The sequence below is a fragment of the Euwallacea similis genome, chromosome 6 (assembly GCF_039881205.1).
Source record: "Euwallacea similis isolate ESF13 chromosome 6, ESF131.1, whole genome shotgun sequence".
NCBI classification, from domain to species: domain Eukaryota; kingdom Metazoa; phylum Arthropoda; class Insecta; order Coleoptera; family Curculionidae; genus Euwallacea; species Euwallacea similis.
The window spans coordinates 3,795,570-3,846,120 of NC_089614.1; the positions used below are offsets into that span (position 1 = coordinate 3,795,570).

Sequence of the window (50,551 nt, forward strand, 5' to 3'; positions counted from 1 at the left end):
ATTATCAACTTATTAATATATTATATTTATTATGTTATTATTATATTCAATTTCCTTTAAAATGCCTCAATATTTTTCATTTTGGCACATTAGATTCAGTTAATTTCATCTTTGGAAGTTACAGTGGTACTGGATCTAAATTTTTTATGTTAGAACTAGAATTTTTTAAAAGGTTGACACAGGTTTTGGACAATTCCTTAAGATTTTGTACAGACTTTACCATAGGATTTTCATATTTCTATAAGGCTTTTTCCCTCATGTCTCCTCGTACCATCAAGCGAATTCAAATAGATATCAGGAAAATTATTGTATATAGTATATAATGAAACCTACAATACAATGACGACTTATTTTTCTTATTTTGACTTTCTAAGCACATATTTAAAATAGTTTGTTTTCCTCTCGAAACACCCTGCATATGCAGAATTTTTATTATTTCACCTTGTATATCGTCGATTGAAGCTATAATTTTCAGTTCTGCTTTTAGTGATTAAGAAGCAACGTCACGAAAGAAATCTATTAAACCTATTACTTTCTTAATATCTATGCAGTTATAGGAAACCGTAAAAATCGGCAAAAATAATCATATCAGTCAGTTACTAATTTTTATTTTTGTTCAAATTACATTAAAGACCACGGGAAAAAGCGATTTTCTAAGCTCTTTTCCCGGACTTATTGTCCCAAATGGAAAATTGGGAACAATGAGATCACAGGATGAACTTTTCTTATAAAACAGTTTCACAGTATTAGGCTTTCCTTGAACTAAAGGGCAGTGTTTTTTCGCAAATGGATCCGTTATTTTGCCGACAGTTTATTGCCGAGCATCCCCGGAAATGGGGAGATAAACCAGATTTGATTGCCATTTTTATTAACTTATTTTATGTTTTTCCATATCCCAGGACTCCGTATAATGAAGATGTAATAGTAGAGCAGTAAGATATTAGTCTAAATGAAATAAGCATTTTTTGCCTCGCAGTCTCGTAAAGGCTTTATTTTGTTGCTATTACGACGGAAATTAAACCATATGTTGCTTAACAGTATTCTTTTGGTAATTAGCCGGGCAGCAAACTCAGATCTGGAGCTTAGGAAAGAATTTCGGTGCCTTCCAATCCCAAAAACTTCTAAATCCCTGTTTATAAGAAATAAAATATGTCTCTCTCCTGATTAGTTATAGAGTAACAAAACTCCCGCTCGGAAGTTGCGAATAAAAATGGGATTTAGGAAACTTTTCCAAGCAAAGGGCAGCAGTGTTTGCTCCGACTGCCTATAAGCTCGCCCAACCCTCTAGTGAATCAAGTTGTAAAATGACAAAAAACAACCTTCTTGGTTCCGATTTTTCTATTTTGTTATTAAAATATGTGCTTTTTAAATTAATTAAGGCAACAAGTGTTCCATAAGGAAAATCAGAAAATAACATGTGTCTTTATAAATATTAGGATGGAAATTTTGCTGACGTCGCTTACATGTTAAATAGAAATTCCCACATCTTTATTAAGCTTTAAGTAAGATTTAAAAGGCCATGTCAGGGGCTCATGAGTTAATATCATGCTTAAGGAGGTAAGGCTTAGCCATAAATACGCTGTCGCGTTGAGCTCCATAGTTTCTTCGGAGCGTATCCTGTTGGTAATACCTTTCTTGATTGTTCAGTCTTTCGTCGATTTAAAAGTTAAATCTTCAGAGACTTGTCTTAGACAGGTAAGAAGCAGGAGTTCTGCTCTAGTTTTTATTTGTCCTCCGTCTCTATCTTTCACTCTCAGAGAATACCCACCTTCGGCTAGGGAGTTTGTTACTTTATAACTCGATCGCTGTAAACCGACACTTTATCTGTTTGTTTCGGAGAATTAAACAAGTTTTAATTGTTCCCCCGATAGTCAGGTATAAAGACGTAAAAGGTTAACGGTTTCTAATTTTTGGTTTTGCCACCTAACTAGGGCGACGCGGTATCTTCCCATTAAAATTTAATGCTTCTGTTTGTTTTTTGCTAAGAGAATTTTATTCTAGACATTTAATACGGTTATAAAGCATTTGGACGACATTATGAATAACTTGATTAAACATAAAAATGTTTTTTTAATATTATATATATTTTTTTATTACAAATGATGTTTCTCAGTAATTTATTGCCAAAAACGTTCGACAATGATTTAAAGTATTAGGGGAGGTTAGTTGCATATTAAGCAATTCTAAAATTGAGGAGCTTTGTACTAAAACCGAATAAATCCAGTGTAAACGATTTTTAGAATTATTCGGTTTTGACATAAAAACCGGATTTATACGGTTTTGTACGCAAGGATCGATTTCAACCCTGAAATTTACAAGGATTTATTTGCTTTTGCTAGGTACTAGGTAGTTTATATCATTAGTTTTACTCGAAGTGAAGCGATATCCATCGCTAACTTGGTTTTAAAAAAGCAGATTTACTGAGATTTGCCCCAAAGCTCCTCAATTTAACTATGGCAGTAGAACGTCTTTAAACGAACTTGATCTATTATTGCTTAATAGCATTAGCGACAAATCAAATGTGGCGATTAGAATTTATATCAAGATCTCAAATACCAGTTTCTATGTATCCTTAACTTTTTTGTAAAAAAAATTGGACTGTTACATAGGTGATGGTATAGTAAACAAGTAATATTAACGGTACACAGGTGCAATAGAATATTTCACATATTGCAATATACATACAATTGATAAAAATTCTGAAAATATGTTTCTTAAAGAATCAAGATACGAGGTGAGATTAAGGACTTGGTATACAAGATGAAATTAAAGTTCCTGCAAAATTATAAAAATTCGACTCAGTATATTCAGTGCAAGAGTAATTTTAATATTTTCTTTCTAATGATTTAGATCAATATCTCGAGGCGTATTTGTCACTTTTTGCTTGTTGACCTATAATCGTGTTTTTATGTTTACGTATCGCAGAATTATTGACACTGATTTCTATATCAAAAAATTATTAGAAAAGTGTATTTATTATAAAGTTAGTAGGTTAGGTTCGTCCGTCATAGAACCTTTCCTCGACATGCTATACAAAGGTCATACACATTTGATGTAAAACTGTGTTTTTGTTGTGGCATCTTTACCGCGTACTATCACAACTTTCAATTTTTAGATCTTTTAGTTAATATTTTGGGACGTATTTAGCAATGATTTATTATGTAAACTATAAGAGAAATGATAGGTAAACATATTTCCAAAAACATTTTTCATCATCCGTCTAGTATCGCAAAAATATTTTTTTTAAATACGTCTCGAGATATTGACCAAAGGTTTTTAAAATGGCAGTTATAATAATAGTACGACAGAGATATCCTCACAAGACATGTGAAATGTGTATTACGTTAAATTTTCAGCGCCGTTATATAATATAGTATAAGAAGGAAATATTCCAACAAGGACCAATTTTCGCTAGATCCCTATTAGATAAAAATCATTAATTCATTTTTCTCCAATACCTCACTAAAAAAACCATCGAAATCAGTCAAAGAATTAAAAATTATACAGGGTAATCGAATTCCCATCGTTTTCCTATTATGTATGAATCTCCCAAACCGTTAAAGTTAGAAGGTCGATTAAATAAGATACAAATTGTTAAATTTAGTCGAAAACGGTGTTGATAAATTTCATTTGGTTTACAAATTATGTGTGGAATAAAATCAAAATCTGTCATAACAGTTTCTTCAAATTAAATCAAGATCTGGATGCATTAATGTTAAGATATTTTTTCCTATTTAGTTTTATGAGAGACTGTGGTAATTAGACTGATAATCTCCTACGAATCCGTAATATAATTTCTAGCTATGGGGAAGACCTCCTATGCTCTAAAGTTGACCAGATTGCAGAGACTGGTCTACCTGACTACCACAAACACATTTAGAACCCTACCAGGAGCGGTGCTCAATTGGAAAGTCTCTAACTGTAGTTTCCGGAGTTTTCAATTTGAAGCAACCAGGAGGTTATGGCTTCCCATGGGAGGATTGAGGTCTGCAAACAGTGGAAGCAAATACTAGGGCAAATGGTTCATTCGAAGTTTGTTTAGTTTGTTCGACGGGACGTTTTAATTGTACCATCGGAGGAAGCGAGCCCCAATGACAAAGGAAACAGGCAGTTGAAGTGCATATTCCAAAGAGAACAGAATTTACTGTGAAACTACTCGCCATCCGACAAAAGTTAGATCGGGTATATTGACGAATGATGAATAATTGATACAGCCATCGGGTGCCGGAATATACGGAACTGGCTGCGAGGGGGGCAAATTATTTCCTTTGGGAAACTCTACTATGGTCTTGCAGAATGAAGTTTTGACTATACTGTAGGTAGTCACAAGAGAGAAAAGCAGAACAAGAAACGGAAATTGACATCTACTGCAGCACTCAAGCAGCCATATAAGCTATCTCCAGAAGTAGAGAGGATGGGTTTAAAGTTCATCAAGGAATCTAAAGATGCTCTTCAGATACTGACAGACACAAAGAGTAACTTTAGATTAGGCCAGGGTCGCAGGGGCGTCAAAACAAACGAATGAACCGATTAGTTGCAAGCAAATCTGCTTTACAGTTATTTCATTGATTGCAACTGCTTATTACAACTAATTAGAAAATGAAATGCAGCATAAATAACCATGAAATTAAATAGATAATTTAGCACATAAATTTACTAATAAGTTCAACAACTATTATCATCACTACTATCATATTTAAATGACCTTTTAACTCTAACTAATAGTTTAAGAGATAACAATAATGGTATAAACGAGTGGTTCTCAAAGTTGCCGACATCAGCCCTCGCCCCTCCATCCTCCACCTCCAATGGGCGTCGAAACTGACATAGGAGGCCGATTTATACTCAGATTGAATTTGAAAAATTTAAAATACCTACCCGTTTTTATGGATATTTTTCAATTTATCTATCACACTTCAATAATGGCAATATAAACAACATATGTCATTTTATACATGATGATATAATATTAGCTTTTTTCCTGACAAATTTATAGGCCACCAAAATGTTTTCCCTCATTTAGGTATTTAAAATAACCCATAGATATTCACTTTTAAGTCGGATTTATAGATTCGCATATCACAACACAACACAATATAAGAAACTTAAAAAGAAAAGAATATGTGGGCGAATTTTTAAATGCCCAAACACAGCACCAGACATTACCAAGTTTCATCTTTTATGTTACGCTATACTGTGCACTTTGTGTTCAGTCAATCAAAAATTGCTATTTTCAAAGGATAAGGGGAAATATACAGCAACCAACACAACGTATGCAATAAAATAATATATGTTGGTATAGTAAATGGTTCTAATTGAAAGCTAAAAATGAAATAAGTAACATTCGAAATACTAAATGAAGAATATTTAATAAGTAATCAGAAGAAAGCCTGTAAATGAGGCAAATATATGACAAGATCGACAAGAAGAAAACCAAATCTATAAATTACATTTCAGAAAACGCCTTATGATGCACTTGTGTTATGTTATATTATGTTATGCTGTGTCAATGTATAAATCAAATTCTTATACATATTTGTTAGGTACTTATATTGGTCATATAAAATTGATGAAAATTTTAGAACAAACACCTATTTTTTCATATTTAAAAGTTATTTCAATACTCCATAAAATGTACAAAATATAAAATAAATATACTTGGAGCTTAACGTTGCCTAAATGACCATTAAAATGGCCATCAAAACCATCAAATTCATGCCGTCATGCACATATAACTCAAAATTATTTATTTTCTGGTCTTGCTAATATGTGCAATTTTGAACAAATATTTTAATAAATGGCATGCGCTTTATATCAATTACTGCTACTTACATATCAGGGTTCAGCTCTATCCTAATGATGGCCCCCGCCCATCGTCATATGTCCCGAATCTTAACCTCACAATAATCCCAACACTGTCAAACTAACCAAATTTTTAAAACACGATTTTTACACGTTTCTGACCGGATATAGTCTTAACCGAGCCCTCATTAGGCTTCTGTGCAATAAAGCTTGAATAGCATAGTTTTTGTTAAAATTAATCCAAAGTTTCACTGAAAATTTAATTTATTTCTCTCGAACGATACAACTGAAGACACGCAGACGCCATTACGGAAACGACACTGTTTTGTTTACAAGGCCTACTTTTCAGAAATGAAGGCAATTACCACCTATCAGTGGTATATTGAAATCGTTTTCCATTCAGTTCTGTTTGTATTTTCATGGAGAATTCTAAGTAAAAAAGTCTAACAAAAACAAGTTAATTTGGTTGAGAGCAGTTTATAGTTTCAACTTTCAAGTAAAGCTCCGTCATGCAAGTCGGATCGTATTGAAGTCGCATCGAGTTTAAATAAAGATGCGATTCACGAAAGTTGAGCTCAAATTCTATAGCGAGAGTGAACTCAAAACTCCTTGAAAACGTGGTATAATATAACATTCTCTATTCGTCTTCGAATGCCAATATTCTGAACATACCAAAATTAACGTGTAATTTATCACGCAAATATTTGGTCAAGTGAGACAGTTTTTCTCAAGATATTTTATAGTTCCAGGAGCAATTAATGAGCTTAAAACAAAGCGGTAACCACAGAATAAAGAAACTGCTGTAAAACAACAAAATATGCCGGAGAAACTCTATAACTTATGTGATGCAAGTTAGACTTGCGAAATCAGACACCCATCTGGCGGCAAACTTGTTGAATATCTCATGAACTTAGTTTCTGCTGTACAGTGGCATATTGTGCAGCACTAAATTCTACGCCAACTTATTATTAAATATTTTCCCTTAGAGGAACTCCTGTAAGTATATACTCCGAAGTTTCAAAACATCACCTCTTTTGTACATGTTTCGAATAACATTGGGCTCGGAAAACGACGCATTCAGCCACCTAATTGTTGTGTATTACAATGGACATTAATTTGGTAGGTTTGATGCAATCAGGATGTATAGAGGTTAGTTCGAGTTAGTTATCCATTCAGCCCGAAATAATATTGAACGACCATCTAGAGGGGTTGAGCTGAAAAAAATAAGCACTAAGTACCTAAAAATACTCCCCTCAGGCGTTGTTGCTAATGACGAACGCTTCGTTAGTCCCTGTTCCAAATTAAACGAAATTAGCCCAAAGGTTTACAGACACATAAAAGGGATTTGAAGTTCTAGTGTGTAAATCTACAATAAAAGCGTTTTGGGATTCCATCGGAATGGGCAAAAATAAGGATTTAATTCAACCTTTATTGCCAGAGATGTACTTTTTTTGACACCTCAATAATTGTTAGCTCATAACAAAATTAGGAGGTCAATAAAAGAATAATCATCTTTGCAATCACTCTAATTAATAAATGTATCATTGATGTACAAAAGCTCCCTCTGCAATAAGGACCTAAAAATAGAGCTAATGTGTGTAATTGGGGCTCAAGACGGGTCCCTAGTGTACATAAGTAGGTGTATCCAGAATGTAACTATAGCAGGCTATTAAAAAAGGCCTATAAACAGAAGCTTAACCATATAAAATATGTATGTGTACTGATCAGTAATAAGTATATAAATTGAACATCTCTCAGTGATGTTATTAGGTACATACATTCAATGTAAATATTAACTCTAACACTTCTATAGGCAACTGATGAGATGTGTAGGACATTGTTTATAAGTGTATAATAATACTGCTGTAATAAATTATTACTAGCCAAAAAGTGGTTTTATTTATCCAGTCTAAATTTAACCGAAAAAAAAAACAGCTTTTTGCGCAAACAGCTCCATCAGATTGTGGTGCGGGATTTAAAGCAGGCTCCAATGAATTAGCAATTATGTTCAAAAGGCAATAATTCAGTGTTCGGCAGAAAAAGGCCAAATCTCCAGATTTATGGTTAACACATTTGAAATCGATAAATTCCGAGAGAGAACGCGAAGTTATTGGGAATTTAAATCCAGAAATTATTTTATTACTTTTCGACAACGGGGCATTCCTGGAATTCGAGTAGGTACCGCCAATGGAATTGAATTATTGCCATTCCTAGAACACTTTTACCTAAAGGAAAAAGGGCTACGCGTATGTATCATATGTTATGTTCATACTATTGACAAAAACTGAATGAGGAGCTTATCAATAATGCGACCATGTCATACCACGATATGCGATAGCATTAACCATTTTAGAAGCAATGCTTCGAAACCCAATTATAATTCATTTATATGTTGAAGAAATTAGTCGACGCCATAGGCGACACAAAAAAGCAGCAAAAAATGTCTAGATGCCTGATAACTGTCCAGTGGTCCAATATATTGAAAATCTTAAAATATCTTATTAATCATAAATTTCAATGTATGTTTCATATACAGTTTTATGATTATATTTTTAGTATTATATTATATACAGAATACCTTGAGTAAGTAAATACAGCAATAATGTGGTTTTGATTTTGACCATTCAGCAACATTTTGAACCATTGTAATCGCAATGCATGTTTATCTCTGACCTATTTCTGGTGTGACCTACGGTGATAACTAATTTCTTCAATATTTAGATGCACTATAGATTATTAATTTATAGTCGTAATCTTATAACCTCAAGAGTAGTCCAATAAGGAAGAAAAACCTGTTAAAAGTAAAAAAGAAAGTGACGATAAACAAAAATACGAATGGACTTAGAGATTACTTCACAAATGGTCTGGTCACCGAAGTCAGCAGATATCTTTCTTAAGTAAGTAAAAAAAAATGTGCAAAATAAAGTCCATTATTTATTGGAACTCAAAAGTAGTATGTATTTCTTTTATTTTTTAGAGATAAATAAGTAAGTATTTAAAACAGTCCTTGAGATTACAACAAAGCCTTGCTCGATTACCTTATCAAAAATGATACGAAAGCAGGCAAAAACAAGCAATAATTCTGACATAATCTTATAATCCTTTACCTTTTTCCAAGGGACCATTTTTATCCCGTTTCCAAGTTATTGCTATGCTCATCCTCTTGCAGTACAATATAAAATGCCTCGAGACTGTTGGAACTAATATAATAGACTATACAATACAAAATTAACTTTTTCTACAACTGTCAGAATATGGCATTGTTACCGACTCCGAAAAAATATCAAAAGGCCCTCGATATACGTATATTTTTATTTCCTGTAGATTGCGCGCGCAGCGATAAGTAAATAAGCTTATTTCCCACCGCTTGGTACCAGTAGCCATGGTAACGAGGAAAAACAAATAAACACCAACTGCCCAGCGGTCATTTTAATAATGCTGAATAAAATTTTTAAGTTTTAAACAGTAAACTCCTTTTACTTTTTTATAAATTGTGTAAAAAAAATATCGTACACAACTTGCATAAAATGCATTTCCTACGAACACGACGTTTGCTCATTGTATACTATTATTTTATATTCCATAGCTGATTGAAAGGACTTTATTTTAGCTTACAACTTACCAAAATATAAAAGAGACTTCATTTCAACATTCAAACATAGAAAATCGCAAAAAAATTGAAACTTCGAAAAATTATTACTCTGCTATATCTCTTGTTTGAAGAAAAAGATGTTAAAAAGATTTTAATGACAAAAACTGAGGATATGATTAGTTCTATAAGATAAAAAACGTAAACTATTGTTTGACTATGACGATTTTTAAAAACAGCTTTGTCGCTCATTTTTAGTTATGTTCCTCTTATTTGTCTCCAAAAATCCAAAAGCCAGGTCTTAGAGACTTTGACCAATTTGTGACATTTATGTACCAGAGTTTTATGAAAGTAATTACAATAACTGAAACCCTAAAAACTATAGAATTATAGAATTATAGAATGAACTGTACTAAAAGACCGTGTATATCTACACTAGGTTCAGTGGAATTAAAGCGAAGAATGAAACTTAAAACTTGGCAGCCAGGATCGGAATGGTTTTATTATTCGGTCCCTTCGGCACCGATCAATTGTCGGTCACCAGCTGCATGCCGCTAGTGACCTGGTTTGTAATGCCAGGCAACGATCTAAAAGAAATGGATGTGTCATTATTTTTTACAGTTTTATCCAACCTTTTTGGCATTGTTCCACAACAGGGAAATCGGAGCAAGTGACGTCATAATGACATCTTAGAGCTTACATATGCACCAATTACGCCGACGCGTAGCGTATCTTTGGCAACAAAATGACGTCATAAAGGTACTAATACATGGCAGCCTTCGCTTAAAAAATAACAGGAATTTTAGTGAAATGTTCGAAGTTGTTCATTACATCTAGCTCTTTTAGAGCGTTCGTACTAGGTGACATCTTTCATCAGTTAATATCTACATCTAATTGGCATTAGTAACGAAAGTTAATCATCTTCCTCGAATAGGTCTCCAACGGCACCGATAAAGAAGAATAACACTGGAACCAGTCTATCGAAGAAGCTGTCCGTGGATATCGACTTGATTTCTTTCCAAGGTCTCTATAGGCACTGTGAGGGATTTCGCGTTCAAATTGATCCTGAACACAAAATTGCAAATACATTCAATAAGCTCGTAAAAACTATCACATGGAAGCAGCAAAACAGCACATGTGATGGAATGGCCCAAACATGGAAACAAGCAATCAAATTATTATAAACGAAACAGGCCTTTCTGTAATGACGAGCTACGAGAATTATTGGACGAATCCATTACATGTGTTCCAGGAATTTTCCAAGGGCCTGCTGAGGATCAGGGAACATTTCGACATCTGCAAGAAATGCACCAAGAAGTTACAAGATAGTTTCATAAATCATTCCTGCACCTGTTAAGAGCTTCTTTGAAGCAAATCCCATCAGAACGGTCACAGGAACCCATTTCTCAGACTGATAACACACGATAAACCTTTTAAGAGAAATGTGCCAACATTTCAATATACCATTCGAGGCTAGATGGTAGGCTGTTCTTTTAATTCTCTTTGAACCTCTCAAATTAGTTCAGCTTCAAAAAGTTGAGAGTTGAAGTGCAATTCTCTATCTCTGGTAACAATCGGAGGAGGTCCTAATCGTGAAATCCAGTTACTGTAAGAGGCAGTTAAACTGTCAGCGGTTGCGTCTTTAATGGGAATTTGGCCAACAAGTAATACAATCTAAAACAGTTAAACAATATCGAAATCCGCGTGATAACGGCAATGATCCAACTAAATTGAAATGGACATGGGCAGAATGAGATACTGAGATTTTCCTGTCCATCAGGGTTCTTCGCATGGCTCTGTACTTTACATTGCTGATATAACCGATAAGTTCTTGCCTAATCAGCAATATTTTTGTTCATTCTTGCCCGTTTATAATGTTTCTGAATTATTTTATGCGCTGTTCATCCACTTGGATATGAAAGATTGCTTCGATTGTCTAAAATACGCCTACTCGGGGAAATAGCAATATACAGGGTGTCCATTTAATATCTCCTTAGAATCCTATTTGTAATTTCATTAAAAAATTTACTATGGGAATGTACATACGTGTGCAAAATAGTAGCAGTATGTAGGTAATTTTTAAGAAAATTCTTTAATTTTGAATAAATTTCAATATCTTTTTCTAAGGGACATAAAACTTCACTAATTACGTAAGGAAAAGCAAAACAACTTATGAGAAAAAAAAACCTTATTCAAATAAAAAAAATATTTACATTTTTCTGTCAAAAATAAATGATCCAAAAAAATAGCAGTCTTTCTTAGAAGTTAAAGAGAATGAAAAGGAATGTATTAAAATTTTTAAAAAATAGTAACTTATTTAAGTAAACTAATATTTACCTTTTGTACCCTTTTTGGACAATAACAGCCAAACATCTCCTCGGCATTGAGTCAACTAAGCATTAACACCTCTCAAATAGAATTGCATTCCAATTGTCCTAGACAATTTTCTACAGATCTTCATTATTTGTTGGTTTTACTGCAGAAACTCCTTTTTTAACATCTGTCTATAAATGCTCAATAAAGTTGAAGTCCGGCAATTGAGCAGACCACTTCAAAACCTCAATCCCATTGTCGGCAAAGCATGCCCTTGCTCTTCTGCTTGTGTGTTTAAGATCATTATCCTGCATAAAGATGCATCTGATGGGCATATTGTCGTCGGCATAAGGAAACATTGCATTTTCCAGGATATCATTATAGACAACTTGGTCCATGATCCCCTCAATACGAATATCGAACGAGTATCGAGTATCGAACCTATGCCGTAATACGAAAAACAATCCCATACCATTATGGAGGACACGCTATGTTTTATAGTTTTCAGGGTATACTTTGGGATCTAACATATTGTCTCTGTCCAGAAGAACCGAAAAATCACGGAAAAACGAAAGAAAAGTAAATTTAATGTTATTTATCAATGGGGCTAAAAGCATCCACTTACTCGTAGCAAATTGATTTTTCGAAAACGCTTTGAGAAATCGAGTTTCTTAATGCACCGATATTTTGTACTTTTAATTACCTTTAATATGAAGTGCAACTCGGTAGGGGGTGCCATTTAAAATTTTCAATTGAGAGTAGTAGGGTGGCAAGGGGTAACTATTAGATTTACCCAAATAATGTCCAAAGTTTTCCTCCTCGCAACTTGGAAGACCGCCTTATTCAGCAGTTTCATATGTATTTCCTTTTTTACGATATATGGAGTGATAAGTTTTCAAATGACCACACACTGTATTTGGCTATGTGAATTTTTAATTACATACATTTTGAAGATTTAGCATTTCAATTATTAATTACTATTAATAACTAAAACGTGTTAAATTGAAATCATTCCAGCCGATCTGCTTCACCCCGTTTGACGAAATCTAAACACACCGGTTATTGGAGACCATGTGGAGATTTTACGTGGATCGGACTTCGTATTTTGCTACATTGATATTCTTATGGTGTTGACCATTAAAAAAGAACATTTTCAACACCTGAAGCAAATTTTTCAACGTCTACGTGAGTATGGAACTATCTTCACAGAAACTACATGCCATTTTGTCAACAAAGAGATTACTTATTTGGAATACCTGATCAATGAAAAAGAAATTTAACTTCACAACAACAAAAATTTTCATTGATGATCGTGTCATCATGAATCTCGTCGAATGATCGTTTCTTTTGAAAAACCAAGTAAAACTGAACAAACCACCGGCATTTTTAATCGTGAAGTGTTACTGTAGTATTGGTATGTACAGGTATTACCAGTTCCAGTAGAAACATAAGGATGGTGCAAGTGGGAGGAGGAAGCTTAATATGCTTCCGACAAAGAGTAACGAAGCAGGTTTCGAGGCTAGCGGCTAACGTGGATGGAGTCCGACCGAAATGAGATTAGTATCGGTTTCCCTGCCTTCATGGCGATGGAAATTTTTTAAAATATCAAAGCAAAAAGCAGCAATATAAAAACGAAAAAAAGATGAATCCATCACTAGAACTTATATTAGTAAAAATTGTGAAACGGTAAGAGGTCTGGTAAAATTAGTCTGACTCCGGTCATGTCAGCTGCTGCCCCACAACTCACTCCGTTGGTCTTCGTCGGAAGCACATTAAACCTTATGCGATCCTTTTCCTATTTGCACAATTCTTAATTCCATATGAACTGATGATACCCCTATACATTATGTAACATATCATCATGGAGACATGTCAGGAAGCGATAGTACTCTGCAAAATGATAAAAACTACTAATAGATCCATGGTGAAAGGCACCATTTGCCTAGGTTTCGAGGTTTAAAGTTCTGCCAATGAGTCTTTTATTTCCGGAGGCCCATTGATAGCCCAAAATGTTCCAAGAAATCATCTCCTAAATTTGATCGAAAAATATTTGGATCAATAAACAACCACTTAAATAAATGGTGAAAGAAAATATTTTTCTCCATCACAAGCAATAAACGTGTTATTAGCGATGCATACAGTTTTAATTTTTACGCTACCAGTCCTCTGTGTATTATCATCGATTTTAAAAACACAGAAACTGCTGAGCCACTATCGATGGATATAATGAATAGCACTCCAAAATTTCTATCCGGAATGCTTTAGTTGCATCATCATGAACTATCTCATCAACCTGTGATGGCAGAACTAATTTTTCCTGCGGCTTGCAGAATTTCTTCCAGGGACAGCGCGTTTCACATGGCAATCTGATGAAAGTAACATACAGTGTGTCAATTTGAAAATGAACTTTCCTCGATATTTCGGTGATTATAGAAAATACGCAAAAACACATCGATTTTATTTTTAAAAGGGACATTCTTTAAGTCGACTTTCTATTAAATTGCATGCACTCTCTAGCGGGGGTAAAAGCAACCACTAAAATCTTAAATGAAAAGGAGATTGAGTTATACCTCATTTGAAAGGTCTTTCAATTACCTTCCCAAATGTTCCTTTTTTCATTGAGATTTTTGAAAAATCATGTCCAAATTGCCAACAAGTTGCAGTATCAATAGTATTGCAGAAAAAATGTTTATTAATATTTTAAATGTTCAAAATGCTGTCCATTACTTTCTAAACAGTAATAAAATCTGTTTCAAATTCTTTCTCATTTAAGACTTTACCAACCTTCCCATTTAAGATTTTAATGGTTAAATTGCATGCGCCCTCGCTAGAGGGTGAATGCAATTTAATAGAAAATGGACTTAAAAAATATCCTCCTTGACAATAAAAGGGACATGTTCTTGTATATTTACATATTTGCGATAATTACCGAGGATGGTTCGTTTTCAAATTGACACATTGTATATTACAACCACCACCTGCTCCGGAAATTCTGCCAGGAAGATAGCGCCTTGAACCAGGTTGTTGTGGCTTATTAAGCCTCTGCAAATAATCTTTCACAGCTCTCAGTCCTAGCTCCTTGACTTTCAAGACAAAAGCAGCAATTTGGTGTTATATGTAGATCCGCAGTGCTGCTTATTGAGGCCTGTAGAGATGCCCTTAATAATTCTGCTCAAAAAGCGAGCGCAAGTAAATTCAATGCACATAGTTTGTAAATAGATCAAATTTAATTTTCATAGAACAGAGACAAAACCCGAATTATTGCTTGTAATATCTTTTTATTTGACATAGTAAATACATGTTTATAGCACAGCTGCTTAAGAAAAACGACACAACGAATGTTAAGCACCAAAATGGGTACGATTAGCCGTATTAAAATATAATTTACAGGTTTTAAGACACTAAATCATCCCATCAACAACCAATCAATAGACTACCTATGAAGGCCTCATATCACACGGTAGATTGCTCTACCCATGGGATTATTCATATTGATATGTTCATATTGTCATTCAAATATTAAAGCTAAAAATCTATGAGTCTTTTACATCTAAGTATATCAAGTTTCATGCAGTGATGTAACAATAAAAACACAGTTTGATTTTCGTGATTAAATACTAGAAAATGGCAAAACTGGGCGAAATTATTAATTTCCTGAAAGCGGGAAATCGAATTTTCGGATTAAAGCTAGGTAAAAAATGGGGGAGTATGAGTTAGATTTACCTATTACATATAAATATCCGTGATGCATTCGTTTCTTAAAAGTGACGAAGTTAAAAATACGTTAATCCAATATAAAGGTCCTATCTATCTGAGGAATATTGTTAATCGTCTTATAAACTGTACATCTATTTCGTAGACAACGAAGAAATTTGTATTATTTCGTTTACAAAAATAAGATCATTAAATGTATATAAAGCTTCTGTCTAAACATGTATTTATCTTCTATACAAAAATAAATAATAAATATAGATTTACATTATAAAGTTCCAAAAATTCATTTTTTTCCTTTTGCTAATACACATCGTAAACTAAAAAAAGCAGGTGAAGAGGAAACCAGTTAATCTAGGCACGGTTTCATTGGGCAATAAACCCGACATGCAAGAATAAAGAACGCGACTACCCAGACAAACAAAAGTAACACAAACGTAAGAATATTACACATAATTCTGAGGAATCAAGGTGAATCTCATATGAAAAACAAAAAATGAAAAAACTCGTAATAGTAAACACATTTTAAAAAAGCGCATCATTCAAAGGTAAGTGTACATACTTTACCTGCATATATACGTTATATATACGGTCACATATCATCAATCATTTGGAACTCAATAATTCTGTTAGCAAGATTTTGTTAGTTTCAAAAATATTGCCCAAAACAACATTACGCAAAATCAGTTAAACACCCTGTACCTTAAAAAATAAGGATTATTGATTCACTAATCATAGGTAATATAGGATGTTTATTTAGCATAGGGCAAAAATTCAAGAGGTTGTTCCCTGGACTATTCTAAGAACATTTCGTCCTTTGACGATTTTCGACAAGCCTCCTTTTTCCGATGATACAGGGCGAGAACAAATTTCGACTATGCCAATTTTTTATATTTTTGAAATTATTAATGTAGTCGAAGTAAAAGTATGGCGTACTACACTGGGTTTACGGAATATAGTTTTTTATAATGCGTTGCTATCTTTTAACAACATTCCGATTACGATATTCCTTTAATAGTCAAACTTTTTTTAGTTGAAGTCCATAAATCGCTATACCATCGCTGAGATGACTGACAGGCATTTCATTTACGGACTTGCTGACGGCAATTTATAAAAAGCTAAGCGGTTGTACGTTGAACGATTTTCTGACCGTAACGTTCCTGATAGAAAAACCTTACAAAGTATTCATAAACGTCTTCATGAAACAGGCATATTGAAACGATGTGAATGACCAGGAAGGCCAATGACAATAAGAACAGTAGAAGTGAAACAGAACGTGCTGGACATCATCGAGGAGGATCCAGGTACTTCTACTCGAAACATTGCAAATAAAATATTTTGAATGTAAATAACAGAGATGTTTAGGATATTCTTAGGAACTATTTGTTGTACCCATACCGCGCATTCAGGCCTGCTTATTTTCCCACATGTATTGCGTTCTATCAATGACTTTTGCATAAATTGATTCAAATCCCTCAACTAATGACGCTGATTCTGTTTCCAGTGAAGCAAATTTCTCAAAAAATGCAATAAGGAATTTTCACAACAACCATGTGCGGGCTGAAGAAAATCCACATGAAGTACTTGAAGATCGTTTTCAACAACCATTCTCGTTCGATGCTTAAATTGGAATTGTGAGAGACTGGCTAATTGGATCGGCATTTCTATTAGGAAGATTGACCGGCGAGGGGTATCGTACCTTTTTGAAACAAACGCTACCTCAATTTCTGAAGGGTGTAGAGTTAATTTTTATAATTTGAGAAGTTACTGTGAGTTTATTATTGAAATTAGGAGAAAGTTGTTTATATAAAAGTTTTATACATGTAACGAAGTATATGTTTCTGATATATTTTAAAAAAATAAATGAACATCAAAACCCGAAAAAATTAATCAGTTAAGTTTTTAAACGGGGCCCCCTATATATTAATCCATATTTGGATTTCGCCAACTTTTCCCTTTTCAAAAATATATAATCTGTCAAGGTTTGCTTCAGTAGTTTTCGATATCCAACTTAAAAAAAGTATTGAAGAAACGAGGAGCACTGTTAGGCATATCTCAGGCAACCATGAGTCGTCAGAAGCGAAATAACAAAAAAGTAAGACGCCAAAGTATTATTTGCTACTTTTATGTGACATTAGCTTATTTATTACTTATTGTCCAATTATTAAAATTATAAAAACTAATGTTTAACAAAGAGGAAAAGTTCGAAGTTGTTCGTTTAGTTTACAAAAATAATAAAAATGTTAATGCAGCTTTGGCCAATTACGCTCGTTTACGTCCTGAGCTTCCTCTGCCCTCTTGAAGATCATTTTATCATATTGAACGATGCTTTATAGAAAGAAAAATTCTTAAGAGACAAAAAAAAAGAATGATTTCAAATGAAGAATTGAATCTAAACATATTATATTTCCAAGGTAAGAAAAACTTTCCTTCGTGTTGTTCTTAAAGCTGAAATAAGAAAACATGAATATAATTTTTTTATAGAAAGACTAAGTGATTCTACAGCAAATGTTTCAAGATATTTCAATAAGTCAGAGAAAAATTGTTTCAGCTCTCTATAAATATCGTTACCATCCTTATAAAACAATGCCCGTCCAAAAACTAACAGATAATCAAAGAATACATCATTTAGATATTGCAGAAAAATGCTGTGCATAAGAAATGAAGAATCTAGTATTTTTGAGAAGATGCTATGGACCAACAAAGCATCTTTCACAACAGCTGGTATTTATAGCAGAAAAAATACTCATATTTGAGCAAATGAAAATCCTCGTTCTATTAGGGAAATCCCATGTCAACGTCATATTTCCATTAATGTTTGGTGTGGTATCCACCGAAACAAAGACATTGACCCAGTGTTTTATGGAGGTGCTTTAACAGAGACAAAATACTTACAATTCTTGTAAAATGATATAGAAAATAACTTAAAAGCATTTCCTCAGATAGGGTACAACAATCTAATTTGGCACTAAGACGGAGCACTTCTACACAATATAGCAGAAGTAAAAAACTATTTAAACAATAGGTATTAAGTGTCAATAGGCAAAGTAGGAACTATTCTGTGGCTCCAAACTGCCCAGATCTTACTCCGATGGATTTTTTATGGAGCTAGTTAAAAACTGAAGTTTATAACGATACTAATGCTGACTTAAATGAAATACAAGATAAAATTGAACAGTACATATAAAATTTAAATGAAGTAAATTCTGATTTTATTGTAAATACGATTTTGAAATTTAACACAGATTATATAAAGCGCATAGACAATAATGGTGATCATATTGAACATTTGGGATTATTTGTTTCATTTTTTGTTAACTTGATTAGTTTGAAAAAATATGTTTCATCATAGGTTAATATAGCGTTAAAGTCGACAAGCTTTTACTTTGTTTTAAGGATTTAACGCATTTTAACCCATCATTATGGCTGCCTCGGATCTGTCTGTCATTGAGCCATAAAGACACACCTCATCTTCTAAACTGAAGTATATTGAAAACTACTGGAGTAAACCTTGACATATTATATATATTTTTGAAAAAGAAAAAATTGACGAAATCCAAATATGGATTAATATGTAGGGAGTCCCATTTAAAAACTTAACTGACTGATTTTTTCGGGTTCTGAAGTTTATATGTTTTTTTTTGGAAAATCATATCATAAAAATATTCATCAATATATAAAACTTTTTCCTAACTTCAATAATAAACTCGCAGTAACTTGTAAAATTATAAAAATTAAATCTGTACCATTGGTAATAAGAAATACCATCTGATTTATGCGCGACGGTGCACTAGCGCATTTCAGTGTGATTGATCGTGAGTTTTTAATTGTGACACAAGAAGATCGCTGGATCGATCGAGATGGACCTCACTTATGGCCTGCTCGATCCCCGGATTTAAACTCTCTGGAATATTTTCTATAGTGTCATCTACAGTCATTAGTTGATATTACTTCAGTAGAAAATGAGGAAAATGTAAAAAATTGAATAATTGCTGTATGTAACTCAATAAGATATGCCTTTGCTGTTCTTAGAAGAGTTTGCCAATCAATGGGAGAAGATTAGATTCTTACATCTTAATTGGAGGTAGGCATTTTCAACAGATATTGTAAATTAAGAAGCTTTAAATATAACATTTGGAGATAAAATGTTGGTATTGTTGAATTTTTTTTCTCGCTCTGCATCTTCGGAATAAGGAGGCTTTTCAAAAATCATCAAAGTACCAAATATTTAGAGAACAACCCCTTGAATTTTTACCTTATGTTTAACAAACATGCTGTATATGACCACTAGTGATTTAAATATACAGGTATGTATGTACACTTATTGATGAATCATGATGTGTAGATATTTCTTACATTTAAGTAATGTTTTTGGCTTAGTACAAACCATCCTTAAATTTAAGTAGAAATTTTATTTACTTATTCATTGACGACCAAATTAAGGAAACAAAAAATCCTACATAGAACGCTCCTGTAAGTAGTTATCTGGGCAGATCCAGGACGCATGTTCTAATAAAAAGAAAGCATACAAAGCACGGTTTTCCGCGAAAAAACTACATAACATATCACATCAGATATTTTAGACAGTAGCCAAAAAAAATGCCTAAAGCGTGACGATTAGTATCACAGGCTTTTTCGACTACCATAACGAATCGAAGAACGAGCGAAGCACCTACACGGTCGATGGCACAAATGCATTTAAACTCACAGCCGAACGTACGAATTTTCAAATACTGACTTTACAAAACCTATCTATCGTTATTTTTAAGATGATTTGCTTTAAAAGAGCGTGCAGGTGCTCGAAACAGCGAAATACTCTATACAGGAAAATACATATTTTACACGTAAGACAGCTAATTTAGAGACTTCCCTTAGAAGCTGTAAGGGCATGGCAACTATCATTTTCTTACATACCTAAGAAAACAATTTACATTCAACTCAAAAAGATGATATTGTTTTTGGAAGATCGAAACTAAGAGATTTCTGAATCATTACTGCAACATTTATAACAAAATTCGAGAAAAAAACTTAATTGAGAAATTTGCGGCATCGTCTTGCTCCACAAGTACACGGTATTTTGTCTTCCTCGAAGGGGAACTTGTAGTCATACGTGAGCTCTTCTCCGCTCAAAATACGCCTTAACGCGAAGATTATTATGTGCTTATGACCCACGATTTCCACCACTTTCGAATAACAATTCGGCTGTAAGATTTGTTTTATGAAGATTACCCTAATTCAGAAATTTTTATAAACTTACATCACAGGAATGATTGATAAACCTAGCCGCATTTCCCTTCATGGTTGCGTCAACTACAAAATTGTCGTCCACCCGAAACATGTAGCAGCCAATTCCTTTTGAGTTATAGAACTTCTCCCTCTTGTCGGTCAGGATCGATCTTATAACCTATACCAAATATGTTTATAGTAGTCTTAAAAATTGTTCCCAGATCTAGATTATTTTACCTCTCCGGCATACTCAATAACCATTTCGCCAGGCTCAATGTCTCTCAAACAAAACAGTCCTTTACCATGAATTCTCGATCTATAGACTCCAACTGAATACTTTGATGTTAGTTTTAAATTTTTGAACTTCATGGCCATTGGGAAGCTGTTCACTCTCCTAAAGTTAAAAAAATGTGTTGATTATTTTTAAACAAAGGCAAACATACACTTTTATGATAATTATATTGTTCACTATTTGGTTGAGCCCCGTCTTGAGACTTTCCTTTTATCTTATTTTCATTTATTATTTATTTTCTAATTGAGTTTTTACATCTCTTATAATCTTTGGTTAAACTTTTGTTATTATTATTATCGGGATAGGGTAGATGATTCACAGCTTAATGTTCTTGTTGGCAACTTTCCTCCAATAGACGGAATAGAGCCACGTTCATTGGGCTCCGAAGACAGACAATTAATAATAAAAAAAGTGTATGTGCCGCCAAAGCAAGTAATTATTATAGTTATTATTATTATGTGGAGATAGCTTTGTGTAGTGGATGATCTTTGTTATAAAACTATGTTCTCATGAACTTTATTGCTTTGGCGTGGAGTTCATGTAGACCGATGAATTCTCGAGTCTCTTTGGGATAATGAACATGGACAGTTTCTCGGAACTTCTGGGCTTTATTGTTTCGTGAATGAAGGGCATGTATAAGTAGGAACCATTTGGGAAAGTTTAACGCCGTTATTAACTTACTAGCTTTCAAACCAATTAAAAATACAGGGTGTCTCAATAAAAACCAGCAAAGCTATAATTCTGTTATTTATAAACGGATTTTGATGAACTAAAAACTAAACAAAATGATATTTTTAGACTATCAAATAATGTCAAATTTTAAAAATTTTTTTAGTTAAAAATTGTTTTTACATTAATTTATCATACATCATTAAATTTAGAAGAATTTTTCTATCAAAAATATTTTGAAGTTCTATTTAAAATTCTGAAGTTGACACTTGAAGTAGAAAAAGTTGAATTTAAAAAATATCAACTTTGACGTTACTTGGTAGTCTGAAAAATATAATTTTGTTTAATTTTTATTTCATCAAAATCTGTTCATAAATAACTGAGCATAATAGCTCCGCCTGTTTTTTGAGACACCCTGTATATATATTTAACAAATTCCGTTTTCTCTTATTTAGGGCTAATATTATCTGAACTTTTAATAAAACTAAACATAAGATACTTTCAAAACGAATAACTTTTACACAAATAAATGTGCATTAGATGCTAGATACACTAGATAGCACGTGTCTAAACTTCTATACATAACACGTTTCCGATAACCAACATCCTGTATAAAAACCTCAATATGATGTAACATATAACAGAAAGAAATTTCGCATTTCATTACTCCTTTATGAATACACATCAATACTATATTTCTCATAATGCTGATTCCTAAACTCATCAAAATTTCACTTACCTGGACTGTACAGCTTGTGACTCCAAAGCCTCAAATGGCTCTCTATGCTTCGACGACAACCAACTGAAAACATCAAACGGGTCTGTGTTCCTGGATTTATGTGGTTGGCACCGTACGGCGCCGAACCCATGCGAACAAACTTCCAAATCTTGAGGATGCGGAGTAAACTTATACAAGGGCTTATACTTGACACATTTGGACGCTCCTGGCAGCTGTTCTACCAAATACTTAATATGACTGGACTTCAAACCGGTTAATTGGACGGATTTGATGTGTTTCCCATCTGTCGGCAGAGGGGGCATGTTATGGGCGGCTCTAGCCGCTTGCACGGCTTCTAGAACTTTACTCCAACAGTCGGAGATTGAAGTGGAAGAACATTTGAAGCCGTCTTCTTTGTTTTCTACTGTGTATACTATAGAAGGAGATGCTCTCAGTTCTGATTCTTTTTTACTGGGTTGTTTACGTTCTGGAATGTCTAGGCGCTTTTCTTCTACCAATTCCTTGGGACTTTCCTGAATTTGGGGCTGCGGTTTCACAGGCAAAAGCGGAGGGACTACCAGTCGGTTAGGATAGTTAATTAGAGGCTCAAATTTACAACTTTTTTCTGGAGATTTCACATTAAAATCTGGTTCTTTATTTGATTCTTCTTCGCTCAAAATGACATTCAATTGAGGCATATCTAGAGGCTTATCTTGAGGAACGGCGACTGAATTAATGAAGGGCATCTCAGGTGGGGTACTTTTTATACTGTGAAACTCACTTTCAGAACTGACGTAGCTTTGGGACATTTTCGGTGAGCAATTTGGACTTGTGTTATGTATGTTGTCCTCTAGTTCCGGTAAGCTATTCTCGATGTTTAATCCAAAATTATTATTAAACTTTCTTAAGCTGTTGTCAGTTTGATGATTCAAATCTGCTTTGAGCTTTTCACTGCGATGAACTAAATTCAATTTTGGAGAGCATGCGCGCATATGAAAAGTCTCCAAAACAGGCATGTTTTTGACAAATGTATTGTTTTCTTCTAGCAGATCTTTTCGACTCTTTTCAAATAAATCCCTTTTAACTTTCTCAATTTCCTTTAATGGTTCATAGGTCGAAAGGTTAGGTACTTTTTCCGCAGGTTCAAACTCCTTAAATGGCTTTTCTGCCACTTTGGGTTTTACAATTTTATAGTCCAATATCTCAAATTTTCTATTTTTGCTTTTCGAACTATCAATGACTTTCAGCAGATCTTTGGGAAACATCAACTTGTCATCAAGTTTGATTTGAGGAGGTTTCTCCGCCTCAGGGAATATTTTTGTGGCATCTGCGATCTTCTTGGATGGTCTCACAGCATTGGTAGGCATCGGCAAAACCCTGCTCATAGGCCGACTATGTACCGTTTTGGGACGGGGAGGTACTACGTTCATCGGAACCCTCTGGTCAGGCACAAATGATGTGTTATTCGGAAGAGTAACGCAATTTTGGGCGATTGCTTTTTGCGTCGAGGACGGTTGAGATGAATAAATGAGTGCAGGAGTTTGAGTTGGTTGCGGTTGACAAAATTGTTGCGGCATTTCCACATGGCTAGAGGAGTTCACCAAAACAAAACTATTTGAGGAAACATCGAGCACTGGCTCCAATTTACTAGTCTGAAAAACTTGAGTTGTAGTGCTGTAACTACTATTAGCTGCAAGAACTCCAGGGACTGGCGTCGGTAAAAATTGCTGGTGACTTTGCATCACAGTATTCTGCACGATAGTCTCAAATCCGTAATAGATTTGTGGCTGAGGTTGTTGGGCCCAACCAAAGGCGCCACTGCTATCCAACACGAGCTGCTGAGGCTGCTGAACTATAACCGTAGTCGGTTGTATACTAGGAAGAATCCCTATTACATTCCCATCGGGTCGAATTTGTAGCAATTGAGGTTGCACTTGCGGGGTTAACTGCACATATTGCTGGGTTTGTCCGAATGCATCCACAAATGGCACAAACCCCTGGGTAGGAGCTGACTGAATTTGTTGAATAACCACCTGCTCTCTGCGGGATTGAGGTCTTTGTACTAGAACCTGAGGAAGAGTTTGTAGGGGTTGAGATTGCTGGAACTCAATGGATGGTTGCACTAAAGAGGTCCCTACACACAACGGAACGCTAATAGATATAGGGGCAGGTTCCTGGATTGTTATCGTGGGTGGTTGCACTGATACCTGTTGAGTCGGGGCAGAAACTGCTGGAGCCTCAGGCAATACATTAACTACAGACGTATGCACTTGGCTTTGGTACGACTCAAAGGCTTGGATCAATACTGGCTGTGACTGCGTCTCACTTATTTGGATTGAAGTTACTTCATGCGAAGCAACCAGCGGTTCCTCACAAAGCTCATGCTCGGGCATATTTTCTGAATCGCTTTCACTAGTGCATAGTACCTCGCAAGAATCTAAATGCCTTTTGTAGCTAGCTTGGGTTCGATAGGTACTCTGGCATTTCTCACACGTCACTGGCTCCTCGGAAATACTCCAAGTGAGCCGGTGTTCTCCAGTTGGAGAACTGCACTCGCTCGCGCTATCATCAAATGTTCCATCAAGTTGAAGTAATGATGTTGCACCTTCATCGCAAATTTTAAATTTCTTGTTAACAACCACATTTTTTGTTCCTTCCGAAATACCCCAAAAATGTTGTTCTCTGGTGGGAGAACCACACTCACTGGAGCTATCATCAAACATTCCATCTAATTGTAGCAATAGCATAGGTTCCTTAGACGATTTACGTTTCTTGGGTATAGGCATACTACTATCCACTTTACAACTGACGGTGAGACTCAAAGGGGGTACTTTACCAGGTCGGCCAATTGAAACTTCATCTTCAGATGATTTCTTCTCATTGATACTCTCACTGCTACTATTATCCAGGCTTAACATATCATCATAGCTAAAATTGGGAAAAATGTCCTGTACGGAAATCCCATCTAGGATGTCATGAGGCAAGTCTTCCAATATTGTATCTGTTAGCTCTGGGGATAAAAGTTGAGTACCATTTTTTTCTTCTTCATCCTCTGAGTCGACTTCCTCAGTGTTTCTCTCATAAACGTGCCGCCAGTCGTTGAGCTCCTTCATAGCTTTTTCAATGCATTGTTGTTCCAAAGAGTGATTTACAGTGAAGTTCCTGTCCACAGTTAATGTAGTACAGTTAGGATTCTGAATCGATGTGGTTACTACATAGGTAACCAATTTCCAAGGTTCTTTAGTTGACCAAAAAATCTTGCAACACACAAACCCGGAAGGTACAATAGCTTCTGATGAATCAGAGACCACCGGGTCTATCCTCCCTAAATTCTTTACACATAAAGATCCAATCATGCAAGTCACTTTTTCAGGCTCACATTGGCTTTGTTGTGACTGTTCAATGAACAAACTTCGATTTACCTCAAAGTCTTCCTCTCTTCTTAAAACACCTTCAGACTCAAGAGGAGAATGTTTCTTGCAAAAACATGCTTTTTTAATTCTAGTAAAGTAAAATTCAGCTTTTCTTGCACACATAAAGTGGTATTTTGGAGATCTACATAGATGGCACTGAATACTGGCGCCGAATTTGTCACAAGACGCACAATGTATGCTTTGTGAGTTCGTTATGGTGGCTGTGACATTCTGCAGATGATTATCCACTTGTTCATAAACATTTGCCGACCAATAAGCACAATTGGCGTGGACCCAAGTGTTATTTCCACAATACAATAACCTCGATTCTTGATTACTTAAGCCATCGCCAGCTTTTTGGCAAAGCCCGCACGTTCTTATATCATGGTATTTGTTTTTTTCTAAAAGCAGATTCTTAGGGCGATGCACCACATGTTCTAAAGGAGGGTGAGAAATTGCGACACTTTCACTAGTTTCATGTACCTCCCCAAACCAGGGAAACAAGCTTTGAAATATATTTCTATAAATCAATAGCAACTGTTCCGAGTCGTACAACTTTAATGCATCCTGCATGTCGTTGTTAAATTTTTTCACAGAATCATATTCCCACAGCCTATGCCTAATGTCTAACAGATTATTCGCAGTCTCCAAACTGCCTGGCTCCTGTTGAAGCCTCTCACTCTCTTCAAATGAGTAGATTTTCTCCACATCTCTGTTGAAATTATTGTTGTCGATATCTAAAATCTTTGTAAGCATATATTTCCGCATTAACCCCTTAACTCCAACTTTTTTCAAGATAAGTCGAGCAGACTTGTTTTTTATTAATAGCCTGAATACTCTAAGGAAATTCCTATACATTTCCGTATGAATAGACCGACGAAAGGAACTTGAATCCCCTGACATACACTGACTACAGCTGAAATTTGAGGAATCTGGTAGAAGTTTTAAAATATCGTACTGCTCGCTGGTAAGTTTTTCACAGTCTGCGTGTACCCATTTTTTGCACTTACAGCACTCCAACATCTAGAATAATTAACTTATTATGATAGAAAATTGAAAGGAATTATGAGTAAAACCTTAGACATATTACTGTTATCTTCGAAGGAATGCTGGCATATTGGACAATGCTTCCCCACCTTCTTTTTGTCCAAACAATTGAGACATAAAGGCAAATTCCCTGGGAAACTTGATAAATTGTACGCAGTAGGGGTTCCGCAATCCATGCACTTTGTACACTCCTTACAAATCTATTAAAAAACGATTTAGCTTTCTCTGAAAAATAAAATATTGTCCACATACCAAATGAGGCCCATTAACATCCCCCTTTGTGGTAAAGCAATCAATGTGATAGATTTTGAGGCATTTTGGGCAGCTGATTTTGCTTCTGTCACACGTCTTACAGTCATGACAAGACGCACACCTTAGGCAAACCCAATCATTCTCAAAACTAATTGGAGATTTATACTCTTCTAAGCAAAAGGTGTGGTATGGCTCGCAACAAATACAGCAAATCAATAGATTTTCTTGTCCAGCACTTCCACATAGAAAACAGATGGCACTAATTGAGACCTCTTTTGAAGCCATTATGGAAAAACCTGACTTGTCGCGATTCTCGAAGTTTAAGTCTTCAGAGTGGTGCAAGAGAATGCCCTTTGATGGAAGTGGGGGAGTCTGTAAAACCAAAATTAAATATGTCAGATACAGCTACTACTGGTGGAGAAAAATGGAAAAACATGTGTTAATTTTATTTCTTTTATTTTATGTTGGGACTCAAAAGTAATGAACAGGTACTTTTTCCAGATCAAAGATTGGTTTCCCCCACCAAATACCTATTTATCAGAATATATTTACTTTGTACGATTTTTAATATACAGGGTGTTCTTAAATATGAGATAAATACAAAAGAGGGTAATTCTTTAGCTTATTTTATGATTAAAAGTTCATATAAATATAGGTCCGCAAACACTTCATTACCGATCTACAGGGCGTTGAAATTTCAAATTTTTTAAAGTTTTTTCATTATATTTTCTGCAGTTTTTGAGATATCTAACTCCAATTTGGAATATAGGTTACCCCATGGGACTAATATCATTGGATATAGCAATGGTTGTGACATTCTACAAGGAGATATTTTTGTAGAGGTTATGCCCCCTTTCCCCCCTCCTAACTTTTTTGTGTTACGGCTCTGGTGGATTCTAAAATGTAAAATGAATTTCATATTTTGTTTAGGAACTTTTTTGTCTCTTGTAATTTTCTCATATCTGCGATTGTTATCTTGTTTTTTACTATCTTGCTTTTATTAATTTATCAGTTCGCATTTGAAATAGTAACTTCCGTATACATATGTTTATAAATAAAAGATTTAAATTGTAAACTGTTAGGTGTAATTGTTTTAAATACTCTTTTAAAGTAATCAAGTAAGTCCTTTAAATACTTTCGTAACAATTTCGTAACAAAACCAAATTTAAATATAATGAAAAAACTTTAAAAAAATTGTAATTTCAACACCTTGTAGATCGGTAACGAAGCGTTTGCGGACCTACGTTTATATGAACTTTTAATCATAAAATAAGCTAAAGAATTGCCCTCTTTTGTATGTACTTAGGAACACCCTGTATATTTTGTTGCTATGAAAATACGAAAATTTTGAGAGGTAAACTAAACTACTAGGAAAGTTTGATGTACAAACAATAGGAAGTGTAAGAGAAATGGATACGCTAAGTAGAAAGAATTTATAAAAGGACTATTGCAAGGGCATAGAAATCTTAAACAGTAAGTAATGTAAATTTTATCTGTTAAAAATCTAAGATTGACAAAGTAATTAAACATTATCATTACCAAACAATTTCAAGTAGTTTTCAAATCTTAGAGGCATGTCTGAGATTAATTCAACTGTTATTTATTGACAATGTTAGATGATTAATGGTCAAAGCCCTAGGTTTACAGTTCACTACTTACTACAAACTCTTTTTAATGATCATTTGTTTTATAATATTGCAATATAGCAACATTAAATACATACCAACTGTCAACTTAAGCTAAAGATTAACTTTCTGAGGTCTATAATTGCCAAATACCAAAAATTACCATTTTTATAATGATTTATGTACCTACTAAAATCCATAGGACACGTACAGGTAATTGAAACTTTGATGTCTTGTATAATAAAAATTATCACCTTTCATATAAACCAAATTTTGTCAAATCTTAATATTTTTACAGACAGAATATGTAAATAAGATTTGGCCCGTTAGGGACAGACCGCACTACACATATTTTTGTTTTGTCAATTATTGTACAGTGTGTTATTTAGTCGTACGTGTATTTGAAAGTATGTGACAAAACTTCAAGGAATGATTCTTTGAGCAATTGTAAGACAAAAAGCTTATATAAACATAGGTCAGGTAATGCTTCATTTTCAAGATACAGGTTGCCAATTTTTTTTTTATTGTTACATATAAAGAAAACTTCTAAATAACAAGAAGATGCAAACTAATACGACGTTAGAACAGTGTGACAGTTTTTAATGTAATACAAGGACATTTTTTAAGCTAGAAATTGTTTGTCTTCTTTTACTAGTAGCATGCACAGGGGTAAGGCTGAAAATTTTAAAGAAAAATCAAACAAAAAAGTTGCTTTATTAAAACTACGCTTAAACAAATGGTACACATTTTTTTTTTTTGTAAAGAAACATTTAATAATAAGTAAATGTCAAATTTCAACCAATTCAGCTAAATGGTTATTAAGATCTTTAAGAAAAAAACAATTTAAAAAAAGTTTAATACCCTGCATCTTGAAAATAAAGTATTACTCAACCTACATTTATACAGGGTTATTCACGCTATACAGCGCGGAATATTATGGCTAAAATACGAGGCTTTCAAAAAGTTTCACTTTTGGGCTATATGAGGATATATTATGGCTACTTTTTAAAATTATTTTCATATTATACAGGGTGTCCCAAAAACCCTAAAAGTATCAAAGTTGTGTTTTTTTAAATGGAACCCTCTGTATATTATTGCATTTTTGGATTCTCCGATCAAAATAAGTGTCTGTTTTAATAAGGTTTACTATACCTAAAACTTAAGGTTTTTTTAAATAATTTGAATTTTATCAAAATTTGACCTAATTTTCATGTTTTAAACACTTAAGAAGTATTTAAATTATGCAAGTGCAATTTACAGTGTAGTGTAACAATAGATCATATTTTATATTCCAATCATGATAAACTTGCCATTTTATACAGGATGAGCAAAAATTAAAACTAATCAAATAAGAACTTTAAGTGGCTATAACTTTATTAATTTAAATACAACGCTATATTTTTTAACTTACCAGGATATATAATTTTTAATTACCTATCGAATGGTATTAGGGTGTTCGTAGCTAAGTCTTCGCGTTTTTACAGAATACGCTAAATAATTGTTCTTTACGCCATTTAGTGTTATTTAGTTCAAAATTCCAATGTATAATATCTAGTTGCCTATGGTATTTCAAAATGTCAGATAATTTATTTAATCTGTCAGTTTAGTCTGCGTAGTTTGTTTTTTATTTTTTATTTTTTAATTTCCTTTTACATCAATTTCCAGTATTGTTAGAAAAAGTCCCTTTAACTATTAGAACCACCATGTGGCTTCAATTGGATGGAGCTGCGCCTCATTATCATCGCAAGGTTCGGCAATTTTTAAATGCCAACTTTAAAAAAAGGTGGATTGGAAGAAATGGATATCAAAATTGGCCCCCCAGATCCCCGGACTTAACTCCACTAGATTTCTTTTTGTGGGGATACATAAAAGGAATTGTCTACAATACGCCTCCGAAAACTTCACAGGATATGAAAACACGTATAAGAGACGCGTTTGAAACTGTTACTCCGCAAATGCTTTCCAGAGTTAGTAGTGGTTTTAAAAAAAGAATTTGTAAGTGCCTAGAAATGGACGGTAGACATTTCGAACATTTATTATAAATTTTGTTTTATGTTATAGTTGATATGTGATTTAGAACTTTGAACTAAATAACACCAAATGGCGCAAAGAACAATTATTTAGCGTATTCTGTAAAAACGCGAAGACTTAGTTAAGAACACCCTAATACCATTCAATAGGTAATAAAAAATTACATATCCTGGTAAGTTAAAAAATATAAAATTGTATTTAAATTAATCAAGTTATAGTCACTTAAAGTTCTTATTTGATTAGTTTTAATTTTTGCACATCCTGTATAAAATAGCAAGTTTATTATGATTGGGATATAAAATATGATCTATTGTTACACTACACTGTAAATTACACTTGCATAACTTAAATACTTCTTAAGTGTTTAAAACATAAAAATTAGGTCAAATTTTGATAAAATTCAAATTATTTAAAAAACCTTAAGTTTTAGGTATAGTAAACCTTATTAAAACAGACACTTATTTTGATCGGAGAATCCAAAAATGCAATAATATACAGAGGGTTCCATTTAAAAAAACACAACTTTGATACTTTTAGGGTTTTTGGGACACCCTGTATAATATAAAAATAATTTTACCATAATAAATTTCCGTATAGCCCAAAAGTGAAACCTATTGAAAGCCCCGTATTTTAACCACAATATTCCGCGCCGTATAGCGTGAATAACCCTGTATATGTATATTATTTTTTTTATACATATAAACTTTTCATCTTAGAATCACTCAAAGAATTACGCTTTGAAGTTTAGCCACATATTTAAACAACTCCCTAGACTAGATATAATGTATTTTGCTTATGCTTTATTCTTGAGTTCTTTGACTTCTTGTCAAAAAGCTTAATCAATTGAATGAATTGGGAACTTAGAGCAAAAATTTTTTTAACTTCATTTGAATATTTCAAGTTGTGAGGCTTTTTAGAAGGAAAGTGTTTATTTTGATGGATGACAGATATTGTCATGTTAATCAGTTTCTTATAAATATTTTAACAAACATTGAAAATGGATAGCGTGATTGTTTAGTTCTATTAAGTAAGTTTTACTATTTTACTATTTTGGCACTGGGTTTTTTTTAGATAAGCAGTATCCAATTCTAACTCACCCCTTCTTTACTTGGAATTGGAAGACTTCTAATCTTTTCCTTCTTCGGGACCATCAGAACTTTGTCTGGAAAACTTTTAGAGCTACTATTTGTTGAGGTGACATCTTCATCAGTAACACTTGAGGTCTCTACTTTATTAAAGTCACTAGTTTTAACTGTATCACTACTGAATTCTATTAAATCACTGACATTAGTTTTCTTGTCATTACTACTGTCACCAAACGTGGCCTGTGGTTGGCCCAATACTATGGAGGCACTTCTACATACATGCTTAACTCTAGGACCTTTCAGGTCTAGTTTCTGTCTCTTAACATCCGAACCAACTGGAGGAATACTTGGCTGAGATTTCTGTAAAGGCTTAAATCTAACAGGTCTTTGCTTCTGGGCAACTTCTGTGGTTGTTAAAGGGCTTTCTGCATTCCTCTGCCATAAGATGGGAGGCATAGAGTTGCCAAATGAAAAATCAATGCCCCTCATGTTTTTTGGAAGTAACTGAGTGAGATTCTCTTTTAAATTTTGAGGCAAATGGTAGGCCTTAAGACACATTTTCAGCCAACAGGCAGGACAATGCGATCTGTAAGCACACTTAGACATTTTCCAATGCTGATTTCTTTCTATTGAACAGGTTCCCTGGCCAGTCAAACAGATTAAAACATTTATTGAGGTGCCTGAGCCAACATTCTGCCGTTTTATTTGTTTAGAAATAAATTTCCTACAAGATTCGCAGCTGTATATGTTAAATTTTCTCGCCTGCTTAACAAAACGGTAGTAACGCACAACACCACAAACTCCACAAATAATTGTTCCAGGCCCATTATGTAAATTTGATGTGAATGGTCCTTGTGTGCTTACTTGGCTAGGTAGTTTTAAACGAGCCTGTCTTAAAATCACCCTGTGTCCATTTGTAAATGCTAACTTATCTTTTGTATCACATTCTGGCGAATTGCTACCTTTGTCTTCCAGCTGCTTTAAGGATCCTTTAGCCAGTCCTTTCTTTTTAATACTAAGGGTTTCATTTAAATCTATAAATCTCTTGTTAGGCTTAATGACTCTGGAGGAATGCACACTCCTTGTGGGAAGTACAAATTTTCCAGTGAAATTTGTAGCATCCTTGCGTACATGGCCTTTGGCAAGGCCATTTCTAGAAACTCTGGTATTTTTCAAGGCAGTCTTGCCCCTAATTTTAGAAATAAAATTCCTCCGATGCCCAGTTTTTCGCATAGTAGTACTGATTTTCCGCGATAATCTTCTCCTAAGGGGCTTTGCCTTGTGTGTTTCTGATGTACTTTCACCTTCATTTTCAGAAAGATCTTCGTCCTGAAACCAAAGTTTTTGGGCATAGATGAAACAACTTACTAGTTTACATAAGAAGGACACAAAGTAGAAGAGCTTTAAGGCAGAAAAACGTACAAAAACATTCAATGTTTACCTGTTTATTCTCTTTGGAAGCTCCAATAATTGTGACCGCGGAGCTCTCGCCTTCCCGAGTTGCTTCCCCTGCCGGGGGCAGCACATTTACCCGTTTCTTATGGCAGTGTTTCGAAGGCCTCCCTGGAAATTTGCTTCGTCCCATTTCAGACTTATTTTCCGCTTACATTTTCTTTAAAAATTCAACATTTGTAGTAACGCTAAAGCATCACGCATTCATCAAAGAACAACAAAATCATATATCGGTTAACAACATATCTGTTTTATCGACTTCACACTACCTGTCATTTGTCTTTCAATATATGTGAGGATTAATTCAGCGGGACTCAAGGGATTAATTTAATTACTCGGCTACTCCTTGTTTCTACTTTAAAATTGCAAAATGTATTCTAATACGGTAGGAATATTATGTAAAAAGTAAGCAGGCGCTAAACCTCACATAAATTACGATATTTTCAAATATAACATTAACAGCACTAAATTTACGATATTCTACATTTGCGACAACGGTAATGTCATAAATATAAAAATATAATAAATAATTGAACTACATTTACCCAACCCTGTAGAAAACAGTATTTTATTAAAAATCTAAGTTTCTAAATAATTATCTTCCATGTTTTTAGCAATTTCTCTATAAGTGTAAGCGCCAATACTAAGACGAAAACCAATATAGCGGTTATAATATAGCAGATATGCACTGTTGCCATACGTTTCATTCATGGCTCATTTGAAGAGTATAGAATGTTGAGGGCCTGGCTAACCTCATGCTTGCATTCCTTTTCCCTTTTCATATTTTTATTGCTCTTAGGCAAGAATATAGGAATTTATTTATTCAATTTTCAAATAGAAAATAAACGTTAATATTCATAACTCCAAAATTATTATTAAAAACATCTAACCAAAAAAACTAAACCTAACTAGGGCTTTAGGACTACCATAAGGCTTCGGACGCCTTTAAAACCAAGGTACGTATATGCCTATTGATTCTTAACATATAGGTTATAATACTACTTTTACCAACTATTCTCGTTAAAATTACAGTTATTGAAGAGGATGCAGTTTCTAGGCTATCATTACATTTGCAGGTGAATGTGTTCAAATAAAAAGAGCTAGTTGAAATTCTAGTAGTAAAGGAAAATGGCGAGAGGGCAACAAAAGGTTCAATCTCAACAAAAAGCGGCAGAAAAGGCCGCAAAGATGAAGAAGCAACAAGGCCATAGCGCCAATGATCAGAAGAAAGCTGCACAAAAAGCACTTGTGCATGCCTGTGCTGTTTGTAAGGTATGTCATCCATTTGTGATAGTAAGATATATTTTGTGATATACTATCTAAATGTTTTCAGGCTCAAATGCCAGACCCAAAAACCTACAAACAACACTTTGAAAATAAGCATCCAAAGAATGACATGCCCCCAGAGCTTAAAGATGCATGAGATAGACATTTATTTCCTCAATCTTCTTTTTAAAGTTTTTATTTTTCATTTTTGTTAAATTACAAGGTTCGGATCATCTAGGACTATTGTGAAATGTAGCTTAAAATACAGTTCCGACTTAACATGTGCAAATTTTCATCTATAGGTTTGTGACGTTTTCATACATTTATAAATAAAGTTGTTCTTAATATAATGTGAAATATGTTTTTGGCGTTCAACGCAAAAATCTCCAAATGCTCCAATTCTCTATTTATCTCTAATAATGAGGTATAATATCAATAGATTACAATATATAGCATATGTATAAAAAATTATATAAACAACATCTAATTAAAATAATTGCTAAAGCTCAACTTTAAATGAAATACTGAAGAAAACATTCAATTATTCCTAGGCAGGTATATTAGTATCAACTGACACAAAATGCCAAATCTATGTTTTAAATCTTCTCTATAGGACACATTTTAACAATAGTTTTCCTAAAATCTATCCTCAAAAAATTATTTATTTTCCGTTAGTGTCTGTAATCCCAGTTAAAATGTGGCTCAGTAAGAACTCTTTTAGTTTGGAATAAGCATGTTCTAAATTGTCATTGGTAATTAGCAAATCAAACATTTCAGCAGTTCGCCCTGAAAGGTTAAATTGTGCATTGTATGTTTAAATTCAGTTCAAAATCAAAAACATTTGTGAGAAAATATTTAAAGTGAAACCTACCATACACCAATTCTTCTTTCGCTACAGTCAACCGCTGATTCAAACTTTCCTCACTCTCTGTGTTTCTGGCACGTAAACGAGCTTCCAGCTCCTCTAGGGATGGAGGTTCCACAAAGATATAAAACGGTTTAAAAGACGTCTGCTTAATTTGCTTTACTCCTTGTACATCAATATCTAGCACACACACCTAAACAAATATTTAGAAATCAATGTTTCCTTAATGATCACCTTTCCCTCTTTAGCAACTGCTTCTACAGCATCCCAACTAGTTCCATATAAATTTCCACTGAAACAGGCAGTCTCAATGAATTTGCCCTTATCAATGGCATTTTGCATATCTTCTTTAGTAGTGAAATGATAGTGTTGGGAATGCACTTCACCAGGCCGAGGTTTTCTAGTAGTGTGACTGACACTGAAGCCAAATTTATCTGGAAACTCCTTCATCATCCTTGTTACCAAGGTGCTTTTACCAGAACCTGAAGGACCACAGAAGACTAGAGGCCTGTAATCTGAGGTCATCCTGAGCCCTCTTCTGTGCAATTTGAATGCTGTAATTGAAATTTAGTTATTCTCAGATATTTATCTAGTTGGCAAATTTAATTTATCTTATCTTTAACATGGTAAGAAGAGCTATATTTGTTACTTAATAGCTTCCTTTTGGTATTTGAAATGTTTGTTTGCCTTTTAATAAAGGACTAAACTTTTTAAGCCTATTAAGATAAAAGTTGAAAAATATCTTTAATCTTTATCTTTTATCATTATTGTTTAAAAGGAAATTGGACTCACCTACAGAAAAGTAATTCAATTTAATTCTTGACAGTGTAAAATAGTGATTCTACTTTAATAAGAAATAAAACTATGGAGAACATAAGCTCCCAGTTTATTGGTTTCAACTGACTAGTAGACTATAAGCATTCATAACTAGTTCTAAGCATGCAAACTAGCAATTAATTTCGACCTGGTATAGTCTATGAAGGATTAATTAAATTAAGGCTGACCCTCTATTAAGATTGCAACACCAGTTGACTAATTATCTTTCTTTTATATTATTTAATAACCAACAAAACCTTAATTTTACTGCCAGAATTTGAAAAAAATACACAATAACACAATTAATTCGACCATTCATTCATGACTCTTCTCTTAACATGACCATAACAATGGATAATGGCGTCAATGCCCTCTAGCTACATCTTTAGTAGAAGAAGAGAGGAGGTTCTGAAGGTCTTCAGTATTAGATAGAGATGGCACTAGCAACGTTAACATTTATTGAGCTCTTGGTCACGGAAAATACCTGTAAGCGGAACGGTTCCTTAAGCCACCGTTACATATAGCGGAAAATACCTAAAAGCGGAACGGAACGTATCCTGTAAATCTATTTAAAAGTCGACTGTATACACAAATTAACCTGAATATGCCTGGAAATATAGCATATATTTGCTTGCCTCTGTACATTTATCCATTCTGTTTACATATCGCCGATTTTGTTCACTGAGTACCTGAAATTGAATGTAATGTGATGATATGATGGAAAGAACATGTATAACGAGAATCAACCTTTAACCCAATCAAAAGAGAACATTACATATGTGCCATTCCGAAGACTTCCGCTTTTTTCTACATTTTCGGCTATACGTGACGGCGGCCTGGAGCTTTAGATTAGTTCTAATTAGTTTTGAACCTCAGGTCCCTGTCACGACATTCAAGTTCAGAAATCAAATCAAACCTCACAACATGATCAACTTCATTTATCTTTGTTATATTATGACATATGATAACATTTAAACACGTAGAAAATATCTAGTGGGCACATTGCCGTAATATGTTCCCACTATTCGGATGACCAAAATTAACCGATTTTCTAGTCTAATTACTAATCTGGAAATTTAAAACTGTCAGTTCAAATTTTAAATTTTTTGAAAACTTAACTTAATAACGAATGATATTATTAGTTAGTTTTTAGCTTTGTTTACTTTCATTACGTAAGAACATTAAAAAAAACACCATTGTTTTAAAATAATAAAGACAATTGACATTTGACTTATAATCGCCATTTTTTCCTTTCTCTGTCATCTGCCATTTTGTGTGCTGAAGGACCAATCGGACAATCAATTCCCTAAAAGCACAGTTTAACAACTAAAAATATTTCGGAAAATGCATGGTTTTTGAAAAAAAGCGAAGTAGTATTTAGTAGTTTATAGTAAAAGTGCGATAGGGAAATTCAGCGTGGTCCGTTACATAACTTATTATTCTGTGTAGAGTTGACAGTTTTATGCAGTGGGCAGAACAAAAATAGTGGTGCCATGCGTTCCTGAACTCAACATGGTTTGTATCCATATTGCCAATTTTACTCAACGTTGCCCTTAAAGATATTTCATCGTCACATTTTGCTCGAACAATTAAAAAATGGAAAAGGGAGAGGGCCGTAAGCCCTCACTAAAGGAGGACAAGACTGAAGCAGGAGGCTCTTATGCACATGCAGTTCAAAACTTTAAAAATCAACCGCCATCTCCAGTAGGTGGTAAAGATGATACTAAACTCAAAGAGGAGCCCCAACCAGCTGTCTTTGCAAAAATTGACCCTGCCAATAATAAGCCAAATCAAAGAGAAGTCGAAACAGTGGATGATGATGCATCTTTCACTCCAGTTCCCAGTCACAGTAGAAAAGAACGTAAAAGTGAGAAAAAGAAGCGAAGACACCAAAATGGCATTGGAGGAGAAAAGTACCATGAAAAACCTAATGACAGAAAGGGAAGAGAGAAGCGTGACGACCGAGATGATAAGGAACATGAAGTCAAACCTCCAGAAGAACAAGCATATGATAAGAATAAACAAAAAGTGTTTGTCACTGCACCTTTACCAAAAGTTAATCCATGGCAGAACAGAGCAAATGTTGTTCAGCTGGCACATATTCAAGTTGGTTCAGAAGATGACCCACCTCGAGTGCCACCATTTCCTTTACCCTCAGCTACAGACAGTGTACCACAGACTCAGAAACAAACTTCAGTTGCTACTAATGGACAACCCAGAGGACAACAAAATGAAAAGAAACGTCAGAACCCAAGTAACTCAAATGTAAGTTTTTTTATTCATTTTTTATTTATTATTCGTGGACATACTTTGAGAATTTATAAAACAGTATAAAAAATGTTTAGGACTCAAGTCCCATAAGCATCTCAAAAGTGAAAATATTTGAGAATATACACTACTTCCATCAGTAGCTTTGAAATGTCAAGTTCTGCAGTTTTTTTAATTGCATCTTGAAAAAAATCACAACATTTTTATATAATTTGATGCTTTTTTTACAGATTTTATAAAGCCTCTAAGCATGTCATCTTATTAATATAGTTTATAATCATTTGGGACTTACATATAGTCTTGGCAGGCTAAGGATATTTTTTCCCATTGGTTCTTTCTTATTTCTATGACATAACAGCAGTAATTCGGTTTTGCATTGGTTCTTTCATTTTATTGTTATTAGATTATTGGTATTGAACAAGAGTATGCCACCTTTTTTCAATTTTTCACATAGGTCTCCCATTTACTTATTATTGACTTTAACTCTGTTACAAGCACTAGTTTATTTGTTATCAAGCAGAGTATAGATGATCATATACCAATATCTGTGTAGCAAGTATGTCTTGCATCTAGATAAGCATCCATAAGTATGGAAACTATTTTTCCAGCTGACTTCCTGACTAAACTCTTGAGCTGAGAAAGATTGAGTTTTTATTTTATATGACTAGGAGTGGTGTTTTATATTTTTCAAGGAACTGTGTCTCATACCTTATTTTCAAATGCATTTAAAATGAGGCATATTTATTCAGTAAATTGGTTTATTTGTTGTAGCTGGTAAACCAAAAAGTCTTTAAATCAATTTGATAATATATATTAGTTTGATCAATATGTTTCATTGAATAAAGGTTACTTAAACCAGAAGCCAAGCATATTTGAACAAGTCAAATAACAATTATCTCAGAAATCTAATTATGTTTCCAATCACTTAGAGGTAATTTTTAATTGGATACGCGTTATAAAGAAAACTGGCTTTTTGAACATTTGAAGACTAAAAGTGGAACAAGCAATGTCCCCAATTCAATCCTCTCAGTTATAAATAAACTCAACATACGCAGAGTCAGGAGACTTGTTAGTAGTAAAATCTCTAGAAAGAGAGCTCCAAGTCCTGAAAAGTCTTCATTTTTAAAAAGATATCTTCTTAATAATGTTATACAGATATCCAGGCTGAATTTTTCTGAACTATACTTCGTCATTGTCATTATTTTTTCTTCAGGATGTTTATCCAGTGGTAAATTTCAGCTTCTGTACTAAACCTGAAACGGCTCTCCCAAGTACATGTGCATGAATTAGAAGTATTTACCAATCAATGTACCTATTTTCTAATTATGAAAGGAAACTACATTCATAAAATTCATAGTTTTTAAAAGCTTTGTTTTTTTCTATATTTATCATGATACTTCATGTGCTTTTTCTAAATTAGTTCTATTTTTTTAAATTTCATATTTTGATACATATTTGCATTCTTAGTTTATTACTAATGAGGTGTTTTAGATTTGTGTTTGCTATATTTTATATTTTAATGAATTACTCAATCTGCTAAGTTACTAGATAGTGCTTCCAATGTCCATTTGTTCAGTAGTGTGTGTTCATTAATAAAAATATGTGAAAATTAAAAGTGAGACCTGCCTTACTTGCAGGGTTAGATAAATACTCATTCACAACTGTTTTATACATTACATGTAAAAAACTACATGCCTCAGATGTAGGAAAACGTGGAAAGTACATAGAAGAATTCTCATTACTTCAATTTTAAAACTCTCAGTTCTTTTCATTTTCTCTAAGTAGCACTAGTTCCTTAATTGCCCTTTTTCTGTTTGTTTAGTTGTAAAATAATTTATATTCTACATTAAAATAGTGCTGCAACCCTACCTGTGATATATTCAAGGAACATAGACTATTGATAATACTTGCTTTATATATTTACCCTTGTCTGAAGTATATAAAGGAAAACATTTTTGGCGTTCTTACCACAACATGTTTTATCTACCTAACCCCAGTCACTTAAATGCTTTTTCTTAGTAGTTTCATCACCAAGGTGTAAGTTTTAGGTTGTGTTCCATTTTTTAAAATTAATGTTATGGCTGAGACTATTTTTGATTTGCTTGTGTAAACACGGCATGGATAAGGTTGATTTTGAGTTATATCAACTACCCGGTTTCGAGTTTTAAAAATATGCTTTAACTTTTTTCAACTATTTTATTTGTCAGGGTGGCCAATTTTCGTTGGTTTTACTGTGTGGTAGGTGAGAAAAAAAGTAAGATAGGTGTCAAGAGCTTAATTTTTGAAGTTAGTTGATCTAAAGAATACCTGGTTATTTCCATTTATTCCTTATGATTTTTTTGCATAGAATCAAATGGCAGACTCAATTTTTTTGTGGTTTTCAGTTATTAAATGAAATTACATTTTTTTATATGGAACACCAAATATATTTTAATATTGTTATTTTTTCTTTTTATTGATGTAATTATGTTTAATTATTAAAAAAAATACTTATTTAAAAAAATATTGAAAAAAGTTTTTAATGGTTTAATATGAGTTCTATTGCTTATCTACATCAATAGTAAAAAATTGTGAAGCTTAAAAAGGAATGAAAAATAACCCTAATAACGTAAATGAAAAGAGATAAATAAATCCAATTTAATAACTGGAAAATGAAAAACTTTTCAAAAATACCCAGTGCGCTACTGGTTTCTACGTGAAAAACTTTATAACATTTATGTTCAATTTATAATTATCTTACGTACAATAATAGTTTAAATACGATGAAAAATAGAAAATAGCCAATTTTAAAAAATCCTTTATATATCGGAAACAAATAAAGATAGTACAATTGTCTTTGGACCAATAGACTAAGTTAGAAATTGGCTCGTAACACATATCTTACTTTCTTTTCTATTCCATAAAACCAGTAGTCTTGTATGCACCAATGGATTCAAAGGAACAACACTAGTTACAGTTAATGGTTTCCGTGGATCAAGTCATTTATAATGAACTGCAAATTAGTGCTAGCTTATTACAGGCATGCTTTCATATAAAATTCCTCTTAACAGTACATTCAATATACTACTCATTTTGAGTGCCTACTGAATTATTAATAATCAATCCAAAAGAGATCATTTACGCAAAGGTAGCCAATTGTTGCTGCAAATCATTACAAAACGTTATCACAAATTTATTATATCTCTAGAACGTCATAAATGTACCGGTAATATAAAAACAACAAATGTTGGAAGGTTTGTGTTTATTGTGGTGCCCATTAAATTGGGTGTATCTATTTTACTGATAGCTAGTAATGCACCATAACATTATTTTAGTCCTTATTAACACGCCGACCTTCAAAGCTGTAACTGTTCAGCGGTTCATAATACCAATTTTTTTAAATTAAAAAAAAAAATGGTATGTGGTGCATGATGTGGTGTTACTAGTGTTTTAGTCAATATGATAAGTAATAGAGATGTACACCTCTGATTTTAATAATTTATTTGTTTATTAAGGTAAAATATTATACTAGGAAACATCTGAAAGGGGTTAAGGAGGGTGCAGGTTAAAGAAATCATTTAGTAATAGTGTTAATACCAATAATTAGGGGAATAAAGAAGGGTAGAAAAATACGTCAAAATCGATTTTTAGGTGTAAATGTATTGTAGGTAGGTAAAACTCAATAGATATTTTACAAAGGGGGTTCACAAAAAAAAGTGTACACAACTGCTGAAATGCGATATTGCAATATTTTCTTCCACTACCGCGAAATTGCATTCGAATACCTGATAAAAATATTGCCAATGCCCCGCTATCCATTGGCAATGTCGATGCTAGCATTGTGATTTTAAGGGCTGTGTACGTTGTTCTTTGGAGTTTTAAATAGGTAATTGTAGTTTTGTTGTTAGTGATTGTCGTCATATACAAGTGAATAGAATGGTGTATATAATGCGCGACGAAAACATGGAATATATTTATTTATAATTCTGAAAATTATTTTGAGAAAAAATGCTTGGAGGGATGTCCCTTAATTTTCGAATGGGCATCTTTTAAAGAAAAAATAAAAGAAATAATGCAGGATCTACCAAAAAATATACATGATTTATATTATCCAATATTAAAGAGATATTATTATTTTTAAATAAACTGAATACCCACCAACCATGAAAGCATATTGGAGGACAGGATATTTTCCACATGATACAAACAACTATTTACTCTTTTGATGGCTGTTTATTATGCGTTATTACAATTATTTCATACGGGAACCATTTTTTGGATTCCAATTTTTCATAAACATCGGATGTAGTATCTAGAATTTCGTGTAAATTTACAATATCTGATTTTGGAAACTCTTGTTTAAGCACATGTTCCAGAAATACTACCTGCATTGTGTACAATAAATTTGTTTTTCTTTATCTTGAGTTATTAACTATGCTTTTTTTTACAGGCTAGTGATTTTTCTGATATTTGTGACTGGCCCTCACTAGGAGACTCTTCACATGAGGTTAGCTTTTTGCCATTTATACACTTTAAATTCAATTCAATATCCTTTAAAATATGCAGTAGATTATTAACACAATCATTTTAAGTGAAGTATTGTGTCTGGTAGGTAACTCCCTAGAATAATTTACATAGATAATTATTCTTTACCTATTTAAGACTATATTACTTCAGTTGAACAAAAGTTGCCTCATCAAGTTTATATAACAGTTTTTTACATTTTTGTAATTTACATTTAGGCACCTCCTCCAACTTCAAAGCCTGGTGAAGGGAAAAAGGTATGTAATATAAACGCAAGTTTTTTGCCTTTAAAACTTTGATTGATGTGTCAAAATTTTTAACAGCAAAAAAGATCTGCAAGTCCTCCCTCAGTGGTGCAACTTCAAAAAGACAAACAACAGCCCGCCAATGACCTGCACTCATCAGCCTTAGAAGACAAAAAGAAATCCTCAAAACACAAATGGGTGCCTCTAGAGATCGATTTAAGCAAGGCTCATAAAAACGATAAACGCAGAAATGTGCATAATAATGTGGATCATCGCCCAGGTAATCACTAAGAACATTTTTATGTTTTGGTATTTGCACTGAGGAAAACTAATGATTTTAGGTGATGTGCAGTCAACTGTCAGCGATGGAGATAGGGACTGGAGGGCAGAAAGCCTGAATCATCAGAACAATAGGCATTCGAGGCCAGTGTCTGCAGCTCCTCGAGGTCGTTGGAGAAATAGAGGAGGACGTGTGGTCACTAAATTCGGTAGAAACAACCGAGGACTCAATGAGGCTGAATACTTTGAGAATGGTGGTGATTTTTCACAATTTTCCTCAAAGTTCAGTGGATCTTTAGACGGCCAAAATTTTGTCGTACCTTACATGGGTACCTATTACTTTAATAGTAATAATTACCTGAACCTTGATGGTCCTACCCTTAAAGAGTATATTCGAAACCAAATGTAAAAATATATAATTTATGAGTACCTTATCCTTCTACATTTTGCTTTATTTGTAGCGAGTATTACTTTAGCGAAGATAATCTCAACCGAGATTTTTTTTTGAGAAGGAAAATGGATCCTGAAGGATATCTGCCTGTTACGCTTATAGCTTCTTTTCATAGAGTACAAGCTTTGACAAGCAATATTTCTTTGATTCTTGACGCAATTAGTTCGTCTGATAAAATCGAATTATCTGCTGGTTTCAAGGTAGGTGAATATATATTTTTGAGGGAGTCTCATTTTATTAAAACGTGATTTTGTTACTTAGGTCCGTGCCAAACATGATCCAACAAAGTGGCCAATACTCGATAAAAACGGAGAAAAAGAAGAGATTATTTCAAAACTTTTGCCACCGCCTCCTGTTGTAAAAAAATTGCAGCAAACCCCTCCATTCTCCGATGATTTGAACCCTGACGTTGCAGAATTTGTCCCTACGGATAAAGGTATATGTCTAACTTGGCAAAATCTATTAAAATTATATTTGATTTTTAAATGCATTGACGGTCTCCTTAGAATATATTATCTTATTTGGAAGAGTTAGGCCAATGATACTTTTAAACGTGTCTTGAGTATAATACAGCGCTTGTAAAAAGTATTGCAATACATTTATAACTTTCATAAACCCGATATAAAAAAAGCTTAAAAGTGTATAATTTGATTAAAAAGAAGGTATTTAATGCAGTATTTTCGATGTTCAATTTTTCGCCCCTATCTAGCTAACTTTACTAACTAATTATTTTCAAATTCAATAATTATTTCAATTTAAAAAAAACTCATTGTACTATATCAAATGAAAAGTAATTCAATAAGGGGTACGACGGTATACTCAGAAGTAAAATTCAATCTATTGTTTCCTTAAAAAATAAAAATATTAGATGCAAAATAAAGTGACTCACAGTTACATCAAACAAAATTGAAATTCCTATAATTAGTACCTTTTCTTCTTTTAAGAATAAAAAAATCATATCAAAATACACTGAACTTTTTAAATGCAAATAACTTAAAAACCGATAGATTTAGATAACCTAAACAAGAGTACATTTTTCCTGTAAAAGTGAGCGTTCTTTTAAATTTTCGACTTGTAAACATGGCTCAACAGGTAAAAAATATATCTCAAATTATTTAAATAATACAGTAGAACTAATGTCCTCTAAGAACAACGTCAAAATAAGCTTAAAATTCGCAATTCTCACACCAAAAAAATATAAAACTATCAATTTTCAGATTTATACTATTAAATCTTTCTTAATTAGTGAGAAATTTCAGAATAAAATTTAACCTTTAAACATACTGTATCTCTTAAACCAGTGACATTGGTATAAGCCATGTTAAACTCAATCACAATATTTTGATGACTAGTATCTCCAATTTAGTGTTGGTCCATTCTTTCTGACTCACCCTGTATATGAGGGATCTATTGAAACGATCTCTAGAGAACGCTGTATAGCATATCTACATCTACACTTCTGACAATATTATTGGCCTAGCCTAACCAAGCCAAAAGGAAAGTGTCAAGTTTTTATTTTCCAGAAAATTTAGATTCTGTAAATAATAAGGAAAATGAAAATCCTCAAGTTAATGGCGATAGCAATATAACAAATAAGGCTAATGAATCAGACGTAGGCAAACAGAAAAACCGAGATGATGAAGAGGAAAGTTGGTTGCAAGTGAAACGAAAAAATAAGGAAAACAAGGGAAAAAAGGAACAAAAACCGAAACCTTTAGAGTATGAACGGGAAGAGCTTGAATTCCACTTTGACGAGGAGCTTGAGAATGTGCCTATCGGACGACAGAATACTTTTAGTACTGAATGGTAAATAATTGTGTTACATTTATGACCCTGTTTTAAACATAGACCTTTTCAGGAATAACGAAGAAGATTCTGACGAACTGAGTGATCGAGAAGTGAACAAACTTTTAATAGTAACTCAAGCTTCGAGAGCTCCTAAGCACGAAGGATACGATAGAACGGGAGATTGGACTACTAGGGTTAAAATGACCCAGGATTTGGAGCAAGCTATCAATGACGGCTTGTACTATTACGAAGAAGACTTATGGCATGACGACTTCGTATGCATCTTCGTGGTTTTTAAATATGCTTTAGAGTTACCGGGAGGTAATTTTTAGGATCGCAGTTCTGTGGGAAGCTACAGAACTGTTACTGTGATAAGCCAGGAAGACTTTCAAAAGTTGGCACCACCCGCACCGAAAGTGCAAAATCCAGAAGTGCCCCCGCCGCCACCACCTATAGTAAGATTGCTGATTGTTTCTCTGTTATAGGTTCTTACTAACATTTTTCATTAGATTGAGCCCGTGTCTAACGTAAGCACAGCTCAGCCTTCCAAGAAAGCTGTCAAAGCACGCGGTCATAGAAACGTTCCCAGATTTTATGCTGTAGTAAAAGATGAGAGACCTGATCCTACTACACCCAGAAAGCGTAAAACTAGACATTCAAGCAATCCTCCGGTGGAACAACATGTTGGCTGGATTATGGATGTTCGAGAGCATAGATTGAGAACTACTTCTACTGGGTAATTAAGTGTGTACATACGTTTGTCACCTATTTGATGCTTCTTTTATTGCAGAAGTAGCTATGGGGCTAGTCCCAGCGATGGTAACTTAGCTACTAGCTATGGAAGCGTTCCGCAAGCTTTACCCAGCTTTCAACATCCTTCTCATGCATTATTGAAGGAAAATAACTTCACACAGCAAGCTTACTCCAAATTTAGACAGAAGTGCCTTAAAGGTTAATGGTTTAATAATGTGAATATGTGAATGAATAAAGAATGTGTTTCAGAACGTAAGAGGTTCGGTATCGGACAGTCCAACGAGGTGAACACCCTCTTCCGCTTCTGGTCATTTTTCCTTAGGGAGAACTTTAATCGTACCATGTATAGTGAATTCAAGTCTCTTGCTCTTGAAGATGCCGAGCAAGGCTATCGCTACGGCTTAGAATGTCTCTTTAGGTTCTTCTCCTACGGGCTTGAAGTCAAGTTTAGACCTCATCTCTACGAAGATTTTCAAGAGGAGACTATAAGAGATTACGAGAATGGGCAACTGTATGGACTTGAAAAATTTTGGGCTTTTTTGAAATATTACAAACACGGAACTCATCTGTCCGTCAACTCTACGCTTAGCAAATACCTATCTAGGTTCAAGACTATAGAAGATTTCCGGGTTGTTGAAGTAAAGATGTTTATGAGAGAATTTGTTATGTTATTTAATTTTTATTTTTTTCCAGCCAAGGATTAACGAAATATTGCCTGCTTATGGTAAAGGCTATCGCCAGAAATTGAGGAATAGGACGTTATCGGAAAGCCAAATTTCTGCCGTTCCGAGCACGTCTCGTGACAGTAGTAGAAGATCGTCTACCTCAAAAGAAAAGTATGGTTTTTATCTTTTGAATTTAAATTCATTTTTCCAAACCGTATCCTACATCATTCACTAAACTATGTGCCTTAATAATTATGGATTAAAACATGCAGGCAAATTGCGAATAAAATGCCATTTCATTGAACTCTACATGCTACTTACATATGGTTATGGGGGCTCTTAAATATTCCTGTATTTGCCTTTATTCACAGATTAGAAACATCAGGGCACACCTGCCCTCAACCTGGAACGAGTGCACCTGCAGGATCAGGATTTAAACAACCAAGGTCGCGTACTCAATCCTTCGGTTCTGGCCGTAACACCAAAGCATCTCGCACGCGCACTGATTCATGGAGAGGCAAAGAAAATTCGCAAGGTAATTGTTGAGCCACGGGAAATGCAGTTGGAACTTCACTATTTTCCAAAGGCAGCTTTTGTTTTTTAAGTATTTAAAACCAAAGAGTTTTGCTGTTTGGTTTTAAATACTTTTTTTTAAGAATATTAAAGATTACATTTTAAGGGCACTATAGCCGTCACCGGTGGGAAAATTATGTAAAAAGTTGTAATTAGTTTTAGTTTTTGGTGCCATTGCCCCGTGGATAACATAAGGTCACAATAATTTTCTGTAGTCCCTGTTTTGGTAGGTGACAGGCCTATTTTATATAGTGGGTTCTGTAAGAGCAGTCCTAGTCAATTATTGGGAAAAGCACATTCGGCGCACATTTTTTTTCGTCAGTGGATATTGGGTACAATTTAATGTAGCATAGAAAAAATCTCTCAAACCTTACCTGTTTTGTGTTGTGTTTGAGTAAATAAGAAAGTTCCTATATATGTTATAATTACAATTTTCCCATGTCAGTCGCTACATATTACTATTTGGGGATATATTAATTAAAAATGATTCCTTTGAAGCTGTAAAAGGTACTTACATTGCTTGAGATACCGTATCTGATTATATTGAAGCATTTACTAGATCGAGTACAATGTTTTGACATATTTTTGGTTGATGATTAACACTTAACATTACAGAAGGCATTACATAACAATCACTGATATATTTTTCAAAGTCAGCCATGGACCATATTGGTTTATAATCGCCTAGATATACATATTTTTATCAGTTATGATTGCGACTCGTAGATTCCATTTTTGTTATTGTTGTGGTAAATGATTACATCTATGTAAATATGAAGGCTCACTATAGGAATACTCGCGGGTTTACTTTTCTAGAGGCTCTTTCTTTGCTTCTAAAGCTTTTTGGTATTCTTGATAAACAACAAATTTATTGCATTGGAATTTTTCAAACAATTCTCATCAGGGAATGTCGTCACTCTTCATATTTTTTTATATTTACAGTAAATTTTCAATAAAATAAATGTGTTGTTTCTTTTGTTTTTTAATGTCTATATGTGTAACATAATATCGTAGACTTGAAACTAATTCTAATGGATATATTTTTTTAAATAGTTATAATTCTTATGTCGAGTGATAATATTGCAATTTTTATAAAAATTCAAATGGGGGTAAAGTTCATTTCCAAATTGGTAATCACTGCTTGAAGGGAGAGGTATTCAGAAAGTCTCTAATTATTCGGTATATAGTAGAAAAATTAGGAACTTAGGCAAACTACCTAAACGAGGGTGGCGCCTTGTTTTATATATTATTACACTTCTTTCATCTTATGAGCTGCTTTGGGTTAATATACATGATTTTTAAGTTTACGTCTTTTTTTTGATTCTTTATATTGGTTTGTTTTAGTTACGTATGGAAAATAGCAAGGAGTTTTAAGGTTTTGTATATAAGCAGGACAATATGTGATAAGTAATTTATTAGTAACCCGTACTCATTGATACACCGTTTTGATCTTTTTTTGACATTTCAAATATTATCAAATTCACTAGCAAGATAATTCAGTTAGTTTGTCACTATATTCTGTACAAGTTTACTAACATAGTCGATTAGGTTCTTTGATTTATTTAGCTGTAAAATGTCTACAAGGTGAATTTTTTAAGTGTTACGAAGGGACGTAAATGAAATGAAATTTTAGAATATCAATATACTACACATTTTGGCACCTAAATTAAAATGTTATGATACATATTTTCCTAAGGGGTGAGGGTATATAGTTCTATATAATTTTTTGGGCAAAAATTAATAAATCGGATTTAAAAAATGAGCACATTTATTCTTTTAGTTTTTATAATAACAACAAATTAATTGTAAGAAAATAAATTATCAAAACGTTTCTGATTTAACAATTTTCTAACTTTCAAAATATGTTTAAATTGGCTTCCTTTTACCTATATATAGATTGGAACTCGTGTTAACAAATTAAAAATGTCAGGTTAGTTTACGTACACTTAAAATTCACCTTGTGCAGAAATCAAAGTTAGTTAAATTTTTATAATGGCCGTCTTACGCGGTTGCCAATATCTAATTAGAACTTATAAGTATACTTAGATATTGGCATATAATTAGATATGGGTTAAGTGTGCTGCGTTCATATAAAGCGTATTGGTTTATCGATGCTTGGTGCAATTTGAAATACTAAATCATAGATAAAAATGTAACACATAAAAGTGAAAAAAAAATTGTGATATTCAGTGGGTTTTTTAATACTTTTGCTCAACTCCTTGCATTTAAGAGTAATTGTATAGCCTAGTTTAAGCTAGATATAGAGCGTGTTGTGGAAGTGTGTTTTCTGAGATGTCTTCCAGTGACGCTAAAAAAAAATTAAAAACTTTTCAAAAGCGACAATTAGTGGTTTCATGTATCACTCCATTGTCCCCTTGTGGAAATTATTGTCCTAATTTGAATTCCTAAAATTCAATAATGACGAAGTCCTTCTGCAAATATTCAGAGGTGTGAATATATCCTATATTGTAAGAATAATCTAGGGTGATAAACGAACAAAAATCAATATTCCTCAACGTTTTTCTAAGGAAATGGTCATTTTGTACAAGTTGTATACGATACTTTTTCTACTGCTACAACAATTTGTTAAAAATTAAAGATTAAATACAACTGTCACCAAAATTGCCATCGAGCTGTTGATAGTATTTATTTTGACTCGTTACTATTACGTATTCGTACTCGTTACGTATTGGTATGAACCCATGGGAAATAAACTTATTTCCTTACAAGGGCCTTTCGATATCATTTTTAACTCGATAACAATACAATATCCTAGCAGTCAGAAAAACTATGTTTTAAGGAATTAATATTCAGCTAAATAATTGCCAGCGTTACATAGGGTGTCTCAAGAGTT

The 50,551-nt window shown here is 33.6% G+C and overlaps 4 protein-coding genes across 5 annotated transcripts; 2 read left to right on the plus strand and 2 right to left on the minus strand.

Annotated features, from left to right (window-relative positions):
• Nucleotides 1-20,245: 20,245 nt before the first annotated feature.
• Nucleotides 20,246-33,452, minus strand: trx (trithorax). The gene is made up of 8 exons (XM_066390761.1): nt 33,215-33,452; nt 31,786-33,102; nt 27,033-27,404; nt 26,810-26,980; nt 22,342-26,756; nt 20,879-21,035; nt 20,673-20,819; nt 20,246-20,617 (listed from the first exon to the last, which is right to left on the minus strand). Exons 1-8 carry the CDS (start codon nt 33,356-33,358, stop codon nt 20,444-20,446), a joined length of 6,897 nt encoding a protein of 2,298 aa, XP_066246858.1. The 5' UTR covers nt 33,359-33,452; the 3' UTR covers nt 20,246-20,443.
• Nucleotides 33,453-34,023: 571 nt separating this feature from the next.
• LOC136409553 (zinc finger protein 706-like) lies at nt 34,024-34,841 on the plus strand. 2 transcript variants are annotated; one of them, XM_066391132.1, is made up of 3 exons: nt 34,024-34,181; nt 34,302-34,497; nt 34,559-34,841. In XM_066391132.1, the coding sequence occupies exons 2-3, from the start codon at nt 34,354-34,356 to the stop codon at nt 34,646-34,648; spliced, it is 234 nt and encodes a 77-aa protein (XP_066247229.1). In that variant the 5' UTR covers nt 34,024-34,181; nt 34,302-34,353; the 3' UTR covers nt 34,649-34,841. The 2 variants fall into 2 exon arrangements, with proteins under 2 accessions (XP_066247229.1, XP_066247230.1); XM_066391133.1 differs by having other exon boundaries at nt 34,028-34,181; nt 34,258-34,497.
• Nucleotides 34,842-34,962: 121 nt separating this feature from the next.
• On the minus strand, nt 34,963-36,490 carry LOC136409552 (guanylate kinase-like). The gene is made up of 4 exons (XM_066391130.1): nt 36,149-36,490; nt 35,591-35,910; nt 35,363-35,549; nt 34,963-35,277 (listed from the first exon to the last, which is right to left on the minus strand). The coding sequence occupies exons 2-4, from the start codon at nt 35,879-35,881 to the stop codon at nt 35,153-35,155; spliced, it is 603 nt and encodes a 200-aa protein (XP_066247227.1). The 5' UTR covers nt 35,882-35,910; nt 36,149-36,490; the 3' UTR covers nt 34,963-35,152.
• Nucleotides 36,491-37,445: 955 nt separating this feature from the next.
• larp (La related protein) lies at nt 37,446-50,040 on the plus strand. Its single transcript, XM_066391445.1, has 15 exons — nt 37,446-38,437; nt 42,870-42,926; nt 43,162-43,200; nt 43,267-43,468; nt 43,530-43,872; nt 43,929-44,118; nt 44,180-44,354; nt 45,442-45,724; nt 45,777-45,981; nt 46,039-46,161; nt 46,216-46,442; nt 46,497-46,657; nt 46,709-47,097; nt 47,153-47,295; nt 47,496-50,040. The coding sequence occupies exons 1-15, from the start codon at nt 37,769-37,771 to the stop codon at nt 47,668-47,670; spliced, it is 3,381 nt and encodes a 1,126-aa protein (XP_066247542.1). The 5' UTR covers nt 37,446-37,768; the 3' UTR covers nt 47,671-50,040.
• The last annotated feature ends 511 nt before the right edge of the window (nt 50,041-50,551 follow it).

What these genes read in the sequence shown, in the direction of transcription:
- trx (XM_066390761.1), bottom strand. Translation starts at nt 33,358, where the DNA reads ATGGGACGAAGCAAATTTCCAGGGAGGCCTTCGAAACACTGCCATAAG. An exon ending in CTTCCAAAGAGAATAAACAG is followed by an intron (nt 33,103 to 33,214) that starts GTAAACATTGAA and finishes CTTTGGTTTCAG; the next exon opens with GACGAAGATCTTTCTGAAAA. An exon ending in ATGTTAATGGGCCTCATTTG is followed by an intron (nt 26,981 to 27,032) that starts GTATGTGGACAA and finishes GTTTTTTAATAG; the next exon opens with ATTTGTAAGGAGTGTACAAA.
- LOC136409553 (XM_066391132.1), top strand. Translation starts at nt 34,354, where the DNA reads ATGGCGAGAGGGCAACAAAAGGTTCAATCTCAACAAAAAGCGGCAGAA. An exon ending in ATGCCTGTGCTGTTTGTAAG is followed by an intron (nt 34,498 to 34,558) that starts GTATGTCATCCA and finishes AAATGTTTTCAG; the next exon opens with GCTCAAATGCCAGACCCAAA.
- LOC136409552 (XM_066391130.1), bottom strand. Translation starts at nt 35,881, where the DNA reads ATGACCTCAGATTACAGGCCTCTAGTCTTCTGTGGTCCTTCAGGTTCT. An exon ending in CAGTTGCTAAAGAGGGAAAG is followed by an intron (nt 35,550 to 35,590) that starts GTGATCATTAAG and finishes ATATTTGTTTAG; the next exon opens with GTGTGTGTGCTAGATATTGA. An exon ending in GAAAGAAGAATTGGTGTATG is followed by an intron (nt 35,278 to 35,362) that starts GTAGGTTTCACT and finishes TTAACCTTTCAG; the next exon opens with GGCGAACTGCTGAAATGTTT.
- larp (XM_066391445.1), top strand. Translation starts at nt 37,769, where the DNA reads ATGGAAAAGGGAGAGGGCCGTAAGCCCTCACTAAAGGAGGACAAGACT. An exon ending in GAGTATATTCGAAACCAAAT is followed by an intron (nt 43,873 to 43,928) that starts GTAAAAATATAT and finishes CTTTATTTGTAG; the next exon opens with CGAGTATTACTTTAGCGAAG. An exon ending in AAGATTTCCGGGTTGTTGAA is followed by an intron (nt 47,098 to 47,152) that starts GTAAAGATGTTT and finishes ATTTTTTTCCAG; the next exon opens with CCAAGGATTAACGAAATATT.